This window comes from Quercus suber, unplaced genomic scaffold (assembly GCF_002906115.3).
Source record: "Quercus suber isolate HL8 unplaced genomic scaffold, Cork oak 2.0 scaffold_130, whole genome shotgun sequence".
Taxonomy (NCBI): domain Eukaryota; kingdom Viridiplantae; phylum Streptophyta; class Magnoliopsida; order Fagales; family Fagaceae; genus Quercus; species Quercus suber.
The window spans coordinates 1290060-1362148 of record NW_027069593.1 but is presented as its reverse complement, the minus strand read 5'-3'; the positions used below and the strand labels follow the sequence as shown (position 1 = coordinate 1362148).

Genomic DNA, 72089 nt, shown 5'->3' with positions numbered 1-72089 from the left:
GCATTAGAAAAAAACCCTTTTAAATTCTAATTATGTCTTGGGAACAATTACACTTACAAAAAATAGCGTGCCATACTCAACATGTTTGTATGCACTATAATGGTGATTACCGGGAAATAAAAGTAGGTATTACAAAAAATATAAGAAAACGTAATTGAATAGTATTCCTTCTACATTTGTGTGGTGACAAGTGATAACACAATAATAGAATCTTATGTTTGTAATTAGGAGCATGCATAAGTCTAGTTAGGTTGGATTAGGAATATTTTTCAACCCAACATGACCTCCTTAGACCTTAGTTTGAGATATCACCAAATCAAATAACCAATCCAACTCATCGTAGCTATAAAAACCAACCCAACCATGGATAACACAAGACAAATTGAGTTGCCATAGAGCTCAAATCACAATATTGAGTGGGGTTGTCTAGTTTGCAATTTTCTTTGAAAATAATTCAGTTTTCACTAAGATATTTAAAGTCACCAATTGCAAACTTATGTGTTGCGTGTGATAATTTTTTAGGTAAAATACTATTTTAGTCCCTAAACTTTATAAAGAGTTTTTTTTTTTTTTAAACCATTATTATATATTTACTGGTTGATAATTTGCATAACATAGACATTAAATAAGAGGTAAAATTGTTCATTAGATTTTTTAAAGTCATGGTATATCAAGATTATGATTATATATATATATATATAAGGTTAAATGAAATGTCAAAAAATGTGATTATAAAAATTTTCAACTTTATTTCTAATATAATTTCTAAATTTCTAAAGAACATCTCAATTTTAGTTATGATAGGAAATATAATTTCCCTAGTTAGAGTTTGATTAGTTTTAATTTTAAATTTTATATTATTGTATTTAAATTTTTATTATTGATTTAATTAAATAAATGTAATGGTTGATTTTATTGCACTATAAAGTTTTCATTGTCTTTTGTATAGTTATCTCTATTTTATTTCTTACTCCTCTTAACCACTTTTTTATTTTCCAAATAATTGTTTCTAATTGATGTTTGATTTCATTTTTTTCCCCTTCATTTGTTCTATATTACTTTGTATGTTCCCTTGCTAGTTGTAATTTTTATGGTTATCAATAAGAAATAGATATAATTGATGACTTAAATAGTTATAGATGTAGTTACATTAGTGCTATGTCAAAGATTTTTTTTTCCCTTTTGAATTTTCAAGGAAATATGAAAGAAATTACTCCAGTTTGGTCTCAATCAATTAAGACATCCATAATATCTTAACATATGAAAAAAAAAAAAAAAAAAAGATAAAAGGGTAGAGAGAGAATGATATTAAGGTAGAAAGTAGTGGAAAGATGAAAAGGTAAAAGGGAGTGAGAGTTTTAAAAAATTAATAATAAAAATAATGGTAAAGAGATATTTTAATTTTTTAATAATAGAATTTTTAAGTTATCTTAAATGAGAAAATGTTTTAAAAAATATATAGGAAAAATTAGAAACAAAAAAGATATTGACATGGCTGCCAATGTGGCTCAATTGAAGCATAGCATTTAAGCTTTTAGATATATATAAATTATGCACACAATGATTAAAATGTACTCAATTGAGCATAATATTTCAATTTGATTGAAACAAAATTTTAAAAAACCAAATTTACCGAACTAACAAATTAAGATAAGTCCTAAAGTAAAAATAAAAAATTAATGAACATATAAACATTTTAAATTATCAGTAGTATGGGTTGGGTCAAGTTACATAGGTTAAACTTTTTGTCAAGACAAATTAGACCCAACCCAAGCTTCAAAAAACTTTAAACCCAACACAAACCATCAACTCATGAAAACCCAACACGAGGTGTCATATAGGGGTTGAGTTAGGTCCAACTTATTAGTTTAGTAGGTTAAATGCACTCCACTATTTTTATTTCAATGTTTGATATAACATGATATCATGATATAATGGAATAATATTCCAATTGAATTTCTCAAAATACCCATATAGAATATATAAATGTGGGAGGAACGAATCTTTTCCCAGATCACACACGCTATGGTACACCCTTCCTTAGGCCAAGTGCTTATAAGGCAAGGGTGGGAGGCGTCTTTCCCTGATGTGGGATTGAATAAATTTGTGAGGGTGTTATCGGCTCCTCGGCCCATTCCCAAAGTGAACAATACTTGATTAGGAAAAAATTCGTTCATTCCACAATAAACTTTCTTTAAGATTTGCTTAAAATTTTGTTTCAATAAATTAAATAATTAATATATTTATCCTTTATTTAAAAATTAATCTCTATATAAATAGTAAAAAGTGAAAAAATTTGACATCTTCTAATAAATTAACAATATCTATTTGAAAATAAAAAAATTGACACCATCTAATAATATCTACTTGAATTATTTATAAAAAAAAAAAAAATGTCTAATACAAAAGAAAAAAGTTAATATCTATTTGAAAATTAAATTATTATATCAAGAAAAAAAAAAGAGTTTATAATTTATTTATTCTTGAATTATTTATAAAAAAAAAAAAAATGTCTAATACAAAAGAAAAAAGTTAATATCTATTTGAAAATTAAATTATTATATCAAGAAAAAAAAAAGAGTTTATAATTTATTTATTTATTTATTAAACTTCATACTATATCATTAATATTTTCTACAATAATATTTTTTTTTCAATGTTAATATTTTCTAGAAAATGAATCATTTTTCAAAAAAAAAAAAATCTAGAAAACTTAACACACACATCTACAAGCACAAAGAAAATGAAAATAAAAGAGAATAAATAAATATAATTATAAAAAGTATATAATGGGGGATCTTTAGTGGGGCCATGGAGAAGTTAAATTTATCCCTTGACCCCCTGGCTCCATCCTTGACTTTAACATTGTAATTGATCAAATACTTTAAATATTAAAACTCTTTTTGATAAAAACTCATAATTTCAAAACCTCTACAATTAAAATTCTCCCTCATACAATAATTTCAAACAGACACCAAAATGTTGTAATAAAATCAATACATTTTTACCTTCAAATTAAACTAGCATTGCATATAATAAGTGGAAAACAATTTTGCTACATTTTGGATCTTTTACTCTAAAAAAGAAATTGGCTACATTTCACGTATAAAATCTCTTATAGTTGAATAAGAGATTTGAAGTTCAATCTTCATTTGTATGCACAAAAAACCGATTGATGTCTTGATTTGATAATGAAAAATGCAATTTTCAAAAGCGGACACAACAGGTTAAAATCCTATAAAAAATTGGCTAGTTACATTTGATTTTTAGCAAATCTAATTCGCTCTAATAAAAAAGATCAAATAAGAAAACTTCCTGTATAAAACAGCAAAATTAAATCTCAAGACCATAACTGGCACAGACAACACCAAATAACTCAGTTTATTCAAATAGACCCTAAGAAAAATGAAAATTTCCTTTGAGGGAAACAAGTCTGAAGTTTTTTTGTTGGGTCCAAAAAAAAAAACCTTTAGACTTATTTCTCTAAAAGGCTGGGAGGTAGGATTTTTTTACATAAGACCTTTTTCAAACATCTTTTTATATGTGTTTAATGTTTCATATAGCTAAAAACCTTTAGTCAGTAAATTAGTTTTTACCAAAAATGAAAATTACACTCTGTGAGAGTGCTTTTTTTTTCTTAGCACACAGGCCCAAGTAGAGATAAGGATCCCGGGCCCAAATACTTGTTATTTTGGTGGACTGGGCTTGGTTCACCGCAGCTAAATGGGGCTGATTACGAACCAAGTTGTGCGCAAGAAAAATGCAATTCCTCTTAGTACCCTGGGACGTATTGTCGTGGGATCCCGGGCATACTATCGTGGGATCCCGGGCATACTGTCGTGGGATCCCGAGGCGTATTAGGCCTGTAAGAACCCAGAATCTCTGGTTCTCTGAGCTATATGATCTTTTCCATGTTTATTATGTAATAGAGCTTTGTCTACACTCTAATTTGGGGGTTATTTTGATTCTGCTCTCTAATTTTTAAAATTTTGATTTCAGTCTCACATTGTTTTTAATGCTGTCCCCCCATTCATTCTAGTTAGTAATATAGCCATTAAATGAAAACTAAGATCAAAGGTTTTTCTCTTAAAATTTGCATCATTTTGAGCCATCAGCATTTTTTTTTTCTTCTTATTAATTCACGTAATTAATTTCAATTTTTATTTCTGTTCTTTCTTTTTTTATCCTTATTCTTTTTTTTTTTCCATTTGTCTGAAGGGCAGCTAGATCAAAGAAAGTGGTTAGCATTAATTCAAAGCAAGTTCACCCTGATTGATCTAAAGGAGGAAGAAATGACCTTATGATCTGCTTCTACTAAGTACATATGTGCTGATACATGGGATGAGCTTAGATAATAGGGTTCCATGCTTAAAGCTTGGCTAGGTAACTATTGCCAATAACTGGGTGTTTTATAAAGAAATAATTGAAAATAAGGATCATCTATTTTATCAGTGCTCCTTCACTAAACGAATTTGGGAGATCATTATGAGCTTGTGTCCAATTTCAGATGCAAAATCCAATTGCTAGGAAATAGTTGATTGAAAGGGAAGGACTAAGGACCACTATTTGCAAGCTAACTTGGTGGGTTACAGTATATTATTAGTGGCTGCCAAAGAATGTATTCATACACGAAGGGATGATATACTCTGAAGAACAGGTTATAATCATGATTGTTAGAGATATATATTAGACATATTAGCACAATATAATAGGCCCAAGTCCATTCCTGCTTATACTAGTAATCTAAGGTATAGTCGCCTATATATACTCATGTTAGAGTTTATTGTAACACAGGTTATTATACTACACTCTTATACAATAAAGATGTAGCCCTTAAGGGATTCCTTCGTGGATGTACGCCGATAAGGCTGAACCACGTAACCCTCATGTTCTCGATGTTCCTATACTATGCTTCCTCTTCTGCATTCACTCTAGCATATACAACATGATATAACACATTGCGTTGCTAATAATATTGTCTATTTAACAATGATAAAGAAGGATGTCAAAACAAGACTGAAGAGTAAATACAAGAGCTATGAATCAATTCTCAATTGAGTGTTGTGTTGTAAATTCGAGATAAACCCTTCAATGTTGGACTTATGTTCTAGTTGCTCTGCTATTTGCTGTCTTCAAGGTCCATTTAGGCTTTAGACTCATCTCTTTATTATGATATAAAGGGTTTTTGTTTTTCAATAAAATCTCTACTAATTTCTTTAAAAAAGAAAAAACCAAATAAAATCTCAAGATAATATTTGAAGTTCTAATACATAAAATAAAATTTTCCAGAACTATTTACTATAAAAATTTCAACATTAGTCTACTTGAAGTCTTGAAGGAAAAACAATTGCATTGTAATGATCAACTCTCACGGCTGATCTTAAGCAACTAAAAAAAGAGAAAAAAAGAAAAAGAAAAAGAAAATGAGATACACAGTCCGGTAAATAGAATGTCACACACCATCAAATGAGGCAAAGAAAATAAGTCCATAGAGAATCAAATTGTGATAAAATACTCATCAATATAATTAAACTATTGTAATATGAAAAAAAATGCTACATAATGGTGGTACAAAAATAAATGATAGAGTAATTAGGTTTCAAATAAATGTTAATGGAAATGATAACTTATCAATTATCCAAATTGTACTGAATTTATACATCCATAGAATGAATCAAAAATAAGAGTCAAATTCAAAAAAATTATTATTATTATTTATTTTCTGACAAATGATGATATCTAGACATCTTTGAGTATTTAACTATTCCACCAGATGTATACAATTTCTTTGTTGTACACACATCAAGTTATTACAGAGAAAAATCTTTTGGGGTTGTCCCAAGATGCTAGCAAAAGATTTCAAATTCAAGATCTCACAAATATCATGAAGCTTAAGAAAGTCAACTTTGAGTTAATTCAAAACATTATTAATAGCACCATGTTTTGTGTATTGGGCCACATAGGAGAATGCCATGTAAAGCTTCCACGTCACGACTCACGACAACCACCGCATCCTCCACAACACCACATATAAGAATATTGTAATCAAGATCACGATCCGCATATTGATCCATGAACATTGGAAAGGTACTACTAACATAATTATGTTGTAAATATAAGTATATACACATATGTTGTAATACATGAGTAATTCTACTTTAGTGGTAGAAGAATAAAGAATGATTAAATATCAACAAATTGTGTTTAAGAATCTTGCTTAGGCAAATAACATGCAAGTGAAATGCAAGGCTTACTATTTAGACCTTGCTTAAGTGAGACACAACAAAAAAACTTTCTAACCTTACCTTGCTCGAGCAAAGGACTATTGGATATATGTTCAGCCCATTAGTCTTAAGTAACCCAAGCCCATGCATGCTCTAGGAGTCTCTCATCAGTCATCACGTCTGGGAATGCGGAAAAAAAAAAAAAAAAAAAAAAAAAAAAAAAAAAAAAAAAGAGGAAAACGTGTGGGAGTGTGGGTTGATGGGTAGAAACACATCCCACATTTTTTCTCCTCCCTTCCGTACCAATAAACCTTGGGCCTCTTTAGCAACCGACTTTATGTCTTGCATGCATCATCTAAGGAAAGAGAAAATCACTCCAATCGTTCCCTATCTTTGTGCTATATCGTTGGATCATCTAAGGAAAGAGAAAATCACTCCAATCGTTCCCTATCTTTGTGCTATATCGTTGGAATTAGGGGTGTCAAATGAGTGGGTTTGGGGTAGATATAATTGGGTTGGATATATAAAACTCATTTATCTATTAAAACTCATTTAACTAATTGCTTCTAATCTAAATCCAACCAAACCCAATTATTATGGGTAAACCTCAACTCACCCAATTACCCATTTATCAAAATTACCAAAATGTCATTAAAGTTAAAACCCAACATTTTCTATGGATTCCTTTTTCCACTCTCTCTACTTTCCAATCTACTTTCCCGGGAAAAAGAAAAAACTTTTCTTGAATCTAAAATTTCTTTTTCTTTCTCCTCCATTGCCTCCCCACTTCAATTCTGACCAAAAAACTCTCATTGCTCTCAGTTTGATTTCTGAGAAACTTTCATTTCATTCATTTTCCCTCTCTAACTTTCCCGAGAAAATTCCAATCTCTGATCAAGCAAAAAAAACTCTGACACGTCACAGATCAGGTGGTCGGAAAAAGAAAACACCGAAAAAGAAAACCAAAAACACAAAGTTAAAGATAGTGAGAGAGAAAGAACTTTGGATCTGGCGGTGGCGGCGCAAGAGAGAGAGAGATGTGGAAGCTGGTCGAGTCATCGACGGTGGCGTAAGGGGAGGCGTCGCCGCTCCAAGAGAGAGGTGTGGTAGGGTTGCATCTCATGGAATCAGCATCCTTCCTCTGTGAAACGATGTTATCACATCTCAACGTTGCTGACCTCAAACGTGGCTGTCTTATCCCCCACCGAAGCAAAACCACAGCTCTCGGCGGAGACTTCAGCGAAGAAGAAGATGACTCCGCTTGTGACTGCTTCATCAGCACCAGTAACTGAACCACAACCATGTCGTCCGTCGATCTGATCGATGTGAAGCCCGAAGATGCCATTCTCGAACAACAGCTTCGACAGCACGTATTCGATCAAGGCCACCTGCCACATGCTGAAGCTCGAGGAGGTCTACACCGAGATCTTTAGGGTTTTGAAGCCCAGATCTATGTATGTGTCCAGCGAAGGGTCTCTGTGCTGGGTTTGTTGTGCCTCATTGCTCTCTGTGAGAGCTAGAGAGAGAAGTGTTTGGATGTTAGAAAAATGAAGGAAAATGAAATCCTGAAACACAGAAACGTCTAAGGCCTCTTTTTTTATTTTATTTTTTATTTTATGAAATGAGCTGGGTTGAATTTGGGAATATTGTTTTTGGGTTAAATGAGTCTCATTGGATTTTTAGTTAAAACCCAATAATCATTGGGTCTAATTGGGTTGATGCCCATTTAACCCAACTAATAATTAGGTGGGTTTGGGTTCAATTAAAGTGGGCGGGTTTGGGCGGGCAAATGGGTTTGGGTTTATTTTGCCACCCCTAGTTGGAATGTGAGGTGTCATCATTCCAGCGAGATGAAATCATTTCTTAAGGACAGCGAATATAGTTTCGTGCCTCAAGAATGATAAGTTTCTATTTAATCATAAATTATTTTATGCTTTTACACTTGTTGATTTTGTTTAGTTGAGCAACTTCTTATTTTACTGTATTACCATATTATTGAAATTGATTTATAACTTTATTAATCAATTTGAGCAATCTTTCAGACTATATTTCCAAAAATTTAGAACTAAGAGTCTTTGTCCAAAATTCCCCCCGGCAAGCTAAGTGTTTGAGTAATCATTTCCAACAAGGAGTCCATCATGCCACCACTACATCACCAATCCATCGAAATCCTAAGCAATTTGATTACCACACCAATCCCTATTATTCAAATCACTCATGAGTAAGGAACCACAATGGGGTGATTTGTTCATCCAAAACATGCAAAATCAGTTGATTTGGATAGAATCCTTAAATGTAATTTTAATCCAAAGTTTAGAGAGTAAAATATTGTATTGAAAGTATGCAAATTAAATTGTGATTGTAAATTATAATTTACCCAAATTAATTTTTACACTATTGGATGATCAAAGTTGATGGATTAGCAAATAAAGTTGGGATTCTATTATAAATACTAGTGTGTAACTTCGTGTATCTACAGAAATAAATTTAATTGGATCCAGACTCTTCAAATTTTGCACCCATTAATTCACTTACCACAAAAATTAAAAGATTAGATGGGACACATGGCGCCAAATTTGACTCAAATTAAAATTCAATTTAGAATCTAATTGAATTTAGACTTTTTGATTATTGCACTTAATAATTCACTTGACACACAAATTTAAAAATTTGATGAGACATGTGGTGCAAAATTAGACTCAAATTTAGATTTTAATTAAATTTTCTCTTAGTTTTAGCTCTCTCTCTCTCTCTCTCTCTCTCTCTCTCTCTCTCTCTCTCTCTCTCTCTCTATATATATATATATATCATATTATATATATATAATAAAAGTTGGGCTTAAACGCCGTGGTTGCGCCAAGTGGCTTTACCAAATTGCAGAATATTTTTTAGATTTTTAGATTTTTCAATAAATTCATTCACTTAAGTTTTTAGATAAAAATAAAAAGTTTTTGATCTTTATCAACTTCTTTAGATAAAATAATAATAAGTGTTTTGATGAACTTCTTCTTCTTTTCATTTTTTTTTTTTAAATTTTATAAAGTAACAATTTTACTAGCTTACGTTAGTTTTTTTTTTTTTTTTTGGGTGGGGGCGGGGGGATAAGCATTTATCCTGCATCATTTATTTCCTAATAATAAAGTAACAAATTTAAAAGTATTATTTTTAAATTATTACTTGATTATTTGATTTATTTTCTTACAGTCTTTGATGGGTTTGTGATGTTATTTGAAATCGTTGGATTTCTTAAAATTTTTTGCATTTGGATTTGGGCCAGATCCAATAGTTAATATTTGGTAAATAGAAATTGAAATTCGTACCATACAATAAAATCGAAATTGAAATCAAATTTAACAATTACCAAGTTAAAAAAAATTAAAATTAAAATAGAAAGATAAATATTGAAAAATTGAAAAGAGATCGTCTATCATTCACATTCTAATACATCCAAGAAAGATAAATATTGAAAAATTAAAAAGAGATTGTCTATCATTCAAAGTCTAATACATCCAAGAGTCAACTATAAATACTACTAATTTTCGGCCCAAGAAGAGCACAGCACACCCACAACTCCACAACACAACAGTTTTATGATTTATCTACCAATCTCCTTTCATTCTCACTCTCATGATTTTGCACACAGAAGAAATCAAGAAACCCAGAAACTGATCTCCAATTCAGCCTAGACTACGATTGCAGGAATGGGCAGTAAGTTTGAAAAAACGGTCATAATTGATGGCAAAGTATATGAATATATAGTAAAGCGTGAAATGACCAATGAAGAAATCAAGCGTTATTATGAATTTATGATCAGGTTAATAAGAGCGGGGTAAGTCTCTCTTTCTTTTCTCTCTTAAGAACAATTCATATACATATACATTTTTTGTAAACATCATGACTCCATTTATACATACTTTTTGGATAAATATGACAAATCAAGTAATGAAAGAAAGTAGTATTTCATTTACAACTATGACAATTGTGTCTATCTAAAATGTTAGAATTACCTAAGAATAGAATTTAAATAAAAAAGAGAGATAAAAAAAATTAAAAGAAAAAAAAGATCGAATTTGCATTTTTTTTCCTATGTTTCTTTAAAAAACGTAAAAGGAAAAAAAGAAAGAACTTGCATTTTTTTTCCGACGTTTTTTTTTTTTTGGGTGGATAAATTTGCATCTTATGTCATCTTTTTCCTAATAATAAAGTTAAAAAAAAAAAAGTATTTGAGTTTCGCTTAAACTACTTCTTTTTGTTCATATCATCTTCTTCACAACTTAAAATTCCCACTATATATATATACAGAGTTTTTTAGTGTTTCATTATTTCTACTATGTACTTTACAATTATTTGATATATTCTTCCTTTCTCCTCTCTACCCTTTTTTTTTATCGAATTGAATAGATTTTGACCGAGTAGGGCACTTAAAGTGGCGTTGTCCCGGGGGTTCAGCCCCGAGTTTGCTTATGACTCCGTATTGGCTTCTTTTCTCAACTCTCTAGGAAATACTTTCGAACTACATCCTGGTGATGATAACAGTTTGGCCTACTTGGCTTGCGTTAGTCCTTCATGGTTGCCAGTGCCCTCCTCAAGTGGCCCCAGGTATACCCATTATTCAGCACACCAAGTACTCTGGCAATTTGGCTTCAATCAGGATATCCAACCAGTGTTTAAGGATGTGGTGCCTTCTCTCCCTTCTCTGGACCCATTCCTGAGGCCCCAGGCCTTTTCTTACTGGTCACGGAGAAGTCCTCAATTTGTTGGGTCAAGAAATTAATTGAACAAATAATTACCAAGTGTTTCCCAATTTCTAGGCGAATTCCTGCTGCACCAGATGCATAATTCACACCTTGAAGTATGTCCGAGTCATTAGCAGTCGCAAAGGATGGAATAAGCTTGTCGAACCCTAAAAGTTGAGCTGTAGAGAGAAAATTTGCAGTTGGCATATATAGTACAAATTTCTAACATAAAACAGAGCAAAACAAAATAAAAGGGCTAAACATGAAGCCATGTTCAGAGAAAGAGAGAGGGAGAGAGAGAAACCTATCATATCAAACATGGTTAGGCCGTTGGTAAACCTTCCCGTTGGGCCATTAGGGAAGTCAATGCCATATGGCGGGTAGTTTACTTTAGCCTTTGTTTGAGGCAAGTTGTTGTTGCCATTATCCGCTAATGAGTCTCCAAAAATGAAATAACAAGGTACTTGCGGCACTCCATGAACGTGTAGTTGCAGGTTTAAAACCACCACAAGAGCAGCAAATACCAGTTCCCACGTTTTCATCTTGCCCCGCAATTGTGAAAGAAAATGGGAGGTGAATAAACATATGTATAGACAAATCCAGAGTGCATCTAAGGCCAACAGTTTCGTTGTAGAAAATGATAAATTTAGAAAGGCATATACTAGGCTGATAATCTGTTCTAATTTGTTTAATTCAAGAATAATGCTATAGACACAAATTATTTTACTACATTTTTACAAACTGCTAATGTGGTTTTAGTAATTTTCAGATAATCAATAATAAACATAAATGTGATATTAGTGGTGGACCTATATTAGAACTAATAAGAATTTGTCACATCAATAGTTTGTAAAAATATTGTAAAATAGTTTGTAACTATAGTATTACTCTAATTCAAAACAGTAACAGCCTAGATTTGGTTCTAGGCAAATTGTTTTTAACTTTAAGTAAAATTTAATTGAGCCAAAACTATTGTTAACCATCTCAATCCCGGCAAGCTTACAGTCCGAGTGCTATTGAAGCAATAGCTACACATACAAGTCTTCAGTTTGCGACGGAACTCAACTTTACCCATGCTATCTTGGAGGGAGATTCTCTAACACTAAGGGTCTATTTGTGATCCGCTTATTTTGCTGAAACTGAAAACTTTTTACTGAAAGTACTATACATAAGGTTAAAAAGTTAGCTAAAATAGTATAGTGAAACCTATAAATAGTATCAAAAATTGCAGTGGGGCCAATGAATAGTTGTAAAAATAAGCTGAATAGTAAAATAAGCTAGCTTTTTAATTTGTAGCCAAATGCACACTAATATCATCTCTGCAACATAAATGTGAAATATTGTCATCTGATGGTCTGCTAATTGGAGATGTTTGTCTTTGTTCTAGTTCTTTTCATCAATTACATTATTCTCATTCTAAGAGAGAAGGTAATAAGGTTGCTCATTGTCTTGCTCGATATGCTTTAAATATCTTTGACTTTGTTGTGTGGATGGAGAATGTTCTCAGTGGCGGAGCCAGAATTTCAATTCAGGAGGGGCAAAATTTATTATTATACTATGTATTCTTCATAATTTCAATGAACTACAAATATATATTTTATATCAAAACAAAAATAACTAATTTATTCAGTAGTTAGTAACAATCAAAGCAAGATATATTAATCTAAATATATAAATTTAGATATCTAATTTAGTTCCTTGTAATAAATTGAAAAAATAATCAATGTAAAAGTGTTAATACCTTTAAAGTTGTATACAATATACGTATATTGTCTTGATTGCTTTAAAAAATTATATAGAATTCTGTCTTTTTGATTTATTTTAATTCTTCAAAGTATCTAAATTGGGTTTGTACTTTATAGTAGAAACCTAGACCCAGAGTTTGAATTTGAGTGCGGTACAAGGACATTAATTAGTTAGGCTTTAAATATATATATATATATATATATATTGCATAAAATACAAAACCCTCACCACCAATTGAAATTCAATGAAATTAAAAAAATAAAATAAAATAAAGGATAAACAATCAAAATTCTGTGAATAGTAACACGCTAAAATCTGGGAAATGATAAAAGGTTTTTTTTTAATAATTTTTTTATCAAAATGATAAAAGTTTATGTTTTAAACAAAAGTGATGTAGTTGGTTAAATAGTACCGTAAATCTCTCAATGCTGTGAAACTGTTCTCCTTTCTATTCGGCATCAAAGCTATTTTAGAGATTATTTTCTGCTTTTTTTTCTTAAACCAGAACCGGCAAACTAGCAAAGCATTTAAGATGGAGTTCTACTGACTTCTACATGCCAGTACTAATAAACTTTTTAAAGAGGAGTCAGGGGGGGCACTTGACCCCCCTCGCCCCCCCCCCCCCCCGCGGGTTCCGCCCCTAAATGTTCTACCACCGGTTTCTTTTGTACTTTAGGCTAATTTAGCCACTTCTATTTAATAAAAGCTAAGTGGTTTTCTTCCTTAAAATAAATAAAAATACTTATCTATTTTTTTTTTAAATCTATTAATCATGAGAGTTTTCAAATTTCGCATGAATCAGCAAAGGAAATTTATCTATATATATTCTTACTTTTTCTTTTAATAGGAAAAATATCTCTATTCTTACTTATATTTGTACAATCAATGGATTTGTACAAGTGAGCAAAATTAACCTTTAGTTTCTAGTATACATAAGACATTAATTTAGAATTTTGAGTTAGCTGTTTTGATGTATTTAGCATAATGACGTAGAAAAATGTGGGTTTTGTGTTGTCAAACTATATGAAGCCAACAAAAATTCTACGTCTTTTATTTTATTTCTAAACCCACTTAATGCATGAAAAAATGTAATATAATTATTTTATAATAAATAATAATATAATGTAAAATTTGTAGGTTAAATGATGTGTTATTTAAAAGTATTTTCTATTTTTATAAGTTTTATATATTGCCACATATAATGTATTTTACATTCAAAAACTATACATAGTGATAAAAAGATTTAGATTACATAATTATAATATTGTTTTATATAAATGAAGAAGATATTATTAAAAGGATTTAAAAAAAAATGCCATAATTGATTTGCTAATTTAAAAATATCCAATAATATTTATTATAAAAAAAAAAAAAAAGTACACCTGCATTCCACTGAACATGTGTAACATGTTAAGTTTAAATTATTATAGTAACACTCTTTTTTTTTTCTTTTTTCCTTTTCTCTTTTTTTTTTCCAAATATAGGTATAATATCTATATTATTGAAACTTGAATTTTAAGGTAGTCTGTTGAATATTTTTCATTTTTATTCTTTTTTATGGCCCATATCTCTAATTTCTTATACTTTTTTTTGGGGTACTTTTAGTCTAAAACAAAAGAGTTTGGCTCAAATAAAATAAAACTTCATACTTTTCAACACAAATATTTTTTTTTCTTTTAAATAAAGAATTTTGAGCCTAAAATAAAAAGGAACCTATAAAGAGAATCAATATAAAGCCCAATTAATACAAAATGGATCAAATAGGTTAAAGTGGACTGACTGGACCAAAGTAGACCAAACTGGACTTTAGTGGACTAAAACGATCCGAAATGGACCGAAGTGAATCAAGTTGAACTAAATGAACCGATATGGACCGAAGTGAGCCAAAATACTTTGTTGATATGACTCAAAATGAGTATAGTAATGATAAATACCACGCTTCAGTATTTACATATTATATATATTTGTAAGACTTATATGTAGTAAACTTTCTACATCCTAACTACAATATATATATATATATATATTTATTTATTTATTATATATATATTATATTATATTTTATGTTGTTGATGTGAAACTACAAAAATCATGTTACATTGTAAATTTTTAGTTAAACTATATCTTTTAAATTCTTTTTACTATTAAAAAATTAAATGAACACATTCGTGAGATACATTATTTAAAAGATCTTATTGTTTGATTAATATTAATATTAATGGATTGAAGTGGACCAAATGGACTCAAGTGAACCCAAGCGTTACACTTACATGGCTTAATAAAAATGTAGCAACATTAAATACTACTTTCCAACTTTTAAATATTATTATATAGACATAAATATCAATAAAAGATCTTCTCAAAATTATATATATATATATATATATAAAGAGATATCTAATCTATTGAGTGACTCAAGTTACAACAGAAATTCACTACTACAAGTAAAATATAAAATAAAAGAAATTCCAACTTTATCAATTTTGATGGACCTTCGCCCTATCATATTTCCTCAGTATTTTTAAGGATTAATGATGAATGTCTTTCCTATCATTTAGAAACAAATCAGTACCGTCTCTAAAGTATTATTTAAACTTGATTAGTATTTGCAATTTGAGCTAGCCCTTAGGTGTTTTAATGGAGGCAAGAGCTACTGACAAGTGGAGGGTGCAACAAATAAACCATAGTTGGGTTGCATAGGATTACAACTTTTGATTCTTTTATATATATATATATATATATACACATATATGAAAGTTCAAATAGCGTTGAAAACGCTATGAACATTTAGACCCCCAAACAAATTACAAATTCAAGCTCTATATCAAACAATGTATGTGCGGAAAATGATAACAAGCTTATAACAGAATTGATAAACAATCTAAATCATAAATAATCACAACCACAGCAGTAATTAAATGGTAAAGATAAAGGGAAGAGAGATGCAAACGCAAGGACAATACACGATGTGTTATCGAAGAGGAAACCGAAGCCCTCGGCGTAAAACCTCTCCGTCGCCCTCCAAGTGATCAATAATCTACTAGAAAATGTAGTTGAGATACATGAACAGCAATAGACCCTCCAAACCTAATCTACCCAGGTACCTAAGCCCTTCAAGCTTCTTGCTCTAACGAGATTGTGCCAAACTTTTTTCTTTTCTAACTTACCGGATTCCGCTATAACCATAGTATCAACCAATAATTATTGGTTCCTTCCAAACTGCTTCTCTTAGTACAAAAAGAACCTTCTCACAGACATGGGTATGGTGAGAAAATGATTTGGTTAAGAACATTTCAAGGATGTATCAATAGAGAGAAAAATAATAGAGGAATTTGAAAAGTCTCTTAGGTGAAAATTGTGGATGAGGCAATTTTATTTTTTTCTAGGGTTTCTCTCTCAAAATTCTCTCTGGAAGCTCTTTACATTTCGTGGGTTTAAGGGATATTTATACTAGGGTGAGATAGGAATGTGAAACGTTAGGTTTTTCAAAATAGAGCTGGTTGACGGCTTGGCCTTGCAACTTGGCTGAGTAGCGAGTTCAAGCTGCGAGCTAACAGAACGGGCAGATTGGACTTTTTGTCCTGTAGTGCTCCAGCTGGCGCGACTGTTCACATTCTCGCACGCTTCACTTGTGTGCTGAATTTGGTGGTTTGCCAGTTGTGAGTCACCCGCAAGTCCTAGCCTCGAAACTCTGCTTTCTTGCACTTTCTTGAGCATTTCTTCAGACTCTCTCACTCACTACCCTTACATGAATTTCACCTAAATACAGAGTTTCTAAGTGCTGAAATACAAGCAAATTGGCACGGAATAAAGCCAACAAGATAGTTGATTAAATTCAATCTTACAATATATATATATATATATATATGTGTGTGTGTGTGTATGTGTATGTGTGTATATATACGTATGTATATGTGTGTGTGTGTGTTGCGGTTTGGTTTATAAAAAATTTGTGTGCCACAATTAGATTGAGAGAGAACTCTTTAAAGAAAGAGAGTGTAACAAATTAGAGCTAGAGCAAAACATAAAATTGCTCTACTATTTGTTATTTATGAGGGAGAGTTCTTTGCTTGAGTGGCTTTATACTATCTTTGTATTTTCTGTATTGGTTAGTGAAATTTTTTCCTTGTTCCTGCATGTGAATTTAAGCCGAAGGAAGAACAATTAAATCCTTAGTGTTCTCTCTAGTGTAGGTGGTTGTCAAATTAAGCAATTAGATTACCACACTTATCCCCATTATTTGAACTTGTCATGAGTAAGGAACCACTATGGGTGAATTATTCATCCAAAACATGCAAAATCTGTTAATCGAGATAGAATCCTAAAATGTCATTTTAATCCAAAGTTTAGGGAGTGAAGTGTAGCAATTGAAATTATGTATATTAAATTGTGATCATAAATTATAATTTACCTAAATTTTTATGTTGAGTAATACTACAATTACAAACTATTTTACAATATTTTTATAAACTATTGTTATTACAAATTTTTTCTGGTATTTATTTGAACTCATCACTAATGTCACATTTTCATTCACTATTCACTATTAACAACAACAATAATTTATATATATATATATATATATAAATAAAAATAAAAGTTCCAAACTCTAGTGTTTTCCTTTTATGTGAGTTGGTGATCAAACTATTCTATTATAAATATTAGGGAAAATTTGAAAATAAATGCGAATTTTTTTTTTTTTAAATCTCTTTAAAATTGTATTGCTTTATTAATTAAAGTGGTGCTAAAATAACGACACCATATACCCAAGATGTTCCATATAATAGAGACCCGAGAACATGTTACCACCTGGAAACAGAAACGCTGGCTCTAAAAGGGGGAAAAAAAGTTTGATTCAACCCAAAAATATTTTTTTAAATGTTTGATATTTCCTATGTCCTAATTTGGACAACTTTTATAGAATAAAACCATAGAAAGAAACTACCAAAATCATGGATGGTACATGGTTCTAATAACTCTGTTTGTGATGAATTGTAAACAACTCAAAAAGATTCTTCTATGATATATTAAAACCATAGCCAATAGGGTTCCATGATTAAAGCTGAACTAAGTGACTAATATCCATTGGATAAGTATCGTTCGGGAGATATGCTTTGTATGATCTACTTGCAGTGACTCGGTTACCAGCTTCAGTAGGATGAAAAGCGTCCCAGAATACATATTCAGTCCTATTCTGGCATGGAGTTTTGGAAGGTGCGCACTGCCCATATTGGTCTACTGGACAACACCCAACATTCGCAACCTTGAAACCTGAAATGCATAAAGGAAACAATACACAGTCGCTATATATATACTTGTTCAAAAGATTTAGAATATATAGTTACAAAAATTTGTAGTAATGAGACATAAGAAACAGTACAAAAGAACAAAATTAAGTTTGAGGAATTGTACCAAGAACTGATGGATCCCCAGACCCCATCAGATAAGAGTTCACATATATAGCTTTTGCACCAGTAAGATTCCTATTCAGATTATCAACTAGTGATATAAGCTGCTGGTTAAATAGAGTGACCGCATTGTTGATTTCTTCTACACACGCTTTGCCCTTTGTGTCATATAAAGAAATTGAATTTGGAGTGCAGCCTACTACTCCCGCTCCAAATAGTGCAAACTTCCTTGCTCCATTATGGTACAAAGTCTGAAACAAAAAGAGGGGAAGGTGGGAAATTGATCAGGGATTGTCAAAATATTACAATTAAGGTGAAAAGAATGAAAGAATATATTGCACCTAAACCACTAACTGACCTCTATTTGACGAGAATATTGTCTAATAAGAACTCTGGCGTATTGCTCTGGAGTATACTGGTGGCTCGTGTTGTAATTCTTACGCATGAAGTAGTTGTTAATGTAATCATTATTCCCCATTCCAACTGAATATAAGCACTTGTTTAGGTACTTGACGGCTGAGTACTTATTTCCTAGTTTTTTAATAATGCGTGAGACTGTAACCCAGTGATTCTTCAACTGCCCACCCAAGCTGATGCAATCACCCTGCATGTAGAAGTTTAGTCACGTATTGATGATCACTTGTGATGCATTCATACAAAAGCTGATACATATGGTTATTTATGAATAGCTGGGACTTGATTGGAGAAAGGGTTTGTTTATTATTTTCGTTTACCTATTAAACGAGCCGAGGCAAGCCAAGCCCAAGTTTAAGTTTAACGATTAAATAAAATTTAAATATAATAATTTATTTGTGAGTAAGCTTGTAAATGTGAGGCTCAATTTGAATATTTGTATATATATATATATATATATATATTAGTACATGTTCGTATTTATACATGTATAAAAATATAATTGCAAAAGCTCGATTAGATTTTGTAAGTTTGTAAAATGTTATAAGCTATTAATTTATTATTTTTAATTTATTGATAATCTAAATAATCTATTTCATAATAAAAAGTACACATAATATATAACCATACAAAGTATTAGTGAATTATTAATTTTTGTATGTTCATTAACAAAAATCATTCTCGAATTCTTCCAAAAAAAAAATTCTCGAATAAAATAATTCGATTATATCTAGCTATCGATTATTGATATAGATTTGTGAAAAATTAAAATATTTAGTTATGATGTTTACTATATATAGAGAAAGAATTAGTTTATTAAATAACTCTAGAACAACTAATACAAATTCTCATTTCCACTTTTGTGTTTTATTTTATGTTTTACCAATCATGTTAAGCCATTTGTTTTTTNCCTACAAACTCATCATATATATTTATATTGAGTGTGAATTTTGAAAATCTAACTGTTAGATTGCATGTTCTTATTGCATCTTTAATGCTTACAAAATTTCAAGAAAATCAAAGATTAATTGCTATGTCATCAAATAAATGTTATAATTTCAAGTTTTTGTAATCTAAAGTTGTATTTAAAAAATAAGTTAATTGATCAAATAATAAATAATATCCGATTTGAACGAAATTTGATATGCATATTAAGAATACAAGGAACATAAAGTTCAACGGTTAGATTTTCAAAATTCACACTAAAAAAAGAAATATATGAGAAGTTTGAAGAGTTTTTCTTCAAACTAGTTTGGAGAGAAACTTTGTTCTTATTTTTATGGTGGGAATAATGGAAAAAGACTATTATTGTTGTCCACCAGCCATTTACTTTTTATTGGGTTTTGAGGAAATGGGCCTCATTCAGGCCTACCTCATGCATGCACCCTTCATGATAGTTCTAGTTAGAAGAAATTGTTCTCCAATTCACAAAAATATTAAGAAAATTACCTAACACTCCGAAATGTTTGTTTATGTTAAAGACTTTGTATGATTATGGAGCAAGGAAGATGGCCTTGTTTGGAATTGGTCCAATAGGCTGCAGCCCCAGTGAACTGTCTCAAAATAGCCGGGATGGTAAGACGTGTGTACAAAGAATCAATTCAGCCAACCAAATATTCAACAGCAGGTTGAAATCTCTGGTCAAGACGCTCAACAACAATCTCTCAAATGCAACACTTATCTATATAGACTCTTATGGGATCTTCCAAGATATAATAAACAGCCCTTCAACTTATGGTAATTAAATAATTCTCTTTTAGTTAAAATTTTGTGAACTTTGTGCACTGAGTACGACTTTTAATTGTTATTAAAATATGACATGAAATATTCATAGTTCTCTTTCTTTGGTAAATTTTAGGTTTCAAGGTTGCGAATGCCGGGTGCTGTGGAGTAGGGAGGAACAATGGGCTAATTACATGTCTACCTTTGCAAATTCCATGTAAAAATAGGAATGAGTATCTGTTTTGGGATGCTTATCATCCAACTGAGGCAGGGAATGCAATTATCGCCAAGAGAGCTTATAGTGCTCAAGCTGCATCGGATGCTTATCCAATTGATATCCACCGATTAGCCCAGATTTAAAGATGGATCTAATGGGTGCAGCTGGCTCAATAAGATAGAAAGTCCTTGTTATATTTTTCAGTATCACTATTATTGTTGCTATGAGTCTAATATTTTTCTTTTTTATTGATAAGTTGTTATGAGTCTAAGATGTTGTGAGGGTCCTTTTCCGGACAGTGTCCATGCCCAAACTGAAGCAAGGACCCTGGGCCTTTGAATTGTAGAGATAATGTAATAAAGAGAGAGACAAAAATAATTGTTAAGGATCCTTAAAACATTATGAGATATTTCATTACTTTCATTAGTTGTAATTTACAATGTGCTCACTAAGACATGTTATAAAGTCCAAATAAGCTCAAAAATTACTGACTTAGATGGCTATCCAAGCCTCTAAGATTTGTAAGATTTGAATCCCTTTGAATCCAAGTATTTTCTATAGTGGCTGTTTCGGGATATCGGGTGATACTTCTCTTCCTTTTACTATTTTCTTTGAGTTTTTTTTTTTTTTGACAAACTTTTCTCAATGATTTAATTCTGATTCACTCTTGCCGAATGCCTCACCAATGTTGGCTGTTTCTTCCTTTTATAGTGTCACTCTATGGTCCCGGGGTACCATTGATTCCCCTCCTCTGCTTCCCTGGGTACCAGAGCCCACGTTGTGCTAGCCATTCTAATGACTGGTCATTTCCTTGCTTCTCATAGTTTTCTTCTTTTGGTGCTATTTCCCTAAAAGCTTCTTGCTGACTTTCCATTCCAGGATGTCCTTAGAGGGCTGACCTCCAATCTCTCTTCCTTCAAGACTTTTAAACCTTACCTTTTCAGACTCAGCTTTTTGGTTGTCCTTCATTTTGTCATTTTTCCCAGGTGAGCCGAATTCATTCCTACAAGATTGAAGGTTTTCTTGGCTACTTCTCTTTATAGTTCTTCTTTCTGGGTTGCCTGAGGTACCAACCCCCTTGTTCATGAATTGTTACTTTCCAAGCCTTTTGTTCTTTTCTGCATCATAGGGCGATTAAGAAGGACGCATCTGTCCTTTGTTTCTTGTGTTTTTGGGTACTCTTTTTAAACTGTCTCAATCTCCTCTTAGCTATGGTGTACGCCCCGAGGATCCTGAGCCTCTGGTAGCCTCTAGGTATCCCGGCCCAGTTCTTTCACTGGACTCCCTTTGATTTTCTAATTCTGGATAGGCTGGGCTTTTTTTCTTTCCTCCCTTCATTTCATGGGCCTTAAGGCTTGTCCTTTCATGGGTTTTGGGCTTCAAATCTTTTTGGGCTTACCATCCTTTTCCCTTGTGGTAGGCACAACCACTTTAATATTACTTTCTATGGAGTTGGCCTATTGTGCTATTTTTGGGCCTTGGTGTTATGATTTTTTAGACCTTAACATTTAGCCCCTGAGCTCGGGGGTTGCCAGCAGCCCACGCGTGAGTAATTCAAAGTTTTAATTTTCGTAGGACTTTCTTCTTCACTATTTTGATTAACTTTAGGGTTTCCCTTCTTTGTTCTTCAAGATCTTGACTTTCCCACTACCTTCGAGTATCCTGGTCCACTTTTTGAGTTGTGTTTCCTTCTTTCGTAACTCCCCCTTTTGCACAGGACGTGGCAGTTGAATTTTGGAGTGAAAACTTTCCCCACCAATTTTTTACGTTCCCCGTAACTCCCATTAATAACTGCCAATAACTCTCTTCTTTAAAATTTAATTTTTTGGCAACTGGCGCGCCTTTCCATACATCATCTTCTGCAACTGCTCTTTGTGCCATTATCGCAATTACGTCATATTTTCCTTTTACTTCCCAATGTCTTCCATTCTCAAGTTTATCTCCTCCCTTTCTAGTTAATTTGCTTCTCTGTTCTCCTTTCCGTATTCTTCATTCTCTCAACTTCCCTCCTTCCAGTGTACTTTCTGTTCTATGGCTTCCTCTTCCTCTCAAAAAAGGAGGGAGCGTACTTCTAACCCCTCTGAGGGTGAGAGTTCTCCTGGTTTTGCGCAGGGTGAGTCACAGGGGGTCATGGAGCGCCTGACTTTCCTTTTATAGGACCCATGGTACACCCCTAGCCTATTCTTTCCTCTAGTGTCCTATGGTGAGGCCCCTCCGTCCCCTCACGCCTGGTATTTTTTGGCCAGGTGGGTTTTGCCAGTTCCGCTTAGGTCCCAGACCCAAGAGAGATTTTAGATCTCCAGATTAGGCGAAGATCTCGGGAGGCGGTTCCTATTTTTTTCGACTTCGTTCCTGGGAAGATCCCTGGTTGGCCCATATGGGTGGACAGGGAACTTTCTGACGAGGAATTTGTGGGCTGTCTGGAGTGCACTGGGATTCTGAAAGCCATGGCAATTTCCAAGAACCTTGACGGTTTCAGAGATGCTAAAGGTCTTAGGCATTTGGTACGCTGTTGGTGCCCCTCTTTTCATACATTCTTCTTCTCTGTTGGTGAGCTCACAATCACTTTGGAGGATGTGGTCAATAACCTCCTCCTTCTGGTGTTTGGAGGTAAGAGTCCTTTTGACATCAGCCTTTCTAACGAGGATCTTGAAGTTGAAGACAAACTGTTCAGTCATTTTGGCAGGCATACTGCTTCTCTTGGTGGGAAACCTGCCAGAATGGGTAGGTGGGTCTTGAATCTTTCACGAGAGAAAGACAAGGTAGTTAGGCGAGTTGGGTTCTTGGCACTTTGGGTCAGCAAGTTTTTGTTCAGTAAGTACCCCAGGTACGGAGTTAAGTCCGTTATCTTCCCATTGGCAATAAGATTGGCCCAGGGTGCTCAGTATCCTCTAGCCCCCATTTTCATGGGCCATGTTTACTCTCAATTGGATCTGCTTCATGGAGATGACGTTGAAGGCAATTTTTGCTATGCGATCACCTCGTCCCTCTACTGTGCCATTCTCTAGGTATTCATGTGGGACCCTTTTTTAGTTATTTTAGCAAAATGTAGAAATTTGAAGTTTGTAAAAGACAAGTTCCAGGGATCCTTTGATGTAATTAAAGGTCTATGTGGTAGTTCTACTGATAGCCATCCATTATCTTTTTTTGGGCTAGTTTGAAAGGTGGTGTCCTTAATTTGGTTGAATTATTTGATCAAGCAGGGCACTTAAATTGGCGTTCTCCTTGGGAGTTCAGCCCCGAGTTTGCTTATGACTTTGTATTGGCTTCTTTTCTTAGCTCTCTAGGAAATACTTTTGACTTGCGTCCTAGTGATGAAAGCAATTTGGCCTACTTGGCTTGTGTTAGTCCTTCATAGCTTCCAGTGCCCTCCTCAGGTGGCCCCAGGTATAACTATTACTTAGCACACCAGGTACTCCGGCAATTTGGCTTTGATTAGGATATCCCACCGGTGTTTAAGAATTTGGTGCCTTCTCTCCCTTCTCTAGACCAATTCTTGAGGCTCCAAGCCTTTTCTTATTGGTCACGGAGAAGTCCTCAATTTGTTGTGCCTAACTTTCTGAGGGGAGTCTTTGCTTCCAGTGGTTTTGCTGGCTACTGGAGAAGAATTTAGAAATCTTTTGTTGATCTTGTTGGTTCTGGCAAGATTAAGAGAGTTCCTAATCCTACTATTCTTTCTGCTCCTACATCTAACAGGCACCTATCCCTCCCTATTGCTGGTATTGTATCTGCTGCCATAAGCAACAAGACAGGGTTTGCGAAATGGCATGCTTTTAGGGATGGTTGGGTGTGTTATGCACAAGATTTTCCAGAGACTTGGTCAGGATGTGACCTTATTGTTGGTGCCTCTTCTAGTGTGCCAATTAAAAGAGGGGTAGTAGAGGCAATTGGTGCTGCCACTCCCATTGGCAAAGGTAAAGAGAAGAAGATTAAGTAGGAAAAGGTTAAGCAAGCTGATCTTGAAGAGGGAGTTGAGGGTACCGAGGCTGGCCTTAAGACCAAGAAGTGAAAGACCGCAAAATCTCGGAAGCAGTTAGTAATTTTTGAGGAACCTAAGAGAGTGAGCTCCCTTATAGTGGGAAAAAAAGTTGGGCATACTTTAATTCCAAGGACTCGAGTGAAGACTAAGGTAGAGTCTTCTCTCTCTCAGGTTCCTGTGAGTACTTCAGCCTAGGGTTCTTTGGGATCCACTGATTTTGTACCCCAATCTCCCTTAAGACTCTCTGGGAGTACTCGTAGTTGATAAAAGACCACTGGAGACTCTGTAGAGAGAGAGAGAGAAGGGCAGGGCCTCTTTCCTTCTTCTCTCTTTTATTTTATAGTAGCTTATTATTGTTGTTGTAGTGTCTTTTCTTTTCTCTTTTAACTGATAAGTGATTATTTCTTCCTTATAGTCCAAACGCAAGTCAGATCCTAAGAAAGGCAGGAGTGAATCATTTGGTGATGATGTGGTATGGCCCTTTTCTATTTGTGCCTCTTTTGGTTTGTTTTCACCCTTTTCTGGTGCTGTGTATTTATGCATTGTTTTCCTTTTGCAGGTAGAGGTACCTCTTTCCACTACTGGTGGGACTTTAGAGGAAGAAGTTGTTGCTACTCCCACTGCTATTTTCCCAGGTATGGGAGAGGAGCCCCCTAGTGGTGGTATGACTGAGGAAGTTGGGCAGCCAATGCAGGGTGTCCAACCCATTTTGCCTTCTATTCCCCTGGTTACTCAGGATCCTGAAGCTTCCCAGCCCCTTGTTTCCCAAGATCCTCAGCCCGGGCAAACTTTCAGTCCCATCAAAATTGTGTCACTTGAACCTGTGTTAAGCAAAGAACCCTTAGGGGGCGTGTTTCCATCTATACAAGCAGGTGAGCCTCATTCACCCCTTATAAAATACTTAATCTCATCTCTTCATTTTTTTAGTTCCCATTTTCTCTTTCTCTTTTAGGTGAAACCGGTGTTCAATCTGCCCTTGAGGCTGCCTCTTCTTTGGAATCAGAGGGTTTTGAAGGTGCGTGTTGTTCACCTTTATTGTGCTTCCTCTTCTTTCCCCCCTTTTGTGCTTTTCCCTTGCCCTTTCCTTCTATGGCGAGGCCCCCAATATCCTTACCTTCTTCAACGTGCTATTTGTTCTTTCACAGAGTCCTCTAAGAAATCAGAGGAGCAAGAGGAGGAAGCTCCACCACAGGAAGCTAATACTACTTCTCCATTTTTTTTTAACTTTATCTTTCTTCTTTGGTTCTTTCCCCCTTTTTGAACTATGTTTTCTTTTGTAGGTGTTGACATAGGTGTTAGAGAAGTTCGTATTTCCTGAGGTAGCTGTAGGGTCTGCTCAGGTTGCTGAATCTCACGCAGGGACCCCCCGAACCATCCAGAGGGTTGAAAGCTCACTAATCCTTATAAGTGGAGACACAACAATGGGGGAGGCTTCAGAGGTGACTGTTTCAGATCCTGGCTTAGGGCTCCCTGCTTTCTTGGCCCACTTTGATCTTTTGGAGTTCAACAGCCTCCTTGCAAGCCATTTCTATCGCTTTGGGCCTCCCTATGGTAATTTCTTGGGCTTCTTTGTGCCTGTGGAAGGTCTACCATTGCTGGAAGGGTTGTTCAAGGTCCATGGAGATTTTACTAGTGGGTTCAGGGGAGGTGTATTTTTGGCAACATCTTGATGGAGCTGCTATGTGCTATGCTGATTTCTTTGAGAAACTCTTCTCTCGACTCCCTATCTGAGGAAAGACTTTTGGAATGGAGGGGAAAAAGTTTGTCAAAAAAAAAAAAAACTCAAAGAAAATAGTAAAAGGAAGAGAAGTATCACCCGATATCCCGAAACAGCCACTATAGAAAATACTTGGATTCAAAGGGATTCAAATCTTACAAATCTTAGAGGCTTGGATAGCCATCTAAGTCAGTAATTTTTGAGCTTATTTGGACTTTATAACATGTCTTAGTGAGCACATTGTAAATTACAACTAATGAAAGTAATGAAATATCTCATAATGTTTTAAGGATCCTTAACAATTATTTTTGTCTCTCTCTTTATTACATTATCTCTACAATTCAAAGGCCCAGGGTCCTTGCTTCAGTTTGGGCATGGACACTGTCCGGAAAAGGACCCTCACAACATCTTAGACTCATAACAACTTATCAATAAAAAAGAAAAATATTAGACTCATAGCAACAATAATAGTGATACTGAAAAATATAACAAGGACTTTCTATCTTATTGAGCCAGCTGCACCCATTAGATCCATCTTTAAATCTGGGCTAATCGGTGGATATCAATTGGATAAGCATCCGATGCAGCTTGAGCACTATAAGCTCTCTTGGCGATAATTGCATTCCCTGCCTCAGTTGGATGATAAGCATCCCAAAACAGATACTCATTCCTATTTTTACATGGAATTTGCAAAGGTAGACATGTAATTAGCCCATTGTTCCTCCCTACTCCACAGCACCCGGCATTCGCAACCTTGAAACCTAAAATTTACCAAAGAAAGAGAACTATGAATATTTCATGTCATATTTTAATAACAATTAAAAGTCGTACTCAGTGCACAAAGTTCACAAAATTTTAACTAAAAGAGAATTATTTAATTACCATAAGTTGAAGGGCTGTTTATTATATCTTGGAAGATCCCATAAGAGTCTATATAGATAAGTGTTGCATTTGAGAGATTGTTGTTGAGCGTCTTGACCAGAGATTTCAACCTGCTGTTGAATATTTGGTTGGCTGAATTGATTCTTTGTACACACGTCTTACCATCCCGGCTATTTTGAGACAGTTCACTGGGGCTGCAGCCTATTGGACCAATTCCAAACAAGGCCATCTTCCTTGCTCCATAATCATACAAAGTCTTTAACATAAACAAACATTTCGGAGTGTTAGATAATTTTCTTAATATTTTTGTGAATTGGAGAACAATTTCTTCTAACTAGAACTATCATAAAGGGTGCATGCATGAGGTAGGCCTGAATGAGGCCCATTTCCTCAAAACCCAATAAAAAGTAAATGGCTGGTGGAGCCTATATATCTTGGACAACAATAATAGTCTTTTTCCATTATTCCCACCATAAAAATAAGAACAAAGTTTCTCTCCAAACTAGTTTGAAGAAAAACTCTTCAAACTTCTCATATATTTCTTTTTTTAGTGTGAATTTTGAAAATCTAACCGTTGAACTTTATGTTCCTTGTATTCTTAATATGCATATCAAATTTCGTTCAAATCGGATATTATTTATTATTTGATCAATTAACTTATTTTTTAAATACAACTTTAGATTACAAAAACTTGAAATTATAACATTTATTTGATGACATAGCAATTAATCTTTGATTTTCTTGAAATTTTGTAAGCATTAAAGATGCAATAAGAACATGCAATCTAACAGTTAGATTTTCAAAATTCACACTCAATATAAATATATATGATGAGTTTGTAGAGTTTCTCTCTAAACTAGTTTAAAGAGAAACTTTATTCTAATTTGGAGAAAAAATCTTCAAACTTCTCATATATTTCTTTTTTTAGTATGAATTTTGAAAATCTAACCGTTAAACTTTATGTTCCTTGTATTCTTAATATGCATATTAAATTTTATTCAAATCGGATATTATTTACTATTTGATCAATTAACTTATTTTTTAAATACAACTTTAGATTACAAAAACTTGAAATTATAACATTTATTTGATGACATAGCAATTAATCTTTGATTTTCTTGAAATTTTGTAAGAATTAAGGATGTAATAAGAACATGCAATCTAACAGTTAGATTTTCAAAATTCACACTCAATATAAATATATATGATGAGTTTGTAGGGTTTCTCTCTAAACTAGTTTGGAGAGAAACTTTATTCTAAAAATAATTGGCTTTTGATATGTTAATAGAGTATATGGATAAATTAAGGAAAATTTTCTAAAATTAAATTAAAGAAATATAGCACTGGCCTTGAGTTGCTGATTATATTTATCAATTAGGACATCAGCAAATTGTTCAGGTGTATATTGGCTGCCAGTTGAGTAAAATATGGGCATGAAATAGTTATTAAGATAGTCGTTGCTGCCGAATCCAATTGAATATATGCACTTGCTCAAATAATTTGCAGCTGAGTCATTCCCTAGCAAGTTTACCACTTGTGAGACTGTGTTTTGGAAGTTTTTCACTTGCCTACTGAAGCTAATCCTACCTCCCTACAAAGACAAAAGGGATACATAGGTGAACTACATGTATATAACACGATATGAAGTCATATTTGCTAGTTAAAAAAGACAGTGCATCAAAATAGTTACCAGTTGCCGCCCAGTTTCCTCCCTAATTCCAGCAGCTGCAGAAGCATAATTCACTCCTTTCAAAATGTCTCGGCCACTTGCACTTACATAGGGAGGCATATAATCATTGAAACCCAACAGCTCAGCTGTGTAGATACGGAAAAGTATTTTTAGATTTCCAACATGGTGTATACTCAAATATTATGAGTTCAATTACTAAGCTTGGTGTAATTTTTGATTAAAAATATCGCATTCAAAAAATTGCATGGTAGCAACCTTACTCCCAATTCACATAACTATTTCTTAAGTAATGTTTTTGTATTAATATAGGTTAAGGACATTTTTTATGAGTCATAATTTAATGAATACAGATCTGGAAGCAAAAAGTTTCCCTATCAAAATTTACTTTTTCCCCCTTAATATTTTTGTGAAGGAAAATAAAAGAGAATATCTATATATAAATATAATCACAAAACATTTGATAAAAAATTTCATAATTGCTGATGTGACCATTGCTCCAAATAAAAGCTTCAATTTCATATTTAATGCATGTACAAAAATCATGCGCAACGTAAGTTACGTAACTAGGCCGGCACACAGCTCAAGATAGGTACAATAAATTACTAACTAATTTGGGACAAAAACTACGATTACAATGGAGAATAACACATGCTTTTATTAAAGGATTAATCAATGCACACGTGCACCCAAATATTCATTCATATATGGCTAACCATTATTTTCTATTCTAACTAACAGTAATTAGAGTAACTAAAAAAAGACAACCCAAAATCCTCTTCAGGCCAAAAAATAACAATAATAAATAAAAAGGAACCAAAATAGGACTTATGGTAGAAAGATATACAATTTGAAGTCAGTTTGTTTTTTTTTTTTTTTGAAACAAGACAAAGACATTTTATTAAGACAGGCTAGTCAAATCTGCCTGAAGAGCTAATACAACATCTGGTGGTACATTATTCATCCAGACAATCATAAAAGCTAAAGACTTTGCCTTACGTGCTAGAGAGTGGGCCATCTTATTACTTTGTCGGCGTACAAAGGATACAGTAAAATCTGAAAAGTACGAACTGAGAAATAAAATATCCTTTATAAGTTTCTCAATTTAAAGTCAGTTTAGAAACTGGAAAAAAGAAATGAAGAAACAATTTGACTGCTTCACTCGATTAACTCATTGATTTTTTTTTCCCCCTCTTTTAGCAATGAATATAAGCAATCATATGTGCCCATTACAATGGTGATTTTTCTTGAAAAATATTCAGCATGAAATGAGTTTGAATAGTCACCATGTGTCCTCTAGAACATGATAATTTGCTCTTTACTAAAGACAAGAAAACACAAATACATTGTTGTTCCCCTAAAAGGGTACTGTCATTTTTACCAACAACAAACCTAAAAAGGCAATTTTTTTTCAAAACTAATGAAATGGTATATCATATTAAGTGTATAAAAATTATGTTAGTAGTAAACAATATAAAATTAATGTTGTTCTAATCACAACTTCTCAAGAAGTTAATCGCTTTAGTGGCTAGCTAACAAAAACGTTTTCGTTTTTAAGCTAAGTTTAGAGAAAGAGAGGGGGCCCACCAATCACATCAACAGAGGTTTTCCCATTGGAAAACCTTCCAGACGGTCCACCGGGGAAGTCGATCCCATAAGGCCGGTAGTCTGATCTAGCCAAAGATGAGAGTTGATTATTATTGCCATTATCCACCAATGAGTCCCCAAAAATGAAGTAACAAGGTACTTGGGGATCCCCTTCTACCCTATACCATAAACTCAACACCAACACTACTGCACACACAACCCACATCTTGTTATACTCCATTGCCAAATAGGCAAAGCACCTAGAAATGTAAAGCAAAAGAATGAAGGAACTTAATAGTTGCTGTGTATGAGTGTGGAATTTAAAAGCTATGGATAAGTATATATAGAGGGGAGTGACCAAAAAAAAAGTACACATGGTTTTGGTATACAGTTAAGGGAGTTGGTAGAAGCATTTATTTCACACGGATATAATGCCGGCGCTGACACCTCTTTGCTATAAATTTTTTGTGGGAAATGAAATATATTGGATTTGGAATTTCAAACTTCGAAGTGCTGTAAATAGCAAAATGCATTGTCGGTTATCAGTAGTAGTCTTTGCTAATGACCCTTTAATCAATTTATCATTATCTTCTTAATCATGCATTAATGATGGCCAAAGTAATCGTTATGAAAATGCATTTTCCTTTATGGAAAATGCTAACGAGTGCGCTTAGAGTACTAGTTAATAATTCATTTAAAGAAAGTTTTTATAGAAAATGAAAAAAAAGTAAGTAATATTTTGACAGCTTTTTTCATTTTCCATAAAAGTTGTATCAAAACTTTCTTAAAATGAATTATTAACGAGTGCTCTTAGGGTACTTGTTAGCATGACCCTTCTTTTATATATAAGCGCATGAGTTCAATGAGGTTTTTCGCAACTATCATGTTATCAATTTTTTTTTAGTGGTTTTCTTCTCTTTTTTTTTTTTTATATATATATATATATATCTTTCTCTCTCAGAGAGAGAGAGAGAGAGTTACACCTAGTGTAACTCTTATAAACTTACACCTCTTACACTATAGATTTCTAAGATATCTAACTGTTAAAAACAACTACTAAATGCTATTATTTTCTACTTTATTACTTAATTAATACTAGCATTCTCTCTCTCTCTCTCTCTTTCTCTCTCTCCTTATTTATTGCTTTCCACCATATAAAATTTTCTTATACACAATCTAACAAAAAGAATTGAAAAATAATCCCATTTTCATTGATTTCATAAAGAGAGATGCTATGTATATAACATTTTTACAAAAAATCACAGGTGGTTAGTTGTTATTGGTTCAAATTTGAAACTAACACTAAGATTACTTTTTTGCCCAAATAATAACAACCAGTAACAATCTGCCACTTAGAATTTGTTGTAAAAATGTTGTAGACATATTATTTCCCTTTCATAAAACTACCCATAACAAGAGTCAAATGACTTTCAATTTACTCCTTAAAATAAATAAAGAAAGGAACTTAAAATTAAATTAAATTAAATTAAATTAAAAAAAAAAAAAAAGACTTTTGTTAACGAGCGTTGGGCAGCACCCATTAAGTCTACATGATTTTTCTAAATTATCTTGGGAAATCAAGAAAAACAACACACATTAATGATGCGTGTAAGGTGGCATAAAAAACAACAAATATTGCATGCTTTTACTTAAATGCCCATTCAACCATTTTTACCATCTCCCCCATCCTTTGGTTTCTTCATTCATCCTTATCTTTTGATTTTTCCCCCCTTTCCTACATGGCTGTGTGAGGCGCAACATAAAGGTAACGTCAACCATTTGTTATATTCATGAGATGAAACATTTAAAGAAAAAATTTATCTAAAAAAAAAAAAGAATACATAGATAGAATTAGTGGCATAGTAAAAAAAAAATTCAAAATAAACTTATATATTTAATCTCTTACAAACATACATGGCTTTGGTTGGATTGGGTCAACCGGTTATACTTATATATGTTCAATCTCTTGCAAGCACTCTCTTTTCAATATATATTATTAAAATTCACATAATATGCCTAAATATATTCCAAATTTCTAGATTCATCAAAACCAATTCTCAAAAATAAATCAAAGTTAAAATTAAAATAAGGGTAACAAAATAAACATAAAAATATGGTGGGTTGCTTTGAGTCAAATGAATTGAAAAAATTATCAATTCAAACTTGACACAACTTAAGACTTAGATTACATCATTCCTATATATTTCTTTTACTTTGTCTTTAAATTGTAACTAGGAAAAAGAATCTTGCATTTTCTCTTATTTATGGTCATTTGTTTAACAAATAAACCAAAATTAAGACAAATTTAAGCTTGACTATTAAATGAGCTATGCTCAAACATGATAATATATCTATGAATAAGCTCGTGAACATGATAAAAGTTTTATAGTTTATTATAATTAATAATTCCATTCATAGTAAAATTCATTGATTTGTGAAGGGGTAAAAATAGGTAGTCAATGGTTTTACAATATATGAGAGAGACTAAAGTGTAAAATACACCCCCAAAATTTGGGGTCTTGTAATTTTCTCCATAAAGTAGGGCTACTTTAATAAGACGACTAAGATCATGCATTTTCAAGATTGTAAGTAGGATCGGTAAAATCTAACTTATCCTACATTCATGAAAGATCCTACTAAAAACCCAAATTTGCTTTAGGTTGGTTTAAAATAAATAAATAAATAAATAAAAATAAAAACCAATCAACCTAATTGATAGAAATAATCCAATGGACCTTAAACAATGTTGAAGTGTTGAAAATACCTCTATGTAAACTAAAAATATCAAAAACAAATTTCACTTTAAATTACAAACTTATTACATATAGTCTTAGTTATGTGAGATCAAAAAATGATTATCTTCCTAAGTATTTATTTATTATATGTTTATGTTGTTAGAAATGAGATAATTGTATTCTTGTGAGCTTAGCTATTGTGTGTCACTATAAAATAAGCATTTAAATTTACTGATTTATTTCGTTAGGATAGATGCATCAATTGATGGAATAGGAATTAAATCTTTTTTATGCAATTTATTTATTATTTATTTATTTTTTATAAATGAATTCATAATTTATATGATTATTTAACAAGCAAAGTCATTACTAGTGTTTTTTTTTTTTCTTCTAAAAATGTATGATCTTACTAGCCACAATTCCACCAACCTCCATAATCCTATTTAGGATTCCAATTTTGGCAACATTTCCTAGCATGTCCATGACATTTGGGGTTTAAATCTCTCTCAACCCAATCAATTACATTTTTGCCCCTTTTTTTGTAATGATGAACATTGACATCTTAGGTAACCATTGGCATTTGACTCTATTTCAACTAATTTAATAATATTTTCTTATTGTTGGTTCACGTTTTTCATAACTTTTTTATTTTTTTGTTTTTTATTTTCCTTTTCTTCTTTTTTCGCCGTACCTTTTGTCTTTTTCATCTTTTTTTTTTTTTTTTTTTTTTTTTCGTTTCTTCTTCATGTTTTGTTTCTTTTTTTTTTTTTTTTTTTTTTTTTTTTTGTGCTCATCTCACAACTAAAACCTATAAATAATAATTTAAATTTAATATTAGGTTTTTAGTTGTGAGATGAGCACACACACACACACAAAACCCAAAACAATGAAGTGAACAAACACTGAATAGAAGAAACAAAATAAATAAATAAATAAATAAAAGATGAAAAGGACAAAAGGTGGGGCGAAAAAAAGAAGAAGAAAGGAAAAAAAAACACGAAAATAAAAATTATGAACAACGTGAACCAAAAAATAAGAAAATATTATTAAATTAGTTGAGACAAAGTCAAATACCAACGGTTACCTAAGATGACCGTGTTCATTGTTACAAAAAGGGGCAAAATATAATTGATTGGGTTGAGAGAGGATTTAAACCCCAAATTTCATGGACATGCTAGGAAATGTTGTCAAAATCGGAATTCTAAATAGGATTATGGGAGGTTGGTGGAATTGTGGCTAGTAAGATCACACGAAAATAAAAAAAGTTATGAACAACGTGAACCAAAAATAAGAAAATATTATTAAATTAGTTGAGACAAAGTCAAATCCCAACGGTTACCTAAGATGACCATGTTCATTGTTACAAAAAGAGGGGCAAAATATAATTGATTGGGTTGAGAGAGGATTTAAACCCAAATGTCATGGACATGCTAGGAAATGTTGTCAAAATCGGAATTCTAAATAGGATTATGGAGAGGTTGGTGAATGTGGCTAGTAAGATCATACATTANTAGGAAGATAATCATTTTCTGATCCCACATAACTAAGACTATATGGAATAAGTTTGTAATTTAAAGTGAAATTTGTTTTTGATATTTTTAGTTTACATAGAGGTATTTTCAACACTTCAGCATTGTTTAAGGCCCATTGGATTATTTCTATCCATTAGGTTGATTGGGTTTTTGTTTTTTTAAACCAACCTAAAGCAATTTTGGGTTTTTAGTAAGATCTTTTATGAATGTAGGATCAGTTAGATTTTACCGATCCTACTTACAATCCTGAAAATGCACGATCTTAGTCGTCTTACTAAAGTAGCCCTACTTTAGGGAGAAAAATTACAAGATCCCAAATTGTAGGGGTGTATTATACACTTTAGCCTTTCTCATATATAGTAAAACCATTGACTATCTATTTTTACCCCTTCACAAATCAATGAATTTTACTACGAATGGAATTATTAATTATAATAAACTATAAAACTTTTATCATGTTCACAAGCTTATTCATAGATATATTATCATGTTTGAGCTTAGCTCGTTTAATAGTCAAGCTTAAATTTGGCTTAATTTTGGTTTATTTGTTAAACAAATGAACATAAATAAGAGAAAAATGAAAGATTCTTTTTCCTAGTTACAATTCAAAGACAAAGTAAAAGAAATATATATGAAGGATGTAATCTAAGTCTTAAGTTGTGTCAGTTTGAATTAATAATTTTTTCAATTCGCTTGACTCAAAGCAACTCACCATAATTTTAAGTTTATTTTGTTACCCTTATTTTAATTTTAAGTTTGATTTATTTTTGAGAATTGGTTTTGATGAATCTAGAAATTTGGAATATATTTAGGCATATTGTGTGAATTTTAAAAATATATATTGAAAAGAGAGTACTTGCAAGAGATTGAACATATTTAAGTATAACCAGTTAACCCAATCCAACCAGAGCCATGTATGTTTATAAAAGATTAAATATATAAGTTTATTTTGAAATTTTTTTTTTTTACTATGCCACTAATTTTATCTATGTATTTTTATTTTTTTTTAGATAAATTTTTTCTTTAAATGTTCCTTCTCATGAATATTTGAATTTAGGAGTCTTATTTCTTTTTAAATTTTTTTTTTTTTTTTTGGAGGCCAAAGCATAATAATAATAATAACAACAAATAGTTGATGTTAGCTTTATGTTGCGCCTAACACAACCATGTAGGAAAGGGGAAAAAAATCAAAAGATAAGGATGAATGAAGAAACCAAAGGATGGCCAGACAGGGGAGATGGTAAAAATGGTTGAAGAGGTATTTAAGTAAAAGCATGCATTATTTGTTGTTGGCAAAAATGCAAAACTCACCCTTTAAGTTTCACCATTTTTCATTTCAGCCCTTTAAGTTTGCATTTTGTCATTTCAGTCCCCTAAGTTTTGAACTTTCTCAATTCAATCTTTTGTTAACTCACCATCCATACTTGCCGTTAACTCCCCAAAATTACACTATTTTAGCCATAATTTTTTTTTCTCAATTTAAAAAAGCGTTAATTAAAAAGATACCTCAAAAATTAAAATAACCCATGTTAGACACCCCCACCTCATCCGAAGAATAATTTTAATCCCTAGCCTAACCAGATAAGGAGAGACCCAGGGTGAGAAGAAGAGCAAGAGATTTCCTAGTAAATCTTGAACAATTCCGTCTTTGGAGTGTACATCTTGAATAATGAATTCACAATCGAAATCGGCTAATTGGATGAAGCTAGTGTCGGCAGGTTGACCTCCACCTTGTGGGTGAAAGATCGTTGACTCTAGTATTAAAGGGTGTCAACCATCTTCTTCGCTCTTCAAAATTTTTTAAAAAAAAAAATTGTTTAAATTTTCTTTTAAGGATGTGTTTGGGAAGCTAAGAAAAAAACAGTGATGACTTACCTTGATGTAGGAGAGGAGTGTAGCATTGGAATGAAGTTTCAACTTGTCCTCATAGTAATCCAACTTCGTCATACTCACGTCCATGGCTAAGAGTTCAAAACTGCTTTTTTGAACAAAACAAAATAGAGAGCGCAAGAGAACTATGAAATTATTTATGGGGTTTTTCTTAATTAAGAAATAAATAATAAGATAAAAATAAATATTAAATTACAACCAAAACAGTGTAATTTTGGGAGTTAATGATAAATATGGATGGTGAGTTAACAGAAGACTGAATTGAGAAAGTTCAAAACTTAGATGACTAAAATGACAAAATGCAAACTTAGAGTACTGAAATGAAAAATTGTGAAACTTAGAAGGTGAATTTTGCATTTTTGCTTTTGTTGTTTTTTATGCCGCCTGACACACATCATTAATGTGTTGTTGTTTATCTTGATTTCCCAGGCTAATTTAGTAAAATCATGCAGACTTAACAGGTGTTGTGCGGCACCTGTTAACAGGACCCTAAAAAAAACTTCAAAATCTAAGAACAACTATAGACACACACACATCTTATCTTCGTGAAAATAACTATTTAAGAGTGTCTATTTAATGTTTCTTAAGGGTACTTTTTGTTTTCAAACACATTTTATAATGAAGATCAATTCACTCCATGTGAAAAGTGATGATTGATCACAAGCAAGAGCCAATAAGTTTCTTAGAATTAGAATCCAAAGGAATACACAAAATTAAAGAATTAAAAATTTCTGCCTCAATTAAATGAATTATATATCAATTTTATGAGTAATGGTCTTTCCAAGTATGCCGCTTTTCGTAGAATATTTCACTTATAATAATAAATAAATAATTGCGAAGTCAGAAATTAAATTTTCATCTCTACCTACGATTTATAATATTGAAGACTCCAAGTCGGTCAAATATTCCTACTAGGCTACTATTCCGTCTTCGAAAAGATGAACTAAACAAATATATATAGTGATTACTATCGAAGATAATGTTGCACTTTTGTACATTGTATACAATACTCACTTTATAAGCTTCACCATTTCTTGCGGAGTACATACTATTTAATAAGAATGAAATCAAGATTAACTAAAAAGTAGAAATTAAGAATTAGATCTAGGTGGTGCGGTAAGTATAAGACAGTATCCTTAACTGTGATGGTTTTTTGGTGATAACAATAGGGAAAATAAAGATAAGAATTGGATTTAACTGAGGAAACCTTGACCTCTTGAGACTTAGCTCAAAATTAATTGTTTGATGATTTATTCATTATTGTCTTATTGCTTAAATACAGCAATTGATAACAACAAAAACGAAATACAAGGACTTCTTCCTAATATGAAGGGATACCATGGCACAACAACCCAACATGCTAGGGACCCACTCACAATTGAAAAGCAATCTAAACTAACCAACAATCATAATGTTACAATAGAGATCTTCCCAAAGACTTGGTGATAAAAATAGGGAAAATAAAGATAAGAATTGGATTTAACTAAGAAAACCTTGACCTCTCGAGACTTAGCTCAAAATTAATTGTTTGATGATTCATTCATTATTGTATTACTGCTAAAATACAACAATTAATAACAACAAAAACAAAATACAAGGACTTCTTCCTAATATGAAGGGATACTATGGCACAACAACCCAACATGCTAGGGACCCACTCACAATTGAAAAGCAATCTAAACTAACCAACAATCATAATGTTACAATAGAGATCTTCCCAAAGACAATGACAAATACCTAAAACAGAGGACACTAATAACAATTACCTAAAACAAAGGACTCCAAACCACATCAAAGTAGTTACACGTATCATGGTGGTTGTGGAACTAAAGAATCTAAGCCCTGTCAATTTAAATGTAATCATTCAAACAGCAACACTACAAAAAAAAAAAAAAAAAGATTGTTATTTGCGACGAAACATCTTTCAACTACAAAAAGCTGTCAAAAAAACTAGCTTTTTTTACGGCAAGTCTCTTTCGTCAACAATTACTCATCAAATATTAAAACATTTGTGACGCAAAATGATTTGTAAAATGACTATTATTTTTGTAAAATATGATTTGTTTTGGAGGGAAATTTTCCCGCCTTACTTTTTTCGATGGCATAAAAATGTTCATCACTAATAAAGTATTATTTACAACAACCAAATAAAAACCATCGGAACTAGTAACACCTGTGACGGCTTTTGTGCGTCGAAAATACAAAACATAATTTTGTTTATGGTGTTATTATTTGCGACAAAAATTCTTCCACCATAAATATAAAATAGGGTTATTTACAACGACCGAAGAAAAACCGTCGGAACTATTAACATTGTGACAGCTTTGTGTGTCGTAAATACAAAATATATATTTTTTATGGTGCTATAATTTGCAACAAAATTCTTCCATCGTAAATATAAAAGAGGGTATTAGTGACAACCATGAAGCCATCGAAAAAGGGAAAATATTTGGAGGGAAAATTTCCTCCTTACTTTTCACAATATTTATGACGATATTTATCCATTGCAATTAATTTTTTTTTTTTTGTAATTGAGTTTGTATTTGCGACGAACATGCTGACTGTCATAAATAACTAATTTTATTTAAAAGAAAGAATTAATTAATGATCGAATTGGATCCCTCCCAATAAATAATATTTGCGATGGGTCTAAGCCGTGACAATGGTAATTTTTTTAAAGGGCGAAACTCATGCCCTAATATTTATGTGTTTGATGATTGTTTTCCATCACTATATATTGCATTGTTATTTGCGAGAACATTTTGGTCATCAATAGTTAAAACTTTCTTAAGAAAAGAAGGTATTAGTGACGGTAAGGTAAATCTGTCACAATAAAGGTGATTTCCAACATACATATGGCCATAAAAAAATTATTATTTTCTTTGAATGGTAAATTTTCCTCAATTTTGTCTTAAAAATCTAGATTCTTTTCTTAATTTTAAAAATTGCAAAAAAAAAAAAAAACTTTCAAGGGAACTATTGGTCATTTATTTTGAAGCTTTTAGGGGCACTTTCATCACTTTAGAAGTTTATGGGTATTTTGATAATTTTCTAGCTTTAATGGCATAATTTAGCCATTTTGGATGGTCAAATTGTGTCGACGGGGTTAATCAAAGTTTCCCAGTGGGTGGGTACAACAACACATGTCCACCATACAACCAGATGGAGATCCAAAATCTGACTATTGGATTGGTAGAATGTGGTGAAACATCTGTGTTTGTAAATTACAATGACAATCAGACGACCAAATTGTGAGAACAGAGTAATCAAATCTTGTGAAACTTTGTCAGAGTCTATTAAACTTGGTCAATCTTTGGTCAAACTTCAAAGTTGGTTCCAGGACCACTGGAATTGATCAAATTAGGTACATCAAGAGGTTTTAAGTGGGTTTTGGATATTGGTTAGTGTTTTAAGGTTTTTTGGGTTTTTATGCTTTTATCAGTTTCAAGTTTAAAAATGGCAAAGTCAAAGGTCATGTGCAAATCCATTGGGGTCATTTTTGCAGGTTTTTGGTTGTATTTTGTAGGTCATTTTCTCAATTCTTAGTAATATTTATTTAGTTTATGACTTTCTTGGAAGAGTGTTGTATATTTTTATTGATTGAAGTTTCATGATAGGTGGATACAATGACATGCATCCATCTTGTGACAAAGTTAGATTAAAAATTTGACCATTAGATTGAAAGAGTGGGATAAAATATTGGTTTTAATAGATTTTGAGCTCAATCAAATGGTTGGATTAGGAGAACATGACCAATCAAAATTTTTTGGTGTCTTGGTACAACAACACATATCCATAATGCTCTAGACTCAAATCCAAAATCTGACTATTGGATTGGAACAATTTGGTGAGACATTGGTGTTGGCGAAGTATGACAACAATTAGATGGTTAGATTGTGAGAAATGAGTAGTCAAAGTTTGCAAAAATTTGGTCAATATTTGATCTAACATGGTCAACCATCAAAGTTGGGTCTATAACCACTCGGTAGAATCAAATTAGGTTGAATAAGGAGGTTTTGAGTGGGTTTTGAGTATTGGTTTGTATTTTAGGGTTTTTTCAACTATCATGCTTTTTTATGAAATTTTCTTTATCAAAGTTTAACAATGAATAGTACATACAATAATGAAAATTTTAGAATAATAATGCAAAGTTTATCAAGCACCAAAATACTTGCAATGACAATTCTCTCCACAACCCGTTGAAAACTTTAAAAAAATGCCATACTAAATATTTTAAAATACTTTTTAATTAAAAATTGAAATCAATAAATTTTAATTATGAAATAAGATAATTTTGGAAATTTGCGAGCAGATTAGTACACAACATTCTTAATATTAATTTAACAAAATTTGGTTAATGGGATGTCAAGTGGAAAATATTTTTTCCCTTCAAATGGAGTGGTTTTGCCAAATAAAATACACAAAGTTTATTTTTATTTATTTTGAATATTGAGGTTATATTTCCATAAAATAAATCCACCTAAACATTATTGAGGTTATATTTCCTTGACTTTTTTAAAAGAACACTTGCTAAAAAAAAAAAAAAATTGCAAGAAGTGAGATTTCATAGTTTTTCTATATTTTATTAATAATAATAATAATTACAAATAAAAGTGATATTTCAAAGTGACCAAAAAAATAAAGTGACATGGTTGTCATAAACAAAATACATAATTTTAATAAATAAAACCAAAAAAAGAAAAGTCACATTGCTGTAAAAACCCAGCCCCACATTATATATTGTTGTTTAAAAAAACACACACGCACAATATCATTTTAACTTTTTTTATAAAAAAAAAATGACAAAACCCTACCTCCTAGTTCCCTCCCTCTCCCTCTCACTAAAAAACAAGCACGCCCCCCTTTTTCTTTTTTCAATCCCACGCCTCCCTTTTTGCTTACTAAAAACTAACACTATAGTTCACTCACTAAGGAAATAAAGAAGAAGAAAAATTTCCCACCTCTATAACCCAAGTTAGTTTTCTTAAATCCTTATTGTAGGGTTAAGAGCCCAAAAAATTGTATATTGGGCCTTAAGCTTTGTCCGAGGAGGTTGACTAGTCCGAGAACCAATAAATAGTAATGAGAATGTCAATTTTCGAGTCCCATGAATAAGATGCAAACGGAGAGTATGGAAAAGGTAATCCGAGGAGGCTCACCTCCTTGGATAAGTAAAACACAGATCAAATACATGTCCTATCATTCAAGATGATCGTCCAGGATGTCCTATTGACGGGGACGTGTATTGTAAACACACAAGAGGGATGGAAGCTCAAAAATATCTAAGGAAAAGCCACTGCCACTGCATTAAATGTTCTACAGCTAACTTTCTGGCCGCATTTATGTAAATAAGACCCCTGAACAGTGCTGCCTTGGCTATCCCAACTCACAGAGAGTTAGAGAAGATGTCTGATGGGACAAGCACTTAAGTAGTGGCTTGGATGATCAACAAACGGAGGGCCAAATCTATTCATACCTTGGGCTAGGAATTCAAATTTGGTCCTTACACTTATATTTTGATTTATTTTGTTAATGTAGTGGATTAGTAAATGGATTTGTTGGTTGATTTATTTTATCTAAATTTTGGGTTTGGTTTGGATATATCTATTTCATAATATACAATCTCGTATTGTAGGCAAAATTCTTGACAATTTGGTACTAGATCAAAGTGTAATGTTTGTATGTATTGGTGGTCCCAACCAATCTATTGATTAGTCTTAATTATATGCAAGCACCTATTACACATATAATTTTTTCCAGTATAACCAACATTTTTTTTTCTATTTTATTGTGGTTGTTGAAATCAAGGTTTTCAGACCCGAACCATTCAAAGAACCAGAGAAGGGAGAGGTTCAAGGTTTTTTAGATCAGACCAAGGTCCAACTGAGGTCGAATCGTGATGATGTCAAAATTAATTTAATATTAATTAAAATACAAATAAATGTATTAAATGTGTAAAAATATGAAAATTTACCCTTAAAAAAAATATTAAGCAATTAAAACAACTTTCAAATGTATTTTCATTATTTTTATAAAGTGAATAGAAAATAATAAATATAAACAAGCTTTAAAAAATTTTATTCTTTATTCTTTCAAATAAAAAATGCACTTTAATTTAAAATAAAATCATTTTTAACATAAATTTACAATTTTCATATTCATATTTATTGATGTGAAAGAATAATTCTTGAACAAAAATAAAAATAGAAAATACTATAAAGATAAAATTAAATCCAAAACAATTAATCTTGTAGAATTAAAATAAATAAAATATAAGTTTCAAGAAGAACACAAGGAAGCCTAGTGATTCAGTGGTTAGCGTGTTGGACAAAGGTGCAAAACTACTAGGAGATCGCTGGTTCTATTCCTGGAGCACACGTTTTTCCTAATTAATTTCAGAACCGGGTTGGAGCTCGGGTCACGAGTAACCAGTTCAGACCGTCTGGTCCGATTCGGATTTCACAACCTTGGTTGAAATAAGTAATAAATTTGCTCATTATAGTTTTTAATTAATTGCTATTCTTGGTGCATATATAATTTTATGTGACTTGTTGTGGTGATGGATATATTGTTAAGACTTAAGAGTGATGGGGATGTACTATTAATGTGGTTATTGGTGGCGGATGTATTCTTGAACGTTCTCATTCATAGGAGAACTACAAGATTCTTGACAGTAGTAAGGATTTATGATAGATGCAATGTTTGTGTCGGTAGTAAGGATTTATTTTTAATGTTTTGTCATCTATCATGGTAAAGACTTATTTTATCTAAATTTTGGGTTTGGTTTAGATATATCTCTTTCATAATATACAATCTCGTATTGTAAGCAAAGTTCTTGACAATTTGGTACTAGATCATACTATAATGTTTGTGTGTATTGGTGGTCCCAACCAATTTGTTGATTAGTCTTAATTATATGCAAGCACCTATTATACATATAATTTTTTTCTAATATAACCAACATTATTTTTTTTTTTCTATTTTATTGAGGTTGTTGAAATAAGTGATAAATTTGCTCGTTATAGTTTTCAATTAATTGTTATTCTTGGTGCATATATAATTTTATGTGACTTGTTGTGGTGATGGATATATTGTTAAGAGTGATGGGGATATACCATTAATGTGGTTATTGGTGGCGGATGTATTCTTGAAAGGTCTCATTCATAGGAGAATTACAAGGTTCTTGATAGTAGTAAGGATTTATGATAGATGCAATGTTTGTGTCGGTAGTAAGGATTTATTTTTAATGTTTTGTCATTTATCATAGTAATTGTGGTAATGTTTTTAAATGAATATATTTTTGTTAATTCTTTATTATTTACTGTAAATATAAAAATTTGTGTAGTTATAATTTTTGTATATTTATTCACTTTAATCTAAAATATTGCAAACCAATGTTAGGGAGGAGATCGTAGTGTGAATAATTACACAAGATAACTTTGAGGAGGAAGGTGACTCTCAAGTAGAGGAAACTGGTTTGGATGATGACTGGTCTTCTAATACTTATACTTTCAAGTTTAGTGAAGGATATAACATAGATTTCATTTATTATTGAACATCATGCTATTTTGTAGACCTTTTAATATTTTCATTTTTATTGCATTATTCACTTATTAGTATTGAACAATTATGAATTTGTACTTGTTATTTGAATGGAGAATTTTTTATGAGATGTATGTTTGTAATTTATATATTATTTTATTTACTTTCATGTAATTCAAGTGTTTCTTTTTAGACATAATTGTTTTGTTGCAATTAAAGTACTATAAATGGCCTTCTTTTTTTCGATGAAGCTTTTTTGTTGCAAATAATTTATTAGAGACGTGGTAACTAATTTTTGATAATGGTCAAAGTTCGTTGAAAAAAAGTAAATGGTCACTAAGATTTTTTGTTTTTGACGAAAATCTAAGTATTTACGATGACTTTTGGCCGTTGAAAAAAATATATTAACGACGGCAATAGTCCGTCGCAAATGTATTTGGTCATTTAACTTCATCATTAAAAATTGTATTTTTGATGGCAAATCAAATATTTATGATGACTTTTAGTCATCGAAAAAATACATTAACGATGGCCATAGTTTTTCGCAAAATATATTTGGTCGTCCAACTTCCTCACATGAAGTTGTATTTTCGACAACAAATCAAGTATTTATGACAACTTTTAGTCGTCGAAAAATACATTAACAGCGGCCTTAGTTCATCACAAAATGTATTTGGTCATCCAACTTCCTCGTATGAAAAAGAATTTTCAACAAGAAAAATGAACTGCTTATGACAGCTTTTTACGGTCGAAAATGAGTGTTAGCGACGGCCTTGTCGGTAATATAGTATTACTGACAACGCTTTTGCAGACGGACATCGACAGCCTTTTGCCGTCGGCACTACTAATCGGCAACGGCTTTTTGTATTGTTGTGACAAACTCTGGCCATCGCAATATTTTTTGTAGTGTATAAAGCCTAGCTTTGAAGAAGCCAGATCAAACTCTAACATATTATCCTTCAACTAAATGTCCCCCAATAACAATGGAAGTTCTTGGCTTTGATCCACCATACACAACTCCTAAGCATAGCACATTTTCCTTGGCTTTCACCATCGAATTTGCACCATAAATTCCCCAATACATACTCTTGCTTTGCAGGACCAAATCAATAGTTGGCACAGCAGGTCCATTCATGGTGCTAGCAATGGTCTTTGAGTTAAAACATGCTTCAAATGGTGCCACGGATGCCACTATAGTAATCTTCCTTGGTGCAGCCTTCTTGACAAAATCTTTTAGGACAGCCTTTTCGATAGAAGTATGCAGAATAGTGTAAGGATTTATGTTACTAATTTTAGTCCCACCAACTCCTTTTTTGTCGATGGATAGCAAGGAGGTCTTAAATTTGACAATTTGTCCATTTGATGGACTTTACACCAATGAAATATTCATCAGATGGGTCACCTTCTGAATAAACAGGTGCGGTGCTTACGGGATTGATGATTAGTAGGGTGGTGATAAGCAACTCTGACACATTTTTGGTATAAGGAAGCATATAATAAGGTCCACCACCAATAAAAATGTCCCCTAATCCTGATTGGGATGAAGAGGGTACACAAAGAGCAAACTTACGCTTAAGTTCAAATGCATTTGCAAGTTGCATTGGTAATGCAATTTGAGTCCTTCCGAGGCCTAGAATACCTTTGGTAACTTTAGCAAGGCCATTTAAGCTGCCTGAATCTGCACAAACAAAAGGAAATCTAGGCACATTTATATGTAATAAGACACTTCTCCCATCAGTTTCATAGACTTAAATTTTATCCTCACCTAATCCCCCGGTTCGAAGTGAATTATTGAATGGATTATATGAGAACAAAGGGCAAGTGTTGTTGGTGCATCCTGGCCTAGGTGTCCCATTGCAGCCGAGGCATCCTATGCCCTTAGCTATTTTACATTTGGATGAGCCACAAGGAACTGGTTTGCAAAGGACTGCATGTGCTTAGAAACATAATTTTGGGTAAAAGATGGCGTGAGTCAGTAAAATAATAGTAAACTCATTCATTAATATATTAGTATTTAGATAGGAGTACATGTACCCATTGTTTTGGTGGGTAAGAATAATTTAGAAGAAGAAGAAGAAGAAGAAGAAGAAGAAGAAGAAGAAGAAGAAGAAGAAATTGCTCATAAGAGAAGTAGGTAGGCTAGGAGGAGTCCAACGGATGAAGTTGGTTGGACAGTGCAGAAAGAGCAACATCCACAGCATCTTTGAACCCCAGGTGGTGGTCAGTGACAGTGGCATTGGGATGCGCATAGGTGAGGGTGGGTATCAAATCAATAACCCTTTGACGCATTTTCTTCACAGTGTTTTTGTGAATCTTCAAAAGCTCCTCTTCAATGCTCTCTGCAGTATGACCATCTTCTATATACACCGAGTACGTCTTCCAATCACTGGGTAAGTACCACGCATACTGTGTATAAGCAGTATGAGGCGAAAAGAACACCGGTATACAACCCATTAGGAAAGCATCGAATGTTGAACGGCGTGTGAACGAGTCACCTGGTGCTTGTAAACAAAATTCAGACTTTCTCATCACATTCAACACCTCCATCGGTTTGTGGCACTTGTAATTGCTTACAGCCCCACAATTCAACAACTCGCAACGACTTGATTGGTGGCACTGTGAGAGAATTTTGTCTCTAATGGCCGCCTTGTCCGAACCATTACGTGGGGCCCCTATGAAGGACCACAAGTGGGGCCTCTTGGCTTCCCTCATCTTCTTCTGCCACCTCACCACTTCGTTAAACTTGATTGGATGGAAATATGAAGGGTATGGAATTCCGTGTTGCTTCGAACCACCTGTCCAAGGTTGTCTTTCTACGGTCAGCACCGACATGTTTTTGATAGCTGGCAGGTTTAGGAGTCTGTTTGCTCCGTAGTCCACCTCGTTGTCGTTGTCGGTGTCGGTCCTCAAGAAATCCCATGCCGTTCTTCCTAACACCATGAAGTGGTCCCTCCCGTTCTGATTTCGCCACGTCTCTTGACTTTCTATGTATTCAGCTAATCGAACGGCTAAGGCGTCCCTTGCCTTTAGATCAGACTCGCGGGCTGTACTGGATGCGTAGAGGCCACCGTAGAAGGGAACGTAGAACAAGTTGGCACGCTTGGGATCCCACGTGCGACATGGATGGTTCTCCACACGTGCGTGGAAAATCATCTCGGCTATGAATTGGTAGGTAGCGAACCATGATGAGGTTGAGGTTGAGGTTGAGGTTGAAGAATTATTATTATTATTATTAGCAGAAGAAGAAGAAGCAGAAGAATATTCTTGTGGAAGTGGCCAAAGAGGTTGGCCCAGGCCACAATTGGCTACGTAGGGGCACATGTCGGTGTAGATGTTGAGGTTATGGCAATCTTTGAGAAGACCCAAGTTGAACTCGGCTGGCAATGAGTATACGTACACCGACACGTTTTCAAGATTGCAGGTGGGAATAATATTGGGGGCAGATTTTGTGTTATTGACTAATGTGTAGTGAGGAGGAAGGGTAGTGTGGGGTTTGGTGATTGTGGGTGGGAACCAGAAGAAAAATACAAGGAACCATGCTAAGAGAAAGACAAAAAGGAAAAAATTGAACCTCAATTTGTTTTGAGTATTCATGGTGGATGTGAAGAACTGGGTTTCTTTGTTTTTGGACAATTTCTCTGTTTCCTCCTCCGTCCATGAAGCAGTACCTGCAGGTGCCTGCTGCTTTCTGAAAAACATGGAGAGAGAGAGATTAATTGGAGTGGTGTGGAAGAGACTTTTTTTTTTTTGGTTGCTTTTGTAGACAATCACAGTGTCGTTAATGTTTTAGTTGGGGTTTTTCTTTTTCTTTTTTGTTGATTGAGTTGTCGTTCTGACTTTAGAGGGGACTTTAAGAAGCTCTAGAATCTAGAGAGAGAGGGAGAGGGAGAGAGCAATGTTGTCTGGTGAGAAATTCATGAATAAAGAAAAGTCAAGGTTGAGACAGCTTCAATAATACAAAAGGCTCCGTTTTTAGAGAAAATACGCCTATTACGGAGAATGTTTCTCTCCTCTCACACGTTAGGAAAACCCAACTGCCGTGGAGCCCACGAAAAATTACCTGATGCTCTTAAATTACAGAAAAATTATGTCTCATTCTCTCATATTTATAATGAATCTCACTGAAACTAATAAACGAACTTCACTATCGATATAAGAGAAGAAAATACAATTTTTTATACTCTAAGAATACATAAGAATTACTCGGATCCTACTAATTTATGAGAGAGAAGAATCACACAACCAGGGTATACTTCCTCCGGATTCTAAGCACATGCAGTCCATTACGTGTCACTATCTTATGATAAAAAATAACGCTTGGGATGCCTTGGCCGCAATAAACACCTAGGCTAGTGAAGTATATTATTGGAGTGTGACGTGCAACGGGACACCAACTTCTAATGAAGTATAATATTAATTGGAGTTTGACATCGTCTTTTCTGATGGGAAGATGAAATGCGAGTGGTTTAGAATTTGCTCCATTTGAGGCAGAGAAGAAGACAATAGCCAGGGAGGAGATACAAGTATGAGTGGGGGGTCCATGGCCCCTCCCCCCAAATTTTAAAAATATTTTAATACTATATATAAATATTTAACATTTTAATTATTAACCTACAAAAAGGAGACTAGGTCCCNAACCTACAAAAAGGAGACTAGGTCCCAAATATTTGAGATACTCAATGATGCTTTAAAAAAAAAATCAATTGATCTAGTAGTTATAGAAAATGTTTTTTTTTTCTCACATTCATTTTTTATTGTAAAATATGTTCTTATATCTGTTATAGTTTTGGATCATTCACGCCTTTAAATACTTCATTAGTTCAATTGAAATTTTTTTACTCACTTTGATAGACAATTTGATAACTTATTAAAAATAAAAACTTTAAAGATTTAGGATACTAAATTATATGTGTATAGATGTATGTGTTTGTGCATATTTATGAAAATTTGTATAAGAGCATTCACATTAAAGCATCTAAAAATTTTAGTTTTTAGCAACTCAAAACACTATATTTATTTTAACAATTCACTTTATAATACACCTACAGCAAAGGTTTTATATTAACATTCAACACATTAAAATAATATAAACACCATAATAAAATAATATATCCTATACAATAACCAACAATCACAACAATCATAGATAGCAGCCCGCTGTAGCTCAAAGGTTTTTTTTTTTTTTAAGTTTAGCTGTAGCAGCCCACTGTAGCTCAAAGTTGATTTTTTTTTAGCTGCTTTGCTATAGCCACAATTTTAGAGGATTGGTTGCTAAATTGACTTTTTTGTGAATTTAGGAACCTCACTGAGATGCTCTAAGCTAATAAATTATCAAAGCTACAATGGAATGGAAAGAATGCAATACACAACCCTTTTCTACTAGTGTTGTGTGATAGCTACCACACGCAGCCGGCGATATTGATTACAAACTTGCACGTGCAATTATTTAGTACTTTCAAGCGTATAAATATACATTCTTTTATGTGATGCATGTGCACCGTCACCTTCACCGACAAAATAGAATGGCATCCTGTGCCCTTTAAATCTTTCCTTTATACGACTCTCATATTGAAAGGTTTAGATCATTTTTAGCAGCTTTTTTAAATTTTTTGTACTATTTAGAGAATTATTTAGTTTATATTTATTTATTTTTTAAATATACTTTCCAACCGATTCTCTATCATATTCTTTATCTCATTTAAATATTATTTTTTTATTTATTATTTATTCTTTTTTAATCATCATTTATTCTTTTTTTAACAACTATATTTTTCAATGAAAAATGTTATATTCACAACATTTTACGAAATATTTTCACAACAAAATTTCTGTGGGAAGTTGTTACTAGTTCTAATTTGAACCCACTACTGAAATTATTTTTTTACTCACCAATATTATCTAATAACAATCCGTTACTTAAAATTTATTATGAAAATATTGTGATAGCATTTCTTATTTGCAATTTCATATTTTTTTTATATTATTTTTCCCTTCACACCATCTGGACACGTTTCTTCTTCTTTTTTTTTCTTTTTTTTTCTCTTGGTTTTTTCTCCACCACCCACGTATCCCACTCCTTTCCTGTATCTACTTCTTTTTCTTTTTCTTCTAGTTCTTTTTCTTCTAGTTCATTCTGGATCATTTCTTCAGCTACCTCTCTCTCTCTCTCTCTCTCTCTCTCTCTCTCTCTTTTTACTTTCTTTATTTCTACCTCTATTTTCTTTCCTCTTCAGCTCACTTCACACACACACACACACACACACACACAAGCCGACATGGCCTTTGTCTTCTTTTTTTTCTTTTCTTTTTTTAATTCACTTTATTGTTACAATGGAGCTTAGATAGGCTTTCATGCTCCTGATCTGTTGTTTTTGTTTTGATTTTATATTTTTTGTTCTAATTAAATTTGTATTTTTCCCTGTTCTTAATCTTTTATTGTGTTTATGTTTTGATTGTGTTACCGTTTGAGAGAGAGACAAATGAACAAGGAAGAGAGGAGGAAAGAAAGAGAAAGAAATTTTTTTTTATTAAACCGGTTTTTTTTTTAAGATAAAATAATGGTTTGGAGTTGTTAGAGTGTTCTCTAAATTAAGAGAATTACTGTAGCAACTCCAAAAAAAAAAAAAAATTTGAGAATCTGTGTGTTTAGAGAAGCTGTTGGAGTGTGAACAGTGGCATTTGGTGGTCCAAAAATAGCTTTACTGTGACTGTTGGAGATGCTCTTAGCACTGGTATCAGTATGCCCATTAATTGTGTAAATGGTCCTCCATTATGTCGGCAATTTGGCTGATTAGCCAATTTTGCAGAATTTTTAGCCAAATTGCCTTCCTTTTTCCTGCCCTATTTTGGAATTTGATGATACGAAAATTAAGTTCTCAATAAATACAACTGAGGTGGCAGTAATTGATGTAGCTATTTTCAAAAAATATTGTTAGGTGAAAGTGAAACTTGACATTAGTAAAATCAAGTTTTATGGAAAGTAGAACTCAATTTCTATGATGCAAGTTCTGTGTTTTTTTCCCCCCTTTAAAAGAATTCAATTTTTGTAATAGCGAGTGTTGTTTAAGTAGAACTCGATATTAACAAAATTGAGTTCTTTGTAATTTTTTAAAGAAAAATTCAAAGATAATGAAATTGAGTTCCTTTAAACCTTTGGGAGACAAGGGAGAGAGAGTGAGTGACTAAGGAAGATGGGAGACAAATAGGAACAAGAGTGGAAGAGAGAGAGTGAGATAAGATAGTTAGAGAAGCATTTCAAAGTAACTCAATATTATTAAAATCAAGTTCTTTTTTAATAAAAAAAAAAAAACACAAAACTCAATTTTGCTAGTGTGGAGTTCCGCCTAGAATTTATTATTATTATTATTATTATTAGGAAATAGTCACATTAGGCCACTAGCCACGGCCACATCAACCCTAATTAGTGAGAACTCAATTTTTCAAACAATGAGTTCCATACAAAATTTGATTATAGCATTATCAAGATCCAAAGCAGAGCTACCACATTAAATCTTTAAAAAAGGGGAGCTATTTGTGTAAAAATTTCACAAAAAACGGCTAACTAGCCAAAATCGCCCGTTATTTATGAGTAGGAGGGTCAAGTTTGGAGAATAAGGATGAGTGAGGTGTCATGTGATTGCAACAGGCAGAATCAAAAAGCCAAGTTTGAGACTTACCGAGCAGAACTGAGAGAGCAGTGGAAAGAGATGCATTACCAGCCATACGAACAGCCTGAGCTATGATCTCCTGTAGTTCAGTGGGTGAGAGGTTGATAGTGGATCCAGAAGACTGGGACTCAGCTGAAGTGGAAGGCATCGGCGGAGTAGGCTCAGTATTAGCAACAGCAGCAGTAGATTTGTTGCGACGGTAACAAGTCTTAATGGTGTGGCCAGGACGCTTGCAATAATTGCAGAACTTCTTGTTGGTCTGCTTGCGACGATTGCTAAAGCCAGAAGAATCACCTGATTGCTGAGGTTGCTCAATAGAAGGAGTAATAGCCAAAACATTGAACTTATTATGGGCTTGAAGGGTTGCAAGCCGAGTTTCTTCTCTAACCAACTCGTTTACAGCAGTGTCAAGAGAGGGAGGAGGACTGCGATTAAGAAGCTGACCTCGGATGGGCTCAAAGTCCTTGTGAAGTGACATCAGGAACTCATAGAGACGAAATTCATCTCTAACTGTAGCATATTGCTGAGCATCTTGTGAGCATGCCCAAATCGGATCAGAAAGGTCAATTTGGTCCCAAATGAAGCGAAGCTGATCATAGTAGTCATTGATGGATTACCCTGGTTCTTGTCGAAGTTGATGCAATTCAACTACCAACTGATATTTCATGGATCCGTGAGTAGTGGAGTACCTTTTGGCCAACATATCCCATGCTGATTTTGCATCATCAAAGCTGCCCAACAGATTGGAGATGGAGGGAATGGAAGTGGTCCGAATCCATATGAGGATCATATGGTTGTGACTATCCCATTCAATCATGCGACCAAGGAAGGCAGCATCTTCTTCACTTGCTCCCTTGACAGGAATGATAATTGAACCAGTACAGTAATGCCAGAGCATGCGACCCTTAAGAAAACTGCGCATAGCTTGAGACCAAGATAAGTAATTCTTGTTCCCCTCCAATACAGTATTGATGGGGCGAGGAAGAAAAACATCCTTTTTATCCATTTAGAAACACAATATGCAAAAACAGACTGCAAAAATGAAATCTACGCGAAAAACTGAGTAAGGAGAACCTGAACTGCAAAAGTCAACTCTGGCAAAAAGTCAACGGTCAAAGTCAACGCGGTCAAAGTCAACGCGGTCAACGGTCTGGAACGATGACGTAAGCAAGCTGATGTGTGCTGACGTAAGCAAGCTGATGTGTGCTGACGTAAGCACTGATGACATCACTAGGGCTGACGTGGCAATATGATGACGTCAGCAGACCGTGGAGGCGTGTGTCCGGCGCGTGTCCGGCGCGTGGAGGCGCGTGGAGGCGAGTGTCCGGCGCGTGGAAGCGCGTGGAGGCGCATAGAAGCGAGTGTCCGGCGCGTGGAAGCGCGTGGAGGCACGTGAAGGATCTTGGCGGCGCATGGCTGGGACGCCGAGAATTGTGGAGGCGCGTGGGGGCGCGTGTCTGGTCCGATGACGATGAAATTTCACAGAAAAGTAGATCGGAGATATTTCTTTCCGATGGTACAATCTGTGGTCTGATCGGAGAGGCGGAAGCGATGGTGGCGGCGAGGCAGTGGTCTTTGATGTACTGGAGTCACGGTGGGGGCAGTGGTGCTGCTCACAATAATGACTGCAGATGACACCCAAGAAGACAAGACTGCTTAAGAGCGACACACCAAAGGATTAGAGCAGTGGCTCTGATACCATGTTAGAAATACCGAATCGTAGTATTGTATTTCATAATTAAGAAATATACATGTGATGCCTTTATATAGGAGGCATATGTGTGCGGTACAAGTAAGCATATATGTGCGGTACAAGTAAAGTGTAGTACAAGTACAAGTGTGCTATACAAGTATACTAGCTGGGCCTAAAGCCCATAACATAATATACATTAGAGAAGCATTATAAAAACAAAACATGTAATTATCTATATACATGCATGTGTAGTGCAGAAACATGAAAATGGTTGATGTATTCTAGTATGTGTTTGGTATTAACTTATTTAGCTTTTTGCGCTGAAAGTTTGATAAAATATATTTATATTTTAAAAAAGTGAGAAAATTTTTTTTTAAAAAAGCTGTATATAAAAATTAAAAGTTAAAAGCTAATTAAATAAGGTTGGACTCAAACGGACACGAATGTTGAGTACCCATAATTTTACTCTCATTGTTCAATGTTATACACACTAGTGTTTAGGCCTTTAAGCAAATTCCTTTGGTTGCATGGCATCAACTTCCGGATACTACTCTTTGGTAAATTCAATAGTTATAATGGAGGAAGAAGGAATTCAAACCTTGATGCTAGCCGATTCATGACATTTTTAGTGTCAGATATACTATACGGCTCATGGCAACAAAGCCTGGATGCTAGGTTACTCTAGGTTTTAGCTGTTATATGCATTTATAATAGAAAACTCACCATCCTGAGTACTTATTCTGATTCTTGTGCCATTCCACATGACACTTAGAGGGAGGCTTTTGAAAGTTTATGCTTTTTTTATGAATAAATTTTATGCTTTTTGGGGCGTGAAGATGTTTTCTATCAACATGGCATTCCATAGTGCATTTCCTGATTCTATAAATTTGTTCAGTGGCATTCTCATGAAGGATTATTTAGAATGAGACAATTTAATGCATACCAAAGGTTTGCACACATTTGTCACCCCAAATTTATCAAACCATAACCAACTATGAACTATCCATAGATAATGCATTCCTTTATTTATGACGTTTCTTGCCTTTATCATACTTTGTCTTGGCCTCTATATATGTTATAATTTTCCCTATATATGATTGACACTCGAGGAAAGAATGGGGTGGTGATAAGCAACTCTGACACATTTTTGGTACAAAGAGGCATGTCATCATAAGGTAGTCCACCACCAAAAAAATTGTCCTCTAATCCTGCCAGGGATGAAGAAGGTACTCAAAGAGCAAACTCAAGCTGAAGTTCAAATGCATTTGCAAGCTGCATTGGTAATGCAATCTGAATCCTTATGAAGCCTAGAATACCTCTACTACCTTTAGCAAGGCCATTTAAGCTACTTGAATCTGTGATGTAAAACAAATCACCATGGCCTTTTTAGACTCTCATGAGCACCAGAAATCATCGCGCAAGGCAAAAAGGTACTAATAAAAATCATGCGCCTTGAAGTTGGAATCACTTGAAATTTGGCAGGCTAAAGCGAAACAACCTTCTAAGCAATAATCATGGCTTTGTCACAAGGTATTCCCTAAAATTGGCGAATTCCTCCGTTTAAGGCCCGAAAACTACAATTTTGCCATTTATGATAATTTTTGTTTCTTTAATAGCTTTTTACTCAAAAGTAAGAATAAGGTCCCACTTATTTTGGGACGACCCTTAAAATCAATAGTTTATGATTTTGCAGTTAACTCAATTTTGTCATTTTTAGTTAATATCAGTATTTTGTTACCTAATCGCGTAATTAGTGTAAATTAGGGTTTCAAACGTTTCCTAATCATCCTAGGGTTTTACTTTCTCAATATTTATATGTTTTGTAGCCATCAAAGGCAAATCATATTATTATCAATAAAATACAGACTTTTTGTCAAATTCTTTCTTTGGTATATTCCAGTTTATCACCTTGTGGATTCAAGAAACTCCTTGTGAATTCGAGGTTTACTATCCAGAAGCTAACAGTTTAATTTCTATCCATCAAAGAAAGTATCGCGTGTGCTTTCTTTTTATAACATCAATTTACACAAACAAAAGAAAATCTAGGCACATTTATATGCAACAAGACACTTCTCCCATCGGTTTCATAAATATAAATGGCATCCTCTTCAAAGTGAATGATTGAATGGGTTATATGAGTACAAAGGGCAAGTGTTATTGGTGTACTCTGGCCTAGGTGTCCCATTGCAGCCAAGGCATCCTACGCCCTTAACGATTTTATATTTGGATGAGCCACAAGAAATCGGGTTGTAAGATTAGGAGTTGTAACCATCATCGCAGTTGAATCATTGAAACTGTACCCCAAGATCAATGATTGCATTTACTATTACTATAGTTATGCCAACTTCAAATGAAGTATAACATTAGAGTGTGACATTGTCTTTTCTGATGGGATGGGAAGGTGAAATGCTTGAGGTTTGCAATTTGCTCCAATTGTGCTAGAGAAGATGACAACAACAATGGAAAAGAGGAAGAGATGAAGAGAAGAAGCCATCGAAAATTATCAAAGCTACAATGGAACAGAAGGAAAGAATGCAAATAAGTTATGGGCTAATGGCAGCTATACGGTTTAGATTTTGGGTGATCAAAGCTGGCAAGCCTTGCCAATTGATAATGTTAATTACAAAACCTTACTTGTGCACTTTTATCATTTACATCTATAAGATAGTATTTGCACGTTCAAAGCATATAAACAAAATATTCTTTTCATCAAAAAAGATATTATATAAATATATAGACTCTGTTTTCAAATCCCTCAGATAGAGTCATCCATAATACATCACTAAAAAAAGGACTTTGCATAAATATTCAAGTCGCTCATGTGCCTGTAGAATAACATGGGAGATATATCCGACGATAGAATTAAGGCAAATTTAAGTACACTCACAAATTTCTCAAATTTATGTACACTCATATCTAGCAATTATGTATACAAGGTATTCGGTATATAAGATGCAGTTTGGTCAGTTTTGTGATGGTAAATTTTTTAAGATGCCATGGCCAATTTATAATTTACTATTAATAATTATGTCAATATGACAATAAGTTTTAAAAAATATATATATAACATGTGTAACAAAAAAAAGTAACACAAATATATAAAAGAAAAATATATATATCCATGACAAATTGACAGAGAACTAAAATTACCACAAATATATAGTACATACAAAACAAAAACAAAAAATATTAAACTTTTGAACTTTTGATTTTGTAAGACTAAGAGTGTGAGATGGAAAAGTAAATGGTATTTTGAACTTTTGAATTTGTATTTAACCAAAATGAAGTTGTTTTAACATGAAATTGGAATGAACTAACACTAGGTTGTGGCTGACAACTTACTTCATATAATATTAAATTATTAATATATATTCAATATATATATATATATGTGGATGTGGTGTAATGTGGTTTTGTGCGGTTTCTTATTATAAACCACACTTCACATCATACAATATGGTGCAGTTCATTACTACTTGCAGTGCAGTGCAATTACATCATTTTACAAGTGGTTTTGGTTGGTTTGGATGCGATTATGTGGTTTAAGCAGTTTGGTGAACACTCTTATTACTATACTTATCTTGTTTTCATCTCTGCTTTGCCATTTCGTCTTTTGTGAGGCCTCATTCCTTGAGTTAGCTCATGTTGGCTTAACAACCACAAATCAAAGAAAATCAAATCAAATTTTCTTTGTTCGCATTTACTTCTAAAACATTTCTCATTCTCCTCCCTATAGTACACGTTCTCCTTGGACTACTTTATTAGGATCTCTTTGACTAACCTTTAGTTGATTTTCTTAATAATAGTTTGCCCACCAATACCTTTTTGGCTTGTTCACAAGCTCTTTGACTATCTTCTTATGCTACTATTCCTTCAACGCATCTTAATCCCCTCAGTCTAAGCCACTGTAATTCGTCCTTAGGAATATTGGTCACATGTTTAGTTTCAATGAAATTGGCCCCTAGAGCTTCCATTAGTTAATTATGTTGTGAAATTTGAACTCCAGTTAATTTTAACAAATTACGCAAGTTGATTAATTATGCTAATTATGCAAATGATCAAAGTTGAACTGACATAAATAGTAATACTCTCACTGGCCAAAGGATAAAAAGAGATGATTTTTTTTTTGGATATGAAAAGTGGTTCAAAAAATTGTACATAAAGCAAAGCTAAAAGCAAGCACAATACGCATTTGAACCGAAGCTACAACTTCAAAAAATTCTGTAGTGAGAACAGTTTGTATTGTGAAGAAGAAGCGAAAAGCTAAAGCCTAGTTTTGAATATCTTCTTAGGCGAACATTCCTTCAACGCATCTTAATCCCCTCAGTCTGAGCCACTAGGGACAATCGGTCCTTAGGAATATTGGCCACGTTTGGTCTCAATGAAATTCGCCCCTAGAGCTTCCATTAGTTAATTATGTTGCGAAATTTAAACCCTAATTAATTTTAATAAATTACCCAAGTTGATTAATTATGTTAATTATGCAAATAATCACAGTTCAACCGACATAAATAGTAATAGTCTCACCGGTGGAAGGATAAAAAGAGGTAGAAAAACGTTTATTTTTGGATATGAAAAGTGGTACAAAAAATTGCACATGAAGCAAAGCTAAAATCAAGTACAATACACATCTGAACCAAAGCTACCACTTCAAAAAATTCTGTAATGAGAACAATTTGTACTGTGAAGCAAAAGCGAAGAGCTAAAGCCTAGCTTTGAAGAAGCCAAATCAAACTCTAACATATTATCCTCCAACTGATGTCCCCCAATAACAATGGAAGTTCTTGGCTTCGATCCACCATCCACAACTCCTAAACATAGCACATTTTCCTTGACTTTCACCATCGAATTGGCACCATAAATCCTCCAATGCACACTCTTGCTTTGCAGGACCAAATCAATAATTGGCACAGCTGGTCCAGTAATGGTGCTAGCAATGGTCTTTGAGCTGAAACATGCTCCAAATGGTGCCACGGATGCTACTCGAGTAATATTCCTTGATGCAGCTTTCTTGACAAAATCTTTTAGGACAGCCTTATATAGATAGAAGTATACAAAATAGTGTAAGGGTTTATGGTACTAATTTTAGTCCCACCAACTCCTTTGTTGTCAATGGATAGCAAGGAGGTCTTAAGTTTGACAATTTGTCCATCTATTTTGATGGACTTTACACCAATGAAATATTCATCAGATGGGTCACCTTCTGAATAAATAGGTGCAGTGCTTACGGGGTTGATGATTAGTGGGGTGGTGATGAGCAACTCTGACACATTTTTGGTATAAGGAAGCATATAATAAGGTATAAATAGGTGCAGTGCTTACGGGGTTGATGATTAGTGGGGTGGTGATGAGCAACTCTGACACATTTTTGGTATAAGGAAGCATATAATAAGGTCCACCACCAATAAAAATGTCCCCTAATCCTGACTGGGATGAAGAAGGTACACAAAGGGCAAACTTACGCTTAAGTTTAAATGCATTTGCAAGCTGCATTGGTAATGTAATTTGAGTCCTTCCGAGGCCTAGAATACCTTTAGTACCTTTAGCAAGGCCATCTAAGCTGCCTGAACCTGCACAAACAAAAGGAAATCTAGGCACATTTTATAAAGAATTACAAGAATCTCTAGGAAGAAACAGAAAATACTAGAGAGAGAATTCAAGTTGAAGAAAAAGATTGATTTCTCATTAATGAATTGATCTGTACAAACTCTGTGACTAAATACCAAAACAGAGAGCTCCAGAAAGCAAAGCAAAATATCTCCTAAATACACGGAGGTAGTTATGGCACATGAGATAGTTAGTTACTCCACGTGTGAGCTTAATTGATCTAAAGACATGATAAACTACATGTAGCTTAACACACTAATTATACAAATACATTTATACTGATGTCGTTTTGCTCATTTCTTCGGTTTAGGCTTCTTCAGTTCAATCTTCTTCTGTTGTATTCCTTTTCTTTCTTCCTGATGTGAGCTGCAATCTTGATACTCCCCCTCAAGATGAAAACCTGGATTGTGAATATTCACAATGTTCATCTTGGAAAGTAATACTCTCAATTGTTGACCACTAAGAGCCTTTGTGAGTAGATCAGCTAGTTGAGAATGAGTGGGAGTGAAGAACAATCTGAGCACCTTATCTTGGACTTTATCTCGGACCAAATGACAGTCTATTTCAATATGTTTGGTTCTCTCATGAAACACAGGGTTCTCACCAATGTATATGGCTGCCTGATTATCACAGAAAAGCATGGCAGGTCTGAGATGAAGAACTTCCAAATCCTTTAACAAAGCTAGAAGCCAAGTTATTTCGCATGAAGTCACTGCCATGGCTCTATATTCTGCTTCAGCAGATGATCTAAAGACTATAGATTGCTTCTTGGTCTTCCATGAAATTAGAGAATTTCCCAGAAAAATGCAAAAGCCAGTAGTAGACCTTCTGGTGTCAATACAAGATGCCCAATCTGCATCTGTATAAGCCTTTAATTGCAGGTCTGATTTTGATGACAAAAGAATTCCCTGACCAGGACTCCCTTTAAGGTATTGCAACACTTTATAAGCTGCATCCAGATGAGGTTTTCGTGGCTTGGACATGAACTGGCTCAGTTTTTGAACTGAAAAGGCAATATCTGGTCTAGTTATGGTAAGGTACAACAATCTTCCTACTAACCTCCTATAAACACTAGGATCAGGTAGCAACTCTCCACAAAACTTGCTCAATTTTAAATTCTGCTCCATGGGAACTCTGCTAGGTTTGCAACCTGTCATCTTAGCATCTTTAAGTATCTCTAAAGCATATTTCCTTTGACATAAGGAAATGCCTAACTCTGATCTGGCCACTTCAAGACCAAGGAAAAATCTCAGGTTCCCAAGGTCTTTTAGCTTAAACTCTTGATTCAAAAACACTTTAAGTTCATCAACTGCATTAGCATCATTGCTGGCAATAAGTATGTCATCAACATACACCAATAGAGCTATAAAGGACTGATTACACTTCTTTGTAAAAAGAGAGTAATCTGACTTAGATTGTTTGAAACCACACTTCAAAATGGTAGATGAAAACTTGGAGTACCATTGTCTTGAAGCCTGCTTTAAACCATACAAAGACTTATTGAGCTTACATACCAATTGCTCCCCCTTGCTATGAAAACCTTGAGGAAGATGCATGTAAACATCCTCATGGAGATCACCATGAAGGAAAGCATTGTTTACATCAAGTTGAACAAGGTGCCATCCTTTCACAGCAGCAATAGCAAGCAAAGTCTTCACTGAAGTCATCTTTGCCACAAGAGAGAATGTATCTGTGAAATCCAAACCTTCCTGTTGAGTGAACCCCTTGGCCACAAGCCTTGCCTTGTACCTCTCCACTGCCCCATCAGCCTTATACTTGATCTTATAAACCCATTTGCACCCAATGGCCTTTTTATGAGGAGGTAGAGCAGTAAGAGTCCATGTTTGATTGGATTCCAAAGCTGCAATCTCAGCAGCCATGGCATCCTGCCACTTAGGATCTTTGACAGCCTCAAAATAAGATTTGGGCTCAGAGAGTGCAATGATTAGGGAACAAAAATGGGAATAAGAAATAGATAAGCCAGAAGAATTGAGGTAATCAGATAAGGGATATGGAGTACCTGATATGGAAGGGAGGCAGCCTGACTTGATGGATGGATTAGAGGTAGCAAGCTGATCATGAACAACATTACTGCACCTATAATCTTGCAAATAAGCAGGAACTTTACTGAGTCTGGCAGATTTTCTTAAGGGAGGAATGGAGACAGGATTAGAAGGAGGAAGTGTATTGGAAACAGGAGCAGATAAAAATTCTGCAGAAGTAGCATTAGAAGGAATTATAGAATCAAGAATGGAATTGGGAATGAAAGCAGGTAAAGAATCTGCAGGAATATCAGAATTATGTATGGGGGAAGCAGGAATGGGAATAGAAGCATGTGAAGGAGGTGCAGGAATAGCATCAGTAGAAGGTGAGGAAGGGTATGGAGAATCTGAAGCAGCATGAGGGTTAAAAACAGATGGTGAATCAAGAAATGGATTCTGGACAGAAGTAGGGTAAGAAGTAGTAGGTAAGAGGTCAGTATAAGGATCAAGGGAAGGGAAAATATGAGGTAGAGTGAGTGTAGAGTGAGGTGAAGCTGAATATGTTGAGGAAATGAAAGGGAAGACAGTCTCATGGAAAAGGACATCCCTAGATATAGAGATCTTCTTAGTAGCTAAGTCCAACACTTTGTAACCTTTAACTCCATAAGAGTAACCCAGAAAAACACAAGGCAGGGATCTAGGAGCAAATTTAGACCTATTGTGTGACAAAGTAGAGGCAAAGCATAGGCATCCAAAAACCTTTAGATGATCATAGGAAGGGATTTTGTTGTAAAGTTTCTCAAAAGGGGATTTGTTGCCTAGAATGGAAGAGGGTAATCTATTAATGATATACACAGCAATTAAAACACAATCACCCCAAAAAGTAAGAGGCATATTTGACTGAAATTTTAAAGCTCTTGCAATGCCCAATATGTGTTGATGTTTCCTCTCCACAACTGAATTTTGTTGTGGAGTGGCTACACATGAGTGTTGATGTAAAATTCCATGGGCTGCATAAAAATCTTTGAGGATAAACTCTTGAGCATTATCAGTCCTAATAGACTTGATTTTAGTGTTAAACTGTGTGGATATCATATTGAAGAAAGAAATCAGCATTGGATGTTTCATAAGATACAACCATGTGGACCTAGTGGCATCATCAACTATGGTAAGGAAGTATCTAAAACCATCATGAGTGGACTTGGCAAAGGGACCCCATACATCACAGTGAATAAGATCAAAGGCAGATTCAGTTATGTGATTGAAGAATGGAAAAGGCAAATGTTTTTGTTTTGCAATGGGACAAAGAGTACAAGTTTTATTGCTATGAACACTCTTTACATCAGGAATACAATCATGTAGAATCTGTAACTTTGCATCTGAAGCATGTCCTAGTCTAAGATGCCAAAGGAAAGGCTTGGTAATGACAGGAACTTCAGAAACATTATTAATAAAAGTACTAAAAACAGAATCCAGAATAGAAGAAGCTGCAGAATCAAATTTTCAATATGTTGTAGATAGCAAGTAGAGGTTGTTATGAAGATTACCCACTCCAATCGTTTTCCAACAAGAAAGGGCCTGTATAAAACATAAGTTGGACAAGAAGACAACACAACATGCCAGGCTTTTTGTCAATTGACTCACTGAGATCAAATTGAAAGTGAAAGTAGGAACACACAACACATTTTCGAGAACAAGACTAGGTATGACTTGAATGGTGCCAATGTGTGTGACAACAACTCTTTGACCATTAGGTAATTGAACAAAAGAGGAAATAGAACTTGTGATTTTAGTGAAGAGTGTGACAGAATGGACAATGTGGTCTGTTGCCCCAGTGTCCAGGACCTAAGTTTCCTTACCAAAAATTGTTTTATTGGCTGGATTTGTGGCAAAAATGGAATGTTGCATATTCAAACACACAGAATCTTGTAAAGAGGCATAAAGATTACCTGAAATGGCAGAATTGGCTGTGGCTGCAGCATCACTTGAAGTACCAGAAGTGGAGGTATGAGTGCTCAGTAGGGAAAGTAACTGCTGATTCTGCTCTGAGGTAAAAGGAAAAGAATTACTCTGATGCACGAATTCAGGTTGACCTTGATTATCATCAGTCATAACCTGATTAGCCTTGGGAATCCTTCCTTTTTGCTTGTATCCTGGAGGGAATCCAACAAGCTTATAACACTTGTCCATAATGTGACCAAGCTTCCCACAGTGGCTGCAAACAGGTCTCCCTTTACCAATATTCCCTTTGAAATTACCACCATTTCTGTTGTTTGGAGAACCTTGATTGAAAACTTGGTTTTTAACAGCAAGTACAGCTGATTCAACAGAAGGAGCACCATTAAAAGATGAAAACCTTTGTCTTTCTTCTTGGATTACCAATGAGAAAACCTTATCTATTGATGGAACAGGCTCCATCATAAGGATTTGAGTCTTGACTTGTGAAAAACAATCATTCAATCCGTTGAGAAACTGCATAATTGAATCTTGATGATAAAGATGTGCAATCTTATCATTTACTCCACAAATGCAATTACCATATGAACAACTTGGTAAAGGCCTGAGATTCAACAATTGATCTCAAGCAGCTTGAATGTCAGTGAAAAAAAGTTGTTACTGTGGAATCTCCCTGCATTATAGTGGAGATTTGCTTCTGGAGTTGAGAAATTCTAGGGCCATTGGCTTGCAAGAAACGAATCTTGAGTGCATTCCACACTGCAAAAGCTGTGTCTCTGTAAATGACACTAGCTTTGATGTGAGGTGATACAGAATTCAAGATCCAGGATGAGATCATTGAATTGCATTTTGACCATGCCTATTTCTCGAGTGGTGTGACTGCCATGGAAGCAATGATGGAGCCATCAACGAAGCCAAGTTTACTTTTGGCATCCAAAGCCATTATCATTGCTCTAGACCAAGTTGGATAGTTCTCCTCGGTCAAGTGTTGAGCAACGAGGATCGCACCAGGTGATTCTCCATGATGCATAAAGAAAGGACTGTGAGGATCCTCCATTGGAGAGAGCTCGCGATGTGAATAATTTGTTGAGGCAGTTTCAGTGTTTGACGCCATTGATAAGGGCTCAAGCTCTGATACCATATAAAGAATTACAAGAATCTCTATGAAGAAACAGAAAATACTAGAGAGAGAATTCAAGTTGAAGAAAAAGATTGATTTCTCATTAATGAATTGATCTGTACAAACTCTGTGACTAAATACCAAAACAGAGAGCTCCAGAAAGCAAAGCAAAATATCTCCTAAATACACGGAGGTAGTTATGGCACGTGAGATAGTTAGTTACTCCACGTGTGAGCTTAATTGATCTAAAGACATGATAAACTACATGTAGCTTAACACACTAATTATACAAATACATTTATACTGATGTCGTTTTGCTCATTTCTTCGGTTTAGGCTTCTTCAGTTTAATCTTCTTCTGTTGTATTCCTTTTCTTTCTTCCTGATGTGAGCTGCAATCTTGATACATTTATTTGTAATAAGACACTTCTCCCATCAGTTTCATAAACATAAATATTATCCTCGCCTAATCCCCCACTTCGAAGTGAATTATCGAATGGATTATATGGCGACATAGAGCAAGTGTTGTTGGTGCACCCTGGCCTAGGTGTCCCATTACAACCACTGCATCCTATGCCCTTAGCTGTTTTACATTTGGATGAGCCACAAGGAACTGGTTTGTAAGATGAGGAGTTGTAACCTGTTAACATATATAGTGTTGTGGGTTTTAGGCCCAGTTAGGTTACTTGTATAGCACACATATTTACTTGTACTGCACACATATGCCTCCTATATAAAGGCATCTATGTACATTCTTTCATCAAGGAATACAATACAATCATTCAGTATTTCTAACATGGTATCAGAGCCACTGCTCTGACCTTTCTTTTAGCAGTCTTGTCTGTCTTGGTGTTACTCCACCCTTATCGCTTCCGCCGTCACAACAGCCACTACAGCCATTCACCGTTGAACCTACGACGTCTCTCAGCCGTTGTCCTCAGGTTCCGGAACTGCAGCCGCCGTCATTGAGGAGTCCCGCACCACACAGACCACTGCAATCACCGTCTCCGTCGTGCATCTTCCTCCGATAACATTTTTGCACATACCACCGTGATCGTCTCGCCTCGATCTACGCATTCGTGGAAGTCTCGCAAGTATCGAAGACTGCACGTGCCCTCACGCGCCGCCTGAAGAAGCCACACCTCAGTCACGCGCCTCACGCGCCTCAGTCACGCACCTCACGCGCCACCACGCGCCGGGATTGTTCTTCACGCGCCTACACGCGCCAGATCTCACCTGCTGACGTCAGCCCTAGGTGACATCATCTGCTGACGTCATCTTCGTCTTCTCTTCTGATAACGTCATCGCCCAGTCAGCCTGCTGACGTCATCCGTTGACTTTGACGGGGTTGACCATTGACTTTTTGCTTGGGTTGACTTTTTTTTAGAGTTCAGGTGCTTCTTACCCAGTTTTTCGCGTAGATTTCATTTTTGCAGTCCATTTTTGCATATTTTGCTTCTAAATGAAGAATAAGGACAAGTTTGCTTCCTTTTGCAACAATCGTCGCAAACGGTTTTGCAATTTTTGCAAACGTTTTGGCCATAATATTGAGACTTACTATCAGTGCAACAAATCAGTTGTTTCTACTTCTACTACTACAGTTGCTAACATTGAGAGTGTCCAACCAATGGCTCCTGTCTCTGCACAGTCTCAGTCTTCTGGATCCACTTTCTCCATTTCCAAAGATGATCTTATAAATATCATCGCCAATGTCATTCGTATGGTTGGTAATGCATCTTATTCCTCTTCTCTCTCAGCTTTATCCGGTATGTCTTCTACCTCTTGGCTTATGGATTCTGCTTGTTGCAATCACATGACACCTCACTCTTCCTTATTTTCTGACCTTAAACCTGCACCACACCTTCTTAATATTCGTACAGCAAATGGTTCCACAATGTCTGGTCATAATATAGGTTCAGTTTCAACCTCCAACCTCTCAATTCCTGGAGTCTTTAATGTTCCTGACCTTTCTTATAATTTATTTTCTGTGGGACAATTAGCTGAGTTAGGTTATTGCATTACCTTTGATTATTCTGGATGCATTGTGTAGGATCCTAGGACGGGACAGGAGCTTGGGACCGGTCCCAGAGTTGGGCGAATGTTTCCCGTGGACAACCTTCGTCTTCCACTTGTCGCTCCTGTTTCTATTGCTGCAGCTGCTGCAGTTTCTTTCACTCCTTCCCTTGCACTTTGGCATGCTCGACTTGGTCACGCATCTTCCTCTCGGGTACAACAATTAGCTTCTAGAGGTTTGTTAGGTTCAGTGTCCACAGAAAATTTTGATTGTGTTTCATGTCAGTTAAGAAAACAACCAGCTTTGCCTTTCAATACTAGTGAATCCATATCCACTGATATCTTTGACCTTATTCATTCTGATGTTTGGGGGCCTTCCTCTGTCTCTAGTATTGGTGGGTCTAGATATTTTGTTATCTTTGTTGATGATTACTCTCGCTATAGTTGGATTTTTAATATGAAACATCGTTCTGAATTATTAGAAGTATATTCTAATTTTGCAAAAATGGTTGAAACTCAGTTTTCCAGACGCATCAAAATTTTTCAATCTGATAATGCTCTTGAATACACTCAATATGCTTTCCAAGCTGTTTTGCATTCCTATGGCACTGTTCATCAACTAACTTGTCTAGGTACCTCTCAGCAAAATGGTAGAGCCGAACGAAAACTTCGTCATATTCTTGACACTTTCGTGCTCTCCTTCTCTCTGCTAAAGTTCCTGCTCCTTTTTGGGGTGAAGCTGCTCTTCATGCTGTTCATACTATTAATTGCATTCCGAGTCTTGTTATCCAAAATCAAACTCCATATGAGCGCCTTTTTAGGTCACCTCCAGACTATCACCACCTTCGCTCCTTCGGTTCTGCTTGTTTCGTTCTTCTTCAGCCACATGAGCATAACAAACTTGAGCCTTGGTTAAGGCTTTGTTGTTTTCTTGGCTATGGCGAAACTCAAAAGGGGTATAGGTGTTATGATCCTGTCTCTCATCGTCTTCGTGTCTCTGGTAATGTTGTCTTTTGGGAACATCGCCTCTTTGTCGAACTTTCTTATTTCAGTGCTTCCTTGTCTTTCTCTTCTATCTTAGATCTTTTTCCAGATGAGACACATATTCCTTCTGTAACTGCTCCTGATCCTCCTGTAGTTGCTCCTGATTCTGTTGCTGTAGACTTCTCTATCCAACCACCAGATATCACTGATCCCTTTCCTAGTTCACCCTTTAATGAACAGGTGGAAAATGAACAGGTTGAAGACGAGCTACCCAACCCCAATCCTGAGCTTGGGTCTCCTGCTCCTACTCCGCCTGAAGATCTTGCACAAGACATTCCACCTCGTCACTCAACTCGGGTAAGATCTATTCCTGCACATTTACTTGACTATCATTGTTACACTGCTCTTGCTACACTACACGAGCCTCACACCTATCATAAGGCTTCCACTGACCCTTTATGGCAGATTGCAATGAAAGAGGAACTTGATGCATTATCTAAAAACCATACTTGGGATTTGGTGACACTTCCTCCTGGGAAATCTGTGGTTGGTTGTAAGTGGAATCTGACTCCCTCAGGGGGGAAACCATTGTCTAATCCCTCTCTTTACAGACGCTTGGTTGGCAGCTTGGTTTATCTCACCGTCACTCGTCCAGACATTTCCTATCTGTTCACCAAGTGAGCCAGTATCTGTCTGCTCCACGATCGACTCACTATCTGCTGTTCTGCGCATTCTTCGATACTTAAATGGCACTCTCTTCTATGGTCTTTTCTACTTGCTCAGTCCTCTTTTACTCTTCGTGCATTTTCTGATGCTGATTGGGCAAGAGACCCCACTGATCGCAGGTCCACCACTGGTTATTGCTTTCTTCTTGGTTCTTCTTAATTTCTTGGCGAAGCAAGAAACAAACTCATGTGGCCCGCTCCAGTACTGAAGCAGAATATCGTGCCCTTGCTGATACCACATCTAAGCTCCTTTAGCTACGATGGCTTCTCAAAGACTTAGGTGTGTTTACATCTTCTGCTACTCCTCTTTATTGTGACAACCAGAGTGCTATTCATATTGCTCACAATGATGTCTTCCGTGAACGGACTAAACACATTGAGATCGATTGTCATTTATCTGTTTTCATCTTGTCCATGGTGCTCTCAAGCTGATCTCAGTCTCCTCTAAAGATCAACTTGCAGATATCTTCACCAAGTCACATCCTAAGGGACGCCTTCGTACTTTGGTTGACAACCTCAAGTTGGTCTCACATCCACCTTGAGTTTGAGGGGGCTGTTAACATATATAGTGTTGTGGGCTTTAGGCCCAGTTAGGTTACTTGTATAGCACACATATTTACTTGTACTGCACACATATGCCTCCTATATAAAGGCATCTATGTGCATTCTTTCATCAAGGAATACAATACAATCATTCAGTATTTCTAACATAACCATCATCACAGTTGAACCATAGAAATGGTTGCCCAAGGTCAATGACTACATCCACAATAAATTGAGTAGGTCCAACTTCAAATGAAGTATAATATTGGAGTGTGACATCGTCTTTTCTGATGGGAAGATGAAAGGCCTGTGGTTGAGAATTTGCTCCATTTGAACTAGAGAAGAAGACAAGAGCAATGGAAAAGAGGAAGAGATGGAGAGTAGAAGCCATTGCAAATTATCAAACCTACAATGGAATGGAAAGAATGCAATCGATTCCCTTTATGTACTAGTGTTGAGTGATGGCTAATGCACAGTCTGGCGTCTCGGGTTTTTGGTGGTCAATGTTGGCAAGCCTCGTCTATTGGCAATATTGATTACAAACTTGCACGTGCTTTTATCATTTAGCAGTATTTTGCACGCTCAAGCATATAAATATACATTCTTTTTCTTTTTGGGTAGAAAATATACATTCTTTTATCCTTATGCATGTGCACCGCCACCTTCGCGGACAGAGTAGAATGGCATCGCGTTCCCTTTTGACACTTAATTTCCTCGGGCACTCACAATAAAGTAGTCAAAATAAATAACAAGCTAGTTTAGCACCAACACACGTTAAAAATACCCTCAACATCAAAGTCGCCATACCTATAAATTTTTAAGTCTTTTTTTTTTTTTTTTTTGAGAAGCATAAATTTTTAAGTCTTAACTACAGTATGCTGCCAAAGATGGCAACTCACTGTAGCTAAGAGTTTTTTTTTTTTTTAATTGTGGCACGATACATTGCTGTCCTTTTTTCTCTTTTTAGTTTTTTTTTTTTAGTATTTATTTTGTCGGATATATTATTTTATTGTGTTTTTTATATTATTTTAATGTGATGTATGCTAAAATAGAACATTTGATGTTGGGTGTATCATTAAGCGAATTATTAAAATAGATAAAGTGACTTTTTAAATTGTTAAAAGCTATACTTTTTAGATGTTTTGTTGTGAATGCTATGGTGTAAATGGTCCTCCATTATTTAGGCGATTTTGACTGATTAGTTACTGAATTGTTTAGCCAAATAACATTACTTTTTCCTGCCCTATTTTGGAATTTGATGATACAAAAATTAAGTTCTCCTTGGTACTCAAAACGTTCTAAATAAATACGGCTGAGGTAGCAATGGTTGATGTGGCTATTTCCAAAAAATGTTGTTTGGTGAATTCGACATTAGTAAAATCAAGTTTTATGGAAAGTAAAATATTATATGAATGCGAAATCTGTGTTTTTTTTTTTTAAGAACTCAGTTTTTGTAATAACAAGTTTTGTAGTTTTTTTGAAAAATAACTTAAAGATGGTGAAGTCGAGTTCCTTTAAACTTTTGGGAGACAAGGGAGAGAGACTAAGCGACTAAGGGAGACAAGAAACGGAGAAGGACGAGAGTGGAAGAGAGAGAGTGAGATAAGATAGTTAGAGAAACATTTCAACGAAACTCAATATTATTAATATCAAGTTCGTTGAAAAAAAATACATGGAACTCAATTTTTTTAATAAGGAGTTCTACTTGGAATTTTTTTTTTCTTTTTTTTTTTGGAAATGGCCACATCAGGCCATTAGCCTTGGCCATGTCATGATAATTGTCACCCATTAGGCCATTAGCCATTAGCCATGGCCAAGTCAACCCTGATTAGTGAAAACTCAATTTTTCAAACATTGAGTTCCATGAGAAATTCTTTGGCTAAAAATTTCACTGAAAATGGCTATTTAGCTAAAATTTCCCATTATTTATGAGTATGGATTAAGTGGGTCAGAGGTAGTAAACTCACCTACAAGCTTCCTTTTTTTCATTAAATTAAAATATAAAATTAATAAAAAAAATAATATAAAAAAGAATGACATTTTGTTTGTCTACAACACACCCAAAATATTCAAGGTCAATTTCTCAACATGCTTGGGTATTAACATGTGATTAGATTACAACATTTATACATGTAACCACTATATGTACTTGGTGAAAAAATATATTTGGTTCACCAATCAAAAGTTGGCATATAAGCTGAGAGTCGATTTGGGTATGATTTTGAGTCTGTCACATGAGTTTTTCCACTTAAAAATGAAAACAAAATCAACATGTTGCTTATGCATTCCAACTAGAAAAATGCCAAAAACCCAAAAATATTTACAATATTTTTCATAATAGTTGAGTTAACAAATTTTTACTAGTTTTTATCTCAGCTTATTGTTAACATTATTTTTTTACTTGCCACTAATAATTTGTCATAAGTGTTAAATTTTTTGTTTCTAGAGACTCTCTCTTCCAACAATACAACATGGAAAGAGAAGGAGCTAAATTGGCAGGGTTCCTAAGGTGTAAACGGAGCCAAGATTCTGATGGGCTTTGGTGTAATTTGAAAGCCCAACGTACCACCCCAGCAAATGTTATTAGATTGGGCCCAACCGTATCAATACTAGCAAGCTGGATTCCTGATCAATATGGATCCAATCCAAGCAAAATTCCTCCACATGGGCCACCATTTTACATGAAGGGGTCAAGATCACATAGAAGAAAATGATGTTGGAAAATCAAACACTCTTCCAATCGTTACAGAAATTGAAGACATGGTTCCTTGACCAAGGTCAGATGCTAGACCAAACAGAAAACAAGGAATTGAGAAGATGAAGTTAACAAATAAAAAATCACACTGGAAACAATACTACAAATTGTCCACCATGGTACAAAGGAGCAGACTATACCTGATACCAATGGACCAGGGGACCCGAAATCCCAAAAAAACAAAAAAAAAACAAAAAAAGGATTTCAAAATCAAACACCCCAGATTAAGAGACTTGGTTTAAGATTTTATGTTTAACAGGAGACCTGAAAATCACAGGACCAACCCCTTTAGCTTATATAATCTCTCAATTTTTTAACTGTGTTAATTTGATTCATGTATATATTATGACATGGAAGTCTCCAAGGAAAAGTGTGAGAAAATGTATAGCCAAAAAGAAAGTAAAAGAATGAAAAATAAGCTCCGTATCTTGCTTTATGAGTTTAAGGTATGGCATGGAATTAGTTAATTCTATCCTTTAATCAGAGAAGCATTATAAAAACAACATATGTAATTATCTATATATATGCATGTGTAGTGCAGAAAAAAATGAAAGAGATTGATATATTCAAGTATGCATTTGGTATTAGCTTATTTATTTTTTTGCTGACCGTTATTTGGTTGAAAGTTTGGTAAAATATACTTATATTTTAAAAACATGAGGAAAAAAAATGAAATTTTAAAAAGTTTTACATAAAAATTAAAAATTAAAAGCTAATTAAATAAGTTGAACTCAAATGGACACAAATATTAAGTACCCAAAATTTTACTCTCACTGTTCAATGTTATACAAACTAGTGTTTAGGCTTTTAAGCAAATTCCTTTGGGTGCATGGTATCGACATCCAGATGCTTTTTGGTAATTCAATAATTATAATGGAGGAAAAAGGAATTCAAACCTTGATGTTAGCCAACACATGACACTTGTAGTGTCAGATGTACTACAAGGCTCATGGAAACAAAGCCCAAATGCTAGGTTACTCTAGGTTTTAGCTGATATATGCACTTATAATGGAAAACTCACCATCCT

At 34.3% G+C, this 72089-nt stretch overlaps 4 protein-coding genes and 2 pseudogenes across 4 annotated transcripts; 1 reads left to right on the top strand and 5 right to left on the bottom strand.

The window, feature by feature from the left end:
- Window positions 1–17495: 17495 nt before the first annotated feature.
- On the bottom strand, window positions 17496–18743 carry LOC112013811 (GDSL esterase/lipase At1g29670). The gene is made up of 3 exons (XM_065776230.1): window positions 18473–18743; window positions 18119–18365; window positions 17496–17977 (listed from the first exon to the last, which is right to left on the bottom strand). The coding sequence occupies exons 1-3, from the start codon at window positions 18722–18724 to the stop codon at window positions 17763–17765; spliced, it is 714 nt and encodes a 237-aa protein (XP_065632302.1). The 5' UTR covers window positions 18725–18743; the 3' UTR covers window positions 17496–17762.
- A 1240-nt stretch (window positions 18744–19983) lies between these two features.
- On the top strand, window positions 19984–20873 carry LOC112005926 (GDSL esterase/lipase At1g29670). The gene is made up of 2 exons (XM_024038257.2): window positions 19984–20265; window positions 20387–20873. The coding sequence occupies exons 1-2, from the start codon at window positions 20001–20003 to the stop codon at window positions 20608–20610; spliced, it is 489 nt and encodes a 162-aa protein (XP_023894025.1). The 5' UTR covers window positions 19984–20000; the 3' UTR covers window positions 20611–20873.
- A 5564-nt stretch (window positions 20874–26437) lies between these two features.
- LOC112005567 (GDSL esterase/lipase At5g45670) lies at window positions 26438–30628 on the bottom strand. Its single transcript, XM_024037884.2, has 5 exons — window positions 30320–30628; window positions 28736–28860; window positions 28394–28636; window positions 27046–27301; window positions 26438–26924 (listed from the first exon to the last, which is right to left on the bottom strand). The coding sequence occupies exons 1-5, from the start codon at window positions 30558–30560 to the stop codon at window positions 26701–26703; spliced, it is 1089 nt and encodes a 362-aa protein (XP_023893652.1). The 5' UTR covers window positions 30561–30628; the 3' UTR covers window positions 26438–26700.
- A 13926-nt stretch (window positions 30629–44554) lies between these two features.
- Window positions 44555–46056, bottom strand: LOC112023195 (probable aspartic proteinase GIP2; annotated as a pseudogene).
- On the bottom strand, window positions 46000–47953 carry LOC112023192 (probable xyloglucan galactosyltransferase GT17). The gene has a single exon (XM_065776229.1). The coding sequence runs from the start codon at window positions 47715–47717 to the stop codon at window positions 46158–46160; it is 1560 nt and encodes a 519-aa protein (XP_065632301.1). The 5' UTR covers window positions 47718–47953; the 3' UTR covers window positions 46000–46157.
- A 6655-nt stretch (window positions 47954–54608) lies between these two features.
- Window positions 54609–58979, bottom strand: LOC136068705 (probable aspartic proteinase GIP2; annotated as a pseudogene).
- Between the last annotated feature and the right edge of the window lie 13110 nt (window positions 58980–72089).

What these genes read in the sequence shown, in the direction of transcription:
- LOC112013811 (XM_065776230.1), bottom strand. Translation starts at nt 18,724, where the DNA reads ATGCAGGGTGATTGCATCAGCTTGGGTGGGCAGTTGAAGAATCACTGG. An exon ending in AATATTCTCGTCAAATAGAG is followed by an intron (nt 18,366 to 18,472) that starts GTCAGTTAGTGG and finishes TTTTTGTTTCAG; the next exon opens with ACTTTGTACCATAATGGAGC. An exon ending in TGGGGATCCATCAGTTCTTG is followed by an intron (nt 17,978 to 18,118) that starts GTACAATTCCTC and finishes TATGCATTTCAG; the next exon opens with GTTTCAAGGTTGCGAATGTT.
- LOC112005926 (XM_024038257.2), top strand. Translation starts at nt 20,001, where the DNA reads ATGTTAAAGACTTTGTATGATTATGGAGCAAGGAAGATGGCCTTGTTT. An exon ending in AAACAGCCCTTCAACTTATG is followed by an intron (nt 20,266 to 20,386) that starts GTAATTAAATAA and finishes GGTAAATTTTAG; the next exon opens with GTTTCAAGGTTGCGAATGCC.
- LOC112005567 (XM_024037884.2), bottom strand. Translation starts at nt 30,560, where the DNA reads ATGGAGTATAACAAGATGTGGGTTGTGTGTGCAGTAGTGTTGGTGTTG. An exon ending in AACCTCTGTTGATGTGATTG is followed by an intron (nt 28,861 to 30,319) that starts GTGGGCCCCCTC and finishes GTATCTACACAG; the next exon opens with CTGAGCTGTTGGGTTTCAAT. An exon ending in AAACAGCCCTTCAACTTATG is followed by an intron (nt 26,925 to 27,045) that starts GTAATTAAATAA and finishes GGTAAATTTTAG; the next exon opens with GTTTCAAGGTTGCGAATGCC.
- LOC112023192 (XM_065776229.1), bottom strand. Translation starts at nt 47,717, where the DNA reads ATGTTTTTCAGAAAGCAGCAGGCACCTGCAGGTACTGCTTCATGGACG.